General features: G+C 45.5%; 2 protein-coding genes and 1 non-coding gene across 5 annotated transcripts in view; 1 reads left to right on the top strand and 2 right to left on the bottom strand.

The window, feature by feature from the left end:
• The window catches only part of LOC143958911 (putative E3 ubiquitin-protein ligase DTX2), a 106,465-nt gene extending 87,810 nt beyond the window's left edge, over positions 1 to 18,655 (bottom strand). For 2 of the 3 annotated variants that reach the window (XM_077467894.1, XM_077467896.1), the window contains exons 1-2: positions 18,546 to 18,655; positions 7,127 to 7,530 (exon numbers count right to left, since the gene is read on the bottom strand). In XM_077467894.1, the coding sequence (XP_077324020.1) occupies positions 7,127 to 7,433 (307 nt within the window). In that variant the 5' untranslated portion in view covers positions 7,434 to 7,530; positions 18,546 to 18,655. Of the gene's footprint in view, positions 1 to 7,126; positions 7,531 to 18,245; positions 18,383 to 18,545 lie in introns of those variants that run through there. The other variant, XM_077467895.1, reaches the window with a different exon arrangement.
• Positions 18,656 to 41,310: 22,655 nt separating this feature from the next.
• LOC143958920 (serine/threonine-protein kinase PLK1-like) lies at positions 41,311 to 52,502 on the top strand. The gene is made up of 6 exons (XM_077467907.1): positions 41,311 to 41,459; positions 41,712 to 41,876; positions 46,125 to 46,202; positions 46,288 to 46,442; positions 49,722 to 49,904; positions 52,029 to 52,502. Exons 1-6 carry the CDS (start codon positions 41,423 to 41,425, stop codon positions 52,233 to 52,235), a joined length of 825 nt encoding a protein of 274 aa, XP_077324033.1. The 5' UTR covers positions 41,311 to 41,422; the 3' UTR covers positions 52,236 to 52,502.
• An 11,818-nt stretch (positions 52,503 to 64,320) lies between these two features.
• Positions 64,321 to 64,427, bottom strand: LOC143958922 (U6 spliceosomal RNA). Its single transcript, XR_013270145.1, has one exon. It is a non-coding gene; the product is annotated as a U6 spliceosomal RNA (small nuclear RNA).
• Between the last annotated feature and the right edge of the window lie 7,662 nt (positions 64,428 to 72,089).

The following is a 72,089-nucleotide window of genomic DNA, read 5'->3' as shown; positions in this document are numbered from 1 at the left end:
ATATATATATATATATATATATATCTTTATTTTATTTATTTTTTTTGTGTGTGTGTTCAGAGTTTCAATATTTCTGCAGTAGCTCAGTTATTTTTTTTCCCCTAGACATATATACATGTCATCATTTCTTTTAAGAGAAGATGAAAATACCAGAAAGTCCCTTGAGAATTGCTGTGAACAACATCCCATTGACTACAGGATCACATTCCAAGTAATGATAGCCATGTACATGTAGAAGAAAGGCAGGCACTGCACACCCAGGGTTCCCTTCCACTTCAAACCCTTGCTTGTACACTCAAACAGAAAGGCTCAGGGAGGAAAAAGGAAGAAAAACAATTGGATAATAATACATAAAAGCCATGTGCATTCTGTAAAGTCCTCTATGAAAATTGTAAAAACTTTGAAAGGGGCTTATTTATAATAAAACATGGAACAGAAGTGGTCTTGTTGACACAGACCAATCAGGTTTCATTTTTTACTCAAGGGGAAAAATGAACACATTCAGTTCTTTTAGATCAAAAGGGATGAACTTCGTCTGTAAATTAAGTTAGTTTAACTACTTATAGACCAAGCCTTTTTCTAAAGCTTGTTGCTTACAAGTTAAAAATCTGTATTTTTTCCTAGAAAAATACTTTGAGGTCAGCCGATATTTGGCCTTTTTTAAGAAGTCGGCATCAGGCAATTTTTGTACAAAATTTGGGAGAGGGAGAGAGAGATGCCAGTAGGATGGGATCTGGGCAGGCCGCTACGTGTATGAGGCCCATATCGGTCGACCTCTACTTAGAACCCCCAAATTATATTATAAATATATATATATATATAAAAATATAAATAAATATTGCAACAACAGCTAAATATATATATTTATTTTATTTATTTAGCAGAGACCCTAGAGAATAAGATGGCGGTTGGTGCAATATTTTATGTCACATTGAAAGACCACTGCCCAAATAAAAATTTAAATTTTTTGGGAAAAAATACACTTAAATTAAATTAATAATAAAAAACACAATAAAGTTAGCCCAATTTTTGTTGTATAATGTGAAACATGATGTTATGCCAAGAATCGTGATCTTTATTCGAAGTATAAAAAAAAAAAAAAAAAAAAAATAAAAAAAAAAAAAGATTGTGATTCTCATACAAAATTGTGCAGCTGTAGTCGCTATGGAAAACCTTTAGTTTTCCAGCCACTGCAAATTATTATGCACTTCTGTTCTTAAATAGATTTAAATCAGTGCCCAGTAGCAGGACCCCTTTCACACTGAGGCATTTTTCATGAGCTAAATGGCTACAAGTAGGCGCCTGTAAAATGCCTCCCCCGCAGTCCCAGTGTGAGAGCCCGAGTGCTTTCACACTGGAGCGGTGCACTTGCAGGACGTTAGAAAAAGTCCAGCAAGCAGCATCTTTGGACCGGTGTATACACCACTAGTTCTCTGCCCCTGCCCATTGAAATGAATGGAAAGCACTTCAGCATCGCTAAAACTAGCTACGTTTTATCACTAATGGCTGGCACTGTGAAAGGGGTCTTAGGCTATCAGATGTACAGGGACAGACATGTGAACCGTTTGCATTCAGGACCAATCATCTGTCCTTGTAACCACCTGGATGTGCGGTCACAGGTGTACAGCCATGGCATCTGGCACCCGGGCATTGATTTGTAAATGCTGCTGCCTGCGTTTGTACTCCTACACTGGTGGTGTATGCCTCATACACTATTAGTACAGATTAAGGAATGCCATTACATAGCAAAGTACATTTACTAGGACAAAACTACCCTTATATAATAGGACAAGAATAATAAATGAAAGTGGATGTCATACAAAAGGTGTATGGATAGAGACTGGGCTGGTTTCACATTGTGTAGACAAAGGAATTCCCCATGATTATATTGACAAATACTCAGCTTTGTTCAGGGAAATATGATGCTATATTTAATGAGAAGATGAGAGTAGTTTTGCTTAGTTACCACTGTTGAAGTAAAATGCAATGCATTGAGGCACCAATAACAAAAAAAAATAAAAAAAAAATAAAAAAAAGTTACCGGCAGGAAGAGACTAAGAACCTCAGTCAGTCTTGCATGTCTTACCAATAAGCTTGACAAAAACCCAAACTGTGTTGCTGTACAACCCTCTGGATTCACATTACAACATCTATAGTTCTTCACATTGTGCAGTACATTAGTACATTCTACACTCCACACTGCACCTGTATACTGTTGTATTCTGTATTTTTGTGCTGTACACAACGCCACACAGAACTTCACTCAGAATTCTATCCTCCTTCACACTTCTACACTGGATTATACATTCTGTACCTCCTCCCACCATGCATACCTTCTATACTGTGCACATCTCTACTCTGCACACCGTGTTGTACATGCTATACCTCCTCTTACCATGCATACCTTCTATACTGTGCGCATCGCTACTCTGAACACTGTGCTGTACATGCTATACCTCCTCTCACCATGCATACCTCCTATACTGTGTGCATCTTATTCTGCACATCATGCTGTGCATTCTATACCTCCTCTCACCATGCATACCTTCTATACTGTGTGCATGCCTACTCTGCACACCGTGTTGTACATGCTATACCTCCTCTTACCATGCATACCTTCTATACTGTGCACATCGCTACTCTGAACACCATGCTGTACATGCTATACCTCCTCTCACCATGCATACCTCCTATACTGTGTGCATGCCTACTCTGCACACCATGTTGTACATGCTATACCTCCTCTCACCATGCATACCTCCTATACTGTGTGCATGCCTACTCTGCACACCATGTTGTACATGCTATACCTCCTCTTACCATGCATACCTTCTATACCTCCCCTTACCATGCATACCTTCTATACTGTGCACATCTCCACTCTGCACACTGTGCTGTACATGTGCATTCGATCCTGCATGTGGCTTCACTTTGTACACCATGCTGTCTGTTGAATGCTGCATATGGCTCCACTTTGTACATTGTGTTGTGCATTCTTTACTGTATACAGCTCCACACTATACACTGTGTTGTACTTTCTATACTGCACACTATACACTGTGTTGTACTTTCTATACTGCACACTATACACTGTGTTGTATACTCTATGAACACCTCTCCACACTGTGGTGTACTTTCTATTCTGCACCTTGTACACTGTACTGTATACTCTATACTGACCACCTCTCCACATTGTGGTTTACTTTGTGCAGTATGTTCAATACTCCATGTAACACTACACACTTTGTATGTAGTATATGCCACACGTAACCGATATACTGTCACTGTCAACTGGCCTCCCTTCAGACTCACCAGACATGAGATTTCATGCAATCTCATAAATACTTTGTTACTTTTTTAAATTTCTAATATTTTATTTTTAAAACTACCGTACTACAGTTTGTGAATAAAACAGAATCTACGAATGGAGGACAGATGGATGATTGATAGGTCTGCCCCATCCATTCATAGAAGCTGTATGCTGGTGGCATCCTTTCATAATCATGGTGGTTTTCTCATTGTGAATTTGGATTGAAGATAAAAATCACACTATGGATTATTTCACATTATTGATTTTCGCAGTTTGCTGCTTGGACTGACACAGGATTGGAATTCTTATTGGACTTACTGAGCGAACATCATCATTACAAGATCACATGTATTGTTTTCATTTGACACTAATCTTTTTAGGTTTTGATTTTTGAGTGCATTTTATGACATTTAGCAGCACAGCACGTTTTTGGTATAATTTAAGAGGTCAGTATTGCATCCTCCCTAGTACAGGTTTCCTTTATTTGGCAAAGCCAATAATAAAATAAATTAGGTATTTATAAAAATATAGGAGCAATGTCCAGTTTTCGACCAGCTCAGATCTAGTAAAAGTTCTCAATATATTTTTCATGGTGGTGTATAAATTGAATTTATTACAAGCACAGGTGCTGCTTACCCAGCTAAAATACTGCAAAATCTCCTGGCCTGGGGCAGAGTAACATAAGCCGGGGTCAAGGGAAGGACGTACGTACAGCTACACGTGCCTTATCGGTTTCATGGTTTGTTTTTTTTGTTTGTTTTTTTTGCTTTTTTACTATTCAGGGAAAAAAAGATCAACCCTCTTTTGAAAGAAAACATGTACCTGGCATGAACATAGGCTGGTAGGACTACTCATGCAGTGTATAACCATTACCAGTTACAAGGCTGCACTGCATACCCTATGTATAAAGTATTAGAATTAGTCTGTGCCAATCTCTCTAATGCACAAGATCTGCAATGTTTTGAACACTGCACTTTCTGCCTTGCAAAAAATTCAAAAATGACTGAGCCACCCAAGAAATCAATGACCCTTGTTACTACTATTAGCTACCCCAATACTGCTGTGCTCTTTAGTGGATGCCATCTCTGCCCACAGCATCAACAAAAACAATGCAAAGTACTTTACATAAAAGCGCACACATGATCTTTTTCCATTTAAGATAAAATAGAGAAGAGAGTTAAAACCTCTGCCGGATTACTGTCTGCAATCCCATTAAGAGATTTTACCCCTCTACCTGTCCCTGTGGCACCAGTACAAATAAAAAATGGGTACAGGTGCCTGCAAGACAGGAAGACATAGCAATACTTACACATGGGTTTAAAATAGAAGATTTACATGTTTTAGTGAAGTTTAAATTGTTTCTTCAGCAACACATGCAGTGGGTGTAATGCAAACACTATATAAACCTATATATAGCCTCAGCTACATATAGTACAGCATACAGCGCTGTGTTTCCGAAAGTAGAATGGGCTTGTGGAGCAAAGTCAATGTGGACCGAGTGCTGCTCAGCCATTCACAGGGAGCTTTGTATTCTATGAATGGATACAAAGCTTCCTCTGACTGACCAAGGAGCAGACGCAGGTGGATGACCTCTTAATCTTCGACTCAGCCGAATCAAAAGGCAGCTTTGTATCCATTCAGAAATGACAAAAATCCCTGTGAATGGATGAGCAGCACTCAGCCAGACTTGATCTGGAACTGGCAGTGGGTCTGGAAGTTCCCATCCTGCTGCTAGAACACAGCACTGTATACTACGTAGCTGTGGCTACAAACAGGTCATACAGTGCTGAAAGCTACTGCATGTGTTAGTGAAGTAAATAGGTTGTTTGGACCAGCTTGGACTATTTAAACTTCAATAAAATATAGAGATTAGCATTCACATAATTCTAATTTTAAAATATTACCTCCCCATTGCCCTGCATACATTTTAGCACAAAACGCAATGTAACTACCATCTTTCTATGTGGTCACAACCGCTAAGCTATAGCTGCTCTTAGTAGATGTGCAAGGTCGACACTGAGGCTAAATTACTTCTATAAGTGAAATCACATGCTGCTGGCCATAGCTCTAAACCTCTTATGTCCAACACAAGGCCCACGGCCCAAACCTGGCCCGCCAGGCCTCGTCATGTGGCCCTTGCACCCAGTTTTGCAGCTGGAATATGATGGAACTACATTTCGCCACCTCCAGCTCTCACCCTCCCCTCTTGCTCCTCCCTGTCACTTGTAAACACCGAAGCCTGAAGGGACCGCTTTGCTCTCAGCAGCTCCCACTTCGCCTGAACTCCGCACTTAGCAGTTCCAGTTTGACTTGAACACCCCTCTTATTAGGGTTGGGTGCACGCTACACATAGCACACTCCTGAACTCTGCACTCTGTACACAGCACACCCCAGATACAACTGGCACTTTAGGGTAACCATACTGCTGACGTGGCCCACAAAAAATAAAAATAAAAATGCTTTTGTTGCTTTCTCTGCCCCCATGGGGGGATATCTGCCATCATTTTACTATCATAGGACACCTTGTGCTTGACAAATCAACAGGTTAAATTCAAGGGTTTATGCCCACTGGGCTTTTACAGGCATATTATGTGCCTAGCGTAGTTTTCTGGGGCTTTTCTGTGCCCAGAAAGCCACACATGCTGTGTACAACCTGCAATACAAGTGAATGTCTGAGCTCCTGTAAAACGCTGATGCATATAATATGATATGCCTGTAAAAGCCCCCTGTGCACAAACCCTAATAAAGCAGGGTGCTCAAGTCAAACTGGGACTTTTGAGTTTAAATAATAAAAGAACAAAATTTCAAGGAGTGGAAACTGCACTTATTTTTCTACATACTCCCCTGCCACATGTATACACTTATCCCAAAGTTTAACTAATGTCTGGAGAGCTTTGGCATAGAAAGATTAGTCAGTACGGCTAAACCATCCTAGGACAGCCAGCACTTCAGTGCTGAAATGCTCCAAGGAACTCTTTTTAGGGGGCCAGGTTATGCATCCATTATTCAGGATCAGGTGTTCCATGCGCTAAATGTTCACAGGAATGACTGCTGTGGGCTGGGAGCTAGCATGGCCGGGATCGTCAAGCGTCTTACTGCGGCTGAGCGTCTCATCACTGTACTGTGCTTGAAGTCATCTGCAGGTTTTAGGCCTTCACTCACAAGAAACTTCATTACCACACACTGTTCTATGCACGCACTAACACTGTTGTCTGCCATCTTAATTAGAGGTCTCTGGACTGGTCGGCGACATGTGTGCCGCCTATCAGTAATAGGACACACTTTCCACTTGCTACTGTGTGTAGTATCTCCACTCTAGCATCACTTTTTATACCTGAAAGATGTACCTCCTCACCAGCAGCCCATACTAACCTCTCCTTCACCACAGCTCCGTTCAGCTGCTAGAAGCAAAGGAACTGAACCATATTAAACTGAGTTGCCCTAACAAACACACACACAGGGTTAAGGACACTTCTCACCCAATGTGGGCCAACCATCAAGCACCAGCACTGTCACATGTGAGGAAGGGGACGAGTGACGGGCAATAAAATACCTGTAAATGCCAGATATTTTCTTCTTTCCTGACAGCTGATCAGAGCAGGCAGGAGCAACAGAAAGATAAATATGTGCTGTAGGGGTGGGTGGCAGAAAATAAAAGTAGCCTGTTGCCTTGCTCTGAATGGGAAAAGCAAAGATTTGCTTTAAAGGACCACCAACAGCAAAAGTACATCTTAATAGGGATCACAATTATCACAAACCTAAAATTAAAAATTAAATATGGGGGAATGAAGTAAAAAATAAATGGCATAGACTCACCTGTGTCTTGTCGAAACTGTGCCAAAGTTGCAATGTCTATTATGTATGGAGCTAATTTAGGGTCAACTTGTCCAAGGGAGATACTCCTACTGTTTGCAAGAGCCCGAGTAGTCTTCTGCTGGTGATGGGATTGCATACATTGCTCTATATAACTGCTCACTTTACTACTGTATGGCCTCCACTTGCCAAGTTCATCTTGCCATTCCCAAACAGCTACAGCCATAGATGCAGGGTTACACTGATTAGCCATCGTAGGAGGTCCTAATGGACCTGCAGCTCCTCCACTTTGGGGTGGACCAGCTGCCATTCTTTAGGGTTCCAATCAACGTTTCTCTATATGAAAATCTATTATCAGTCAAAATGCCCTTTCACGAGTACTGCACATTCCTTTCTGTACCATGTTTCTGTAAAGGAAAAAAAAAAAAGAAAAGATAATTACATCAAATGACATAACTGCAAAAATAAACGATGCAACACAGTTCATTACTACCTGGGTCCACCATTTCCACAATTATTGCTAGTACAGAATACTTAGATAGCTCATACCATAGAGCAGCCTTTTTCAACCAGGGTGCCCAGGCACCCTGTGGTGCCTTAAGGTTTCTTCAGGGGTCCCTTGGCAAAATTCCTAATAATTTCCCAAAAAAACAGAGGATGGAACAAGATTGCCTTTTAGAAAGCCACAGGTTTTCATTGGGCACCAAAACCTTCTATTCAACGACCAATGACCTTGGTTGATAAGGAGGACATCAGATGCCAGCACAGCATCCTCGTTTGTCCCTCCCTTGCACCTGTCAGCACTGGGGTCACATTAGCCCTGTGAGGAAGAGAAACATTAGAATACTAGTCAGTACCTGTGTGTGTGTGTGCTTTGGACGAATAAATCACCTTTAACGTTGGGTGTCCTATGTGTGGATGTTGCTGCATTGTGTAAAACTATTAGTTTCTTTTTAACCATTTTAGAATGAGGTGCCTTGACATTGTGCGGGGTACCTTGACTGAGAAAAAAAAAAAAAAAAGGCTGAGAAACACTGCCATAGAGAGCCACTTGTTGCATCTGTGGAATGATTGGTCACTACACCTACCAACTGATCACTAGTGATTTTTTAGTAGCATAGAGTAATAAAGAGCCCCCCCCCCCCAAAAAAGTATTTAAAGCGGTAGTAAACCACATACATATATACATTTTAAAAAATTGGGCCCTGGGCAGTTTAAGTCATAATGTGCTATCATGCACGGCATACTAGCACATTATGAAAGACTTACCCAAAAACGAAACCCTCCAGTGCGCAATCATCGCTGAAGGTGCTTCCATCATCATCAGGTCTTCTTTGCGGGTTCACGGGCTTTGGCAATAAGAATGGCCAGCAATGATATTGCGGTTTACGGCGCAGCTTTGAAGGAACGGCACGGGCAGGCCGTTCCTTCACAGCACATGTGCTGGTAACGTCACCGGCTGCATCTAAAGCAAGCATTTACTAAACGATGCACATTTAGGAGATATTTACTGTACCTATAGGCAAGCATCATACATGGGAGTATCCTCCCAATATAATTTGGTATTCAGAGTAAACAGAGGTTCACCTAAATTACTAAGGCTGAGTTTCTGTTACCAGACCCTAGGATTATATGTGCATTTACAATATTTTAGACCTCGCATAGCGTTTTATGCCTTTCCACATGTTGTGCATAGGACAGCCCATTCACTTATGCAACATAAATGCCAAAGAAGCCCCAGAATGTAAAGTGTGGTGCGGTTTTTCAGCATGCCCTTTTGCAAGGCATTTGCCTGGTGGCAAAACGTGCTTTAGGTGCCATTAATAACTACTATGCGAGTTAAAAGTGTGTTTCTGAAATGAGAGCCAAAATGTGCATTTTCTGTCATGTGTTCTGGAAACGCCAAGTGTGAATGTGGCCTTAGGCCTTTAGGGTTCCTTATGCGGAAACCCTAAAATGTGGGCATAACATGTTCCAAAAGAAGAATTTATCCTATGGCCCTGTTTTTTTTTTTTTTTTTTTTTATGAAACTTTTTCTCACTGTGTTTTCTGCCTTCTTGCAAGGTCCTCCGTTATCTCCTGAACCTGCCCTTTTTCTACTGACTTCCCTTTGTGTAAAACAAGCAGTGCTGCTCTGTGCACAATATGAATCCTATAGTCACATACCCACTACGTGATCTGACACTTCAGGGTCTGGGGCATGCGCGTCATTGGCAATCCACTCCCACTGTGACTGGACACAGCGGGAGCCGATCAGTGGGTCCGGCAGACTTTATGTCCGCCAGGACCCGCCAATCGTTTGGGAAAGAAGAACATGTAAACAAAGCAGACCGGTGTTCTGTCAGTAGTTAAGATAGTGATCCTGCGTTTTTCCTAAGGCCCCTTTCACACTGCTGTGACTGGAAAAAATATTGCAAGATTTTGACACGATTTCAGGGAATGCCTGTGTAAACTTGAGGTCTATGGCCCTCAACTCGCATCAAAGTGGGACCAAAGTAGTACAGGGCCTACTTTGAAGTCTGTGCGACTTCAAGTCACACCGATATGAATAGTACTCACTGGAAATCCTGGGGTACAACTTGTCATGCAACTTTGCAGTCGCAGGACAAGTCACACAAGTGTGAAAAGGGCCTTAATAGGAGCACGGATTTCTGCCTTCCCTTACCACAAGCACCTCCCACAGTTAGAAAGCACATTTTAAGCACACATTTAACCCTTTAATTGCCCCTGATGTTAACCCCTTCCCTGCCCATTTCATTAGTACAGTGACTGTGCATATTTTTAGCACGGATCACTGTATTGGTGTCACTGGTCCACAAAAAAAGTGTCACTTAGTATATGATTTTATCCGCCGCCATGTTGCAGTCTCTCTATAAAAAGTCACTGATCGCCGCCATTACCAGTAAAAAATAAAATAAACATGCCATAAAAATATCCCATAGTTTGTAGATGCTATAACTTTTCCACAAACCAGATCAATATACGCTTACTGGGATTTTATTTACCAAAAAATATGTAGCAGACTACATATTGGCCTAAAGTTATGAAGAATTACTTTTTTTTTTTCTTTTATTGGATCATGTGTTTTAGAGCAGGAAGTAAAAAATACTGTTTTGTTTTTTGCTTTTTTCCAAAATGGTTATTTTTTTGGTTATAGCGCAAAAAACAAAAAACCCAACCCCCCCCCCCCCCCCCCCAAAAAAAAAAAAAACGCAGAAGCCATTAAATACCACCAAAAAGGAAGCTCTAGTTGTGGGGGGGGGAAAAAGGACATCAATTTTATTTGCATACAGCGTCGCACGACCCCCCCCCATTTTTTTGTTAAAATAACAGGCCTGATCGTGAAGGGGGTAAAACCTTCCGGGTCTGAAGTGTAGGGCTGAAACAACTAAATCGATTTCATAATCGATTACTATTTTCATAATCAATTAATCGGCCAGTAACATAATGGGGTTAAAAATAAAAAATAAAATGAGCCCTTTATAGTACAACAATATAATCACTACTGTAAATTTTACTTTCACTGTTCTACAATTAAAAAAATAAATAAAAATGAACACCTTCCAGTAGTGATTATCTGCTTTTTTTTGTACTATAAAGGGCTAATTTTAGTCTTTTTAACCCCATTATGTTACTAAACATCTTAGGCCTGATTCACATCTATATGTTTATTGGTGATGTTTGCAGAAACGCACTACAGTTCATTTACATGGTTTCCTATGGGACACGTTCATATCTGTGCTTTTTTCAGCCGCTGTGTATTTGGAAAGGGTCAGGGACTTTTAACGCAAAACGGTGCTTTTTTGGTTCAATATACACTTCAATGGAGAAGCTGCAGAAAAAAAATGTAATGCGTTTTTGCAGCAAAGTGTGTCAAAACGCAAATTGCAGTAAAATCACGTGCGCAAAAATCAAAAACGCACAGCAAAAAGCACTGCAGAAACAGATCAAAAGTAAAAACTGCATAGGTGTGTACCGAGCTTTATGCTGGCCTCACGGATCAATTTTCAGGTGAGAATATTCAGATGAAAAATCGTTGTACATTCGCTGAATGGAAGAATTTTGTTTGAAATTTTCACTTCATTTCTAAACAAAAACTACATACATTGTCTGAAAATTCCTTTGACCAAGAAGTTTTCTATTATTTCCAAATTTTTCCCATCACTGTGGTTGAAAACGAACGTCAATTTGACCCACTTTTTTTTTTTTTTTAAGGTTATTAACCGATTAATCAAAACGATCGGCCAACTAATCAATTATGAAATGAATCGTTAGTTGCAGCCCAACTGAAGTGGTTAATAATGTTCCGTCAGATTGTAGCGTGTATGGTGTGCATTAGATGTTACTAGTGGGTGTGCTATTGGAATCCAAATTTTTAGCTCTGCGTGCAGATCTCCCTTGTTTCTAAATAAAAACAGTTCTCCGACAACTCTTATGGTGATAAACCAGTCCTATAAAAACGTACAAAGAAAAATCATAAACTCGCCACTTATTCAACACAAAATAAAAGACTTTTACTATTGAAAGCATCATAAACAGTGTTTGGAAATATACATTTTTAGAAGAACATATGGGCAGATATTATCAGTTATAGAAAGAAAGCAGAACTCAAGCATATTGTCCATTTCAGGAAATACGTTCCTCAATTAAAAGGAAGCAGCTTTCCAAAGTTGCCAAGTCTGCAACTCTCATGAAACATCCTTGCTTTTCCTGCCAACAATCCTCGGGCAATTCATACTGCTGTACATTCCTGCTATCTATTAAAACAAGATCTAACACCAGATCCTTTTATCACATACTGTCCTAATAATAAGAAAAACTCTACAATAGGACTGCTTCCTGTTAAAGGATTGAACTCTTTTCTACAAAATAAGACTGCATGCATAGCTCATTTTAAGGTGGGTCCTTTTTTTCTGTCTGTATCCCCCCCGACATCCAAGGAAGCGGTGTTTGTCAGTTATTATTAGGGGTGTGATAACTTCCTAAGTATGGCCTAATGACAATAGATATGGGACCTCAAAAGGTGGGGCATGACATCACTGTGGATGCTTTCAACTTTGTATTTAATGTGCTAACCCACAAAATATATGTCCAGCCAATACTTTTTTTTTTTTTGCAAGTCTTGTATAGGGCAGGGAAGGGTTGGAACCTCTGCTTGATTTCTTTTTCTTCATCTGGGTCCCTTCACTTCATGTCCTGGAGATACTGTAAGCAGTAAAAAAAAATGATGGGACGTCTGACAGTTGTCACTGAAATCAGGTCCCCATTGGAAGGTCTTTCCTGTTTGGGTGGCAACTATAAAGTTTTGGCTTTTCTATCACTTTCTGTCTTGGTCACCATGGTCTCTAGGACAAATAGAAAGGACGACTCCACCAGTGGAGAAGTAGATGGCAATAAAAATGCATGTCCAATGAACTCTCTTTAGGTTATGAATAGGGGAGGGAAAAGGTTTTTTTTTTGTTTTGTTTTTGTTTTGTTTTTTGCCATCTACTCATCCACTGGGGAAATTCACCCTATTTGTCTTAGAGACCACTGTAACCAAGAGTGATAGGAAATCCAAAATGTTACAATTGCCACTAAAACAGGAGATGAGGAAATGTCTTCCACTGGGGACAGCAATTTCAGTGACATACTTAACCACAGTGGTCTCCAAACTGGGGCTGGATGGGGGCGCGGTGCCTCCCGCCGACACCAACAGTGGGGGCCGCCATCCCTCCCGCCGACACCAACAGTGAGGGGCGCCATCCCTCCCGCCGACACCAACAGTGAGGGGCGCCATCCCTCCCGCCGACACCAACAGTGAGGGGCGCCATCCCTCCCGCCGACACCAACAGTGAGGGGCGCCATCCCTCCCGCCGACACCAACAGTGAGGGGCGCCATCCCTCCCGCCGACACCAACAGTGAGGGGCGCCATCCCTCCCGCCGACACCAACAGTGGGGTGCCATTCCTCCCACCGTCACCAACAATTCACCCCACTGACACAAATGATAGGGCACTTTCAAGCCATTTTCTACTCCTACTGGCTACAGTCCAACCTCCTGAATTTCGAAGGACAGCAAACTGGCCCTTCGTTTAGAAAGTTTGAGGACCCTTGCTTTACAGAGTTTTTTTGTCACTTACAGAACTTGCTGTTTCCTTTTTACAGTGTTTTGCAAATAAGTGGAGTTCCACCCGAAAAAAAATGGAACTTCCACTGTCCGGATTCCTCCCCCCCTTCCGGGGTCACATTTGGCACCTTTCAAGGGAAAGGGGGGAGCAGATGCCTGTCCACTACAGGTATTTTCTCCCGCTTCTGGTGAAAGATCGCTGCAGTATCTGCGGCGCTCTACACCATGTCTAGCCCCTTCTACATCCCCTTGCTGTCTTCTGGGAGACATACAGGTCCCAGAAGACAGCAGGGACCACTCAGAAAGCACAGACCCGCAAGGCTTCACTTCCCAATTCCCTTATAAACAATGCCGGTGCCTCCATCCGAGAGCAGAGGTACAGGTCTACAAGTGGGCAAGGACATTGCAGGCGCCCTGGACAGGTAAGTGTCCTTATTTTTAAAGTCAGCAGCTGGTTCCCAATGCGTACTGCATGGCATTAGGAATACTGGCACCCAGCGTGCTTTTCAGTGAGGGTGGCTGTGGCTTCAGGAACAGCTGTGGACCCACAGCAGGAACCACACACAAAGATGTGAACCTAGCCTTACAGAAAAGTCAGAAGACCAGAACATCACAAGAGAGGTCAGCAATGGCGTATTTTCAGTTACAACAACAATCTACAAGCCCACCATTTCCTTTACAGCTTGCTCTCATTCTTTTGCATGATATGCAAAAAACAAACTATAAAACAAAACCCCATCTAGAGAGCTCATATGGAAACTGAGACAAATAGAAGTTGTGATACCACTGCCAGGCCTTGAATAGTGAAAAGGCTGCACACAAACAATACGCTTGTTATGCATGTAGACTGATATATGAAACGATATCCCCTCTGTAAAAGCCAGATTCTGCATTGATAAAATAACAGCACATTTCCAGGTATATGATATCATTGTAAAGGGTTAGATAACCTTTACCAGAATGTTGCCTATGCAGGTAAGAGGCTACAGTCAAAAGTTAGCTCTAGCAAATATGTCCTCAGGGGGAGGGATGAATTCTCATTTCATTTTAATTTTTGTTTCCTTAAAGAGTATGTAAACCCAACATCACATTCCTGATATGTGCCTGCTGTACCATGTGCTTGTATGAGAAAGTGTCCCCGTTTTTCTTTGTATTGCTTCCTTTGTGTGAAATTTCACCTGTTCCTGCCAGTCCCTCTGCTTTCCTATTAAAAAACTGACCACACTAAGCAAAAGAACGCACACCATCATCAGTTCTCTAGCTATGCTGGGAATTCATCCTGCTCTCCTCCAATGATCAGACTTGTCTCGACACGCCCCTCTCCTTGCACAGCCATTCTCTGGGAAGACTAGTGTGATGTTGTTTCTCCTCCCTCAGCTTATACAGCTGAGAACAGTGGATATGTGATCACTTTAAAAAAAAAAAAGGGGGGGGGAAGCTATTTATAATTTTTATTTTATTTTTTATATATCCATTCACAAATGTTTTGCCTTTCATTTCTATTTTGAATGGGTTGTTTTACAAGCTGAGGATTTGCAAAGCTTTCGAACTTTGTGCCACAAATTAAAAATAATGTTGCACCTTTAAAGCTGAAGTACGGACAATTAAGTTTGGCTGTCTGCACAGTAAAAACAAGCTACCTGCATCGCTGTACAGATTTTAAAGCAGGTCTCTTGCTTAGCACCGACTCCATTAACAAAAAAAAAAAAAAAGCTTTATATTCTTGTCACTGAATATAAGGTGTTCTGTGATTGGTAGATGCAGATGAATGTCATGATCTCCCTCCTCCAATCACAGAATTCCCTGAAGTGAGGAAAACCCCTTTTTAGCAGGAAGATTTCCCCTCCATGGCCTCTTGCACATGGTACTGACATTTCAGCATCTGCTTTTTTTTTTTTTACAAATTTTCAGGTGTTTTTTTTTTTTTTTTTTTCACGCAAATCCGCACATACTGGCGCAAAATACTGACCGGGAACAGAGATTTTTCTATTCATTTATTTCTTACTCAAGAATATGCAGTGCTTGTGTATGCGCCTGTGTGTGCATTTTAGAGAAGTAAAAAAAAAAAATAATAATAATAATATAATATATATATATATATATATATTTTTTTTTTTTTTTATAAAAAACGTACTGAGCTTTTTCAAGCTCCAGTGTGCAAGAGGCCTATTAGAGTTCTGTTGAGGTCTCAAAATCTGGGATCTTCTATCACTTTCACTATTGGTGATCATAAATAGGATAAAATAGGGAGGGAGGGGGGGGATTTCCCTACCATGGACAGGACATTGACAGCAATAAGACCCGACAGCTCTTCTAATCCCTCTCTACTCTTTCCAAAAAGGAAAATGCAACTGCACCTAAAAAAATAAAACAACTCTCTCTCACTTGTCATTTCTGAACTTACATTGTTTGCAGATTCCTAGCAGGTGTAACCCGGCTATGGCTGATGTCAGATAGGGGACCGTGCTGCTGATCTGACAAAAGTGCCACCTGCTTGTCTTACAGGAAGTGCTTCTTCTGCAGCTAAAGCAGTGAGATTGCCCTCCTATCGCTAGTGATCCCAGACCAAGCAGCGTTTGGGCCAGTGACACCTTGCTGTGTCTGTCTGCAAAGAATGTGATTGCAGAAAGACAGACAACAGAACTAAACCCTCCTACGCTTTACAGCCAAGGAAGATGACATCTTAACCTCTTTAGTACAGCGCTATAGCTGAAAGATGGCGACAGTGCGGCTCTCTAGTTCTGAGAGCGTGTCCATGGACGTCCTTCCAGAAACCTGCCCCCTAAGGCACGTTCTGTGACCATCAGGACACAACAACTGATCAGGGATTGTAGTAAAGGGCCAATCACAGCAGCCTGTTACGTGATCAGCTGTGTCCAGTCACAGCCGATAACATGTAAACAGACATGCTGGTTATTGGCAGTCCTGTCCTCACACACTGTGCCTGTGTGAGGAAAGGAGAGCCGATTACCCACAAGGCTCTCAGTTCATTCTTTACACTGATAATAAGTAGGGGTGCAATGGATCATCACCGATCCGTACGGGTCACCCCGTTCGGATGACGCGCTCCGCGGATTGCTCTGCGGTCTCGGCCTTAGGAAAGGCTGCGGCTTCGGCCTAGTTCCAGAGCAGCGGCCATCTTGGTGCACCCGTCGGCATTTACAATGTGATCGCTCCATCAAATGATGGACCGATCACTTGTAAACAAACCGGCGTCATGATGATACCGGTTCCTCTCTCCCCTCTGTGTACAGATGAGGGGAGAGATCGGATGGCAGCAGCGCTGTGGGCTGCATTTGTAGTGCCCACAGCGCTGCTCTGTGGCAATTGCAGTCACAGCCATCCATCCACACTCTGCTAATACTTTGCCATACCCTGCAATACTCAGCCAATATTACAGTGGGGGAGATGACGTGGATATTACAGTGGGGACTATATGGTGGTGGAATTTTTCACAGGTTTTTGTAAATTCAATTATTATTTGCTGATCCGAAAAATGATCCGATCCGTGACTCTGATCGGAGGAACGATCCGATATTATTAGGGGTGCAACGGATCACAAAACTAAGTGCAGCCTCATCAGCACACCATCTTCAGCAAAGCCTCCTCAGAGCACCATCATCAGCGCACCATCTTCAGCAAAGCCTCCTCAGAGCACCATCAGCAAAGCCTCCTCAGGAGCACCATCAGCGCACCACCATCGGCAAAGCCTCCTAAGAGCAGCCTCATCAGCGCACCACCATCGGCAAAGCCTCCTAAGAGCAGCCTCATCAGCGCACCACCATCGGCAAAGCCTCATCAGCAAAGCCTCCTAAGAGCAGCCTCATCAGCGCACCACCATCGGCAAAGCCTCCTAAGAGCAGCCTCATCAGCGCACCACCATCGGCAAAGCCTCATCAGCAAAGCCTCCTCAGAGCAGTCTCATCAGCGCACCATCATCAGCAAAGCCTCCTCAGAGCACCATCATCAGAGCACCATCATCAGAGCACCATCATCAGAGCACCATCATCAGAGCACCATCATCAGAGCACCATCAGCGAAGCACCATCAGCGAAGCACCATCAGCGAAGCACCATCATCAGAGCACCATCAGCGAAGCACCATCAGCGAAGCATCAGCAAAGCCTGATGAGGCGAAGAAGAAAAATTACTTATTTGCATAATTTTATATCTGAAACTAGGAATACCTTCTTTTTTTTTTTTCAGTCTCGTTAGCCCTGCTTCTTCTTTTCTGGGGTCCCCCACTGGCACTTCTGCCCCCTCCAAGTGCCTCTGCTATTGGGGGCTCTCGCATGGGCACGCTCCTAAGCTGGGCTCTTTGTGTCCACTGCCAATGGCTCCCACTGCTGCCTGGATCTCCAGTAATGAAAGCAAGAGACTGCTCTTGTGCACAGCACTGGATCAAAATTGGGGTCAGGTAAGTATAAGGGGGCTGATCACAGCAGGTTTTTTATTTTTATTTTTTTGTTTTTATTTAAAGCAGAGAATGCATTAAAGTAAGATCTTCCTTTAGAAACACTTTAAACTAGATTTGATCTGCAACTTCTGCACATGTGGTCAGCTATGACATTAGCCATTTGATGACTTGACAGTTCAGCTGAGAGCACAGGCAACTGTGGCAGTTATCATTCAAATCACGCCTCGAGTGTCCTTGTTTTGAAAGTAAACACACATGGGTTTAGTTCCCCTTTAAGTAATCCTGCCGCTGGGGAAATCGCCTGACATCAGCGTTCTGGTATTACAAAGCATTTATGAACACTCCCAGGATCATGATCCTTTGTAAATACCACTAATGTAAATCAGGACTCCCCTCCATCTATAGAGATTAGTATGGAAATAACAAGGATCAGGGATCAGTCTGCATGCATCCCCCCCATCATACAGCCTGATCATTCTACAACACTGTCACCTCCATCCCAACATGTCATCACCTGCCACACTGTGTACTATATAGGTGTGTGTGTGGAAGGAGTGGCAGCAAGAGCTCCTAGGAGACTCATCACACACTACTCACCTCCTTATACTTCACCCCAAGGCAAGACAAGTCCTGCTACAACCTCGTCACTCTTCTAGGGCCATACATATCATGGGGTCAGGCACAAAGTAAGCTGCAGCAACTGTGCAATCACATTCTAGCTTTCATCTTCAGCGTTCAACTGAGCAAGCAGAAGCGAGGAGCTGATTGGTTCCCACGCACAACTGCTCCAGTCTTAGTCCATGCCCCCTCGTCTCGTGTCAGACGATTGTAAACAGAGAAGTGATCGGGTGACACATGAGATCGCACACAGACAGACCCAGCGATCACAGTACTTACCTGAGCTGGGTGTCCCCTGCGTATGATCACACTCCTATGCCGGCCTCCGGCTCTCCGCACTCTGCCAGCTGTGTACGATCTACTCCGAGCTCCGCCCTGTGATGTCACTACGGGCTCTCCGCAAGACCAAACCTCCTCACACTGGCCACGCCTCTTCCATTCTGCACATTACACCCCGCACATTGATCCGCACACTAATCTACACACTGCACATTGATCTACACACTGCACATTGATCTGCACACTGATCTACACACTGCACACTGATCTGCACACTGATCTACACACTGCACATTGATCTGCACACTGATCTACACACTGCACATTGATCTGCACACTGATCTACACACTGCACATTGATCTACACACTGCACATTGATCTGCACACTGATCTACACACTGCACACTGATCTGCACACTGATCTACACACTGCACATTGATCTGCACACTGATCTACACACTGCACATTGATCTACACACTGCACATTGATCTGCACACTGATCTACACACTGCACACTGATCTGCACACTGATCTACACACTGCACATTGATCTACACACTGCACATTGATCTGCACACTGATCTATACACTGCACATTGATCTACACACTGCACATTGATCCGCACATTGATCTACACACTGCACATTGATCTGCACACTGATCTACGCACTGCACACTGATCTACACACTGCACATTGATCTACACACTGCACACTGATCTACACACTGCACATTGATCTGCACACTGATCTACACACTGCACATTGATCTGCACACTGATCTACACACTGCACATTGATCTGCACACTGATCTACACACTGCACATTGATCTGCACACTGATCTACACACTGCACATTGATCCGCACATTGATCTACACACTGCACACTGATCTACACACTGCACATTGATCCACACATTGATCTACATACTGCACATTGATCTGCACACTGATCTATACACTGCACATTGATCTACACACTGCACACTGATCTGCACACTGATCTAAACACTACACACTGATCTACACACTGCACACTGATCTACACACTGCACACTGACCTACACACTGCACACTGATCTACACACTGCACATTGATCTGCACACTGATCTACACACTGCACACTGGTCTACACACTGCACATTGATCTGCACACTGCACATTGATCTGCACACTGATCTACACACTGCACATTGATCTACACACTGCACACTGATCTACACACTGCACACTGATCTACACACTGCACATTGATCTGCACACTGCACATTAATCTACACACTATACAATGTGCTCTACACACTGTACACTGTGCTCTACACGCTACACACTGTGCTCTACACGCTGTGCTCTACACACTGTACACTGTGCTCTATACACTATGCTCTACACACTACACACTGTGCTCTACATACTATACGCTACTGTATATACTGTACACCAATCTGCACACTGCTCTACACACTGCACACGGCACACTAATCTACACACTGTACACTGCTCTCTACACACTGTACACTAATCTGTGCACTGCACACTAATCTACACACTGCACACTGCTCTACACACTGTACACGGTACACTGCACACTGTGTGCTGCACACTGCACACAGCGCACTATGCTCTACACACTGTACACTGTGCTCTACACACTGTACACTGTGCTTTACATACTGCATACTGTGCTCTACACACTATGCTCTGCACATTGTGCTCTACACACTGTACACTGTGCTTTACACACTGCATACTGTGCTCTACACACTGCATACTGTGCTCTGCTGGGGCTACAAGTTATGTCCTACTTGCTTCATACTTCCTATGGACTGATCACAGACCACTTCTTCTTCAATAGTTTTATTGGGATTTTCATATTCCAATGTATAAGTCATGAGAAGTTCTGCCTCATTACAAAGACTTTCAATCCAAACTCACAGGGGTTCTAATCCCTCACTACTATTCAAAACGAAAAAGAAAAAAATGTATTACCATAAATTCCGGTTCACACTGATGCGGTGCGGGAACCTCATTTGATTCCGGCAGGAATTGCACCACCTTCCTGTTCAAATCACACACGATTTTTTGCAGTGCGACTTGAGCCCATTCATTTTGTATGGCTCAGATTGCACCACACTCATGTGAATAGGGTGCGTGCACTGGAATCGGATCGCAAGGGTGTCCACACCTATATGATGCGATTAAGCCAATCACGCTGCGTTTTACAAACCATTTTTGGGGTGTCGTTAACATTGACACCCACAGTGGTTCACATGAATGGATTGTGATTGTTATGTGGTGCAAGAAATGCGTTGGATCAGTGTGATCCAGGACTTAATTATATGTAGCACCCTGATGTTTAGGCAGGGTTGCTAGTAAATGTATCTGCCAAGTGAAAGTTTCCTTGGCCAATTGATAGGAGATCAATTGATTCTACCCTAATTCTAGAATTGCTGCACTTCTCTCTTCTGTCACTAGATGGCCGGGTATTTGGTGGCATTAGATAAGACAAGTGCATTGCAAGGACATATTAGGAATAGATGGGGTGTCTCAGCCAATGGGCAGGGATTTTCTTGGGTCCCTTGGCTTGCTGGGAGAGTCTATTTATTTGGGTGAGGTCAGGTGATTGCGGTTCTGTCCCACCTGGACAGCTGTCTGGGTGGATGTGTGTTGTATTGCCCCGGGCTGCTAGGCCAGAGCCCGAGGCCTATCCCGGGGACATCTGGCTGCTATGCTCACTGAGGGCCTATCCAGAAGCAAGAGAGCAGCGTAGGGTTGGGACTGCAGCTTAAAGTCCAACCAGAAATTACGGTTCTGCCGGCCGGAGAACCAGCTGTGGTAGAGGGGAAGCTGTCGCCACTAAGGGTCCTTCCCTCTTACTACCAGGGGCCACTGTGAGTAGCCAAAGTAACTGTCAGAGCAGTAGTCTCACCAACCGGGAACAGTGAAGAATTAGGAAACTTCGGCAGGTGTCAAGCCAGGGACCCAGCCAGCGGAGGTGACACTTGCAGAGCAGTCTTGTGTGCCAAGCCAGTGACTGAGCAGGCCAGTCAGGTGACACTTGAGGAGTATCTGTGAGTGCCAATCTAGGGACCCAGCAGGGAGGCGGTGTGACACTTGAGGAACATTCTCAGTGAGAAGATTGGAAGAGCGCAGGAGATCCAGTGGCAGTGGATCAGCGGGTCTAGGTGGTAGACTGGGAGCTCAGTTGAGTGAAGCTCAAAAGAGGAGATTGTGGAGGAAGTGAAAGAGTTGATTGCAACCTTTGTTAGAAACTGTTCAAGACTGTTGCCATGAGAGAGCATGTCTACACAGATATGGCGTCCATCAGGGTGCCTTTCCCTGCATGGCTGTCTACCTATAGAAGTCTCAGAGTCTGCTAATTAACATTGTAACTACTAAAGGGTGTCCTGGACCTAACCTCTCTCCCACCATGCCTCGTAACCCACTCTACAAAGAAGGATGTCAGCTGGCCCTAACTCTGCAGGTCTCCATTAGGCCTGGAGAAGCCCGGGACTTGGCTACAAACATTCAATCATTAGCCTGCAGGGCACTTTCACCCCCTTCCTGCCCAGACCAATTTTCAGCTTTCAGAACTGTCACACTTTAAATGTCAATTCCGCAGTCATGTAACACTAGACTCATAGGGACTTTTAATAATTTTTTTTTCACACAAATAGAGCTTTCTTTTGGTAGTATTTAATCACCACTGGGATATTTTGCTAAACAAACGAAAAAAGACCGAAAATGTTGGAAAAAAAAGTTTTTTTAGTTGCTGTTAACTTTTCTCCTTCATTAATGTGCGCTGAAGAGGCTGCCCTGATGGGCATTGATAGGCTGCACTGATGAGGCGGCAGTGATGGGCACTGATAAGCAGCACTAATAGGCAGTACTGATAGGCCACACTGATGGGCACTGATAACCAGGGCACTGTCACACTTGCCAGTTACGGCTCTTCTTTCCTCACACTGTGACAGCGGGTGAGTAAAGTACTGCCGATAACCAGCAAGTCTGTTTACATTGTGATCGGCTGTGATTGGACACAGCTGGTCACAAGGTAAAGGAACGCTGTGATTAACCCTGTACCGTGATCTATGATCAATCACAGAGCTCGTCGGATGGGCACCCCAGGGGGCATGGTTCCGGGATGACGTCCCTGTACACCCTCCCGGAAAAACAGAGCGGTGGTTAAAGATGACATTTTTTATAGTACACTGGTCCAGCTTGGATGTACGTATGTATGTGTAGTAGGAACTCACTTAGTCAGTAGAATTATCAATTAAAAAAAAAAAAATATTTTTCTAATAGCCCCGTGGGGAGGTTGGGGGGGTTTTGGTGAAATATCGGAGTTCTAAACAGACACCCAACATCTAAGTTTTGTATAATGTGAAAGATGATGTTATGCCGAGTAAATAGATAACTAACACGTCACGCCTTAAAATTGCCCACACTGGTGGAATGGCACCAAACTTCAGTACTTATAAATCTCCATAGGCAACACTTTAGAGGAGGTCTAGTACTAGAATTATTGGTCTCGTTCTAACGATCACAGTATATGTAACCTGTGTGTATCTGGCTCTGATACTAGCCAGTGCCTCACCGGCACCCTGAGCAGATCCGTCCATCGGCTTTGGTTGCAGGTGCCAGCATTGCAAGTAAGGGAAATCGTCAGTGAAGCCTTCAGGCTTCACAACCGGTTTCCTGCTGTGCATGCATGCATTGTGCTAAGCTTTCTGAATGGTCCCATTGTCATCTGGGACACACACAGGTCCCAGAAAGTGGGGGGGGGGGGGAATGGAGGGGCCGGCCATGATGCAGATTGCCGTGAGATCTTACCAGGAGGTGAGGCGGTCAAAACCAGGTACCCGCTCCCCTCTCCCCCCATAAAGTGCCAAATGGAGGGGGGGGGGGTGCGAACAAGCAGAGCTGCTGCTTTTGGGTGGAGCACCGCTTTAAGTATTAAACCCAAAAACAAAAATTTTGGCTGCTACATGGTGGCTGCATTCCTTTGTGGTTTTTATTTGGGCTTTTTACACTTCCTATTTCCCTGCTTGAGGAGCAAAGGAGACACCTTTGGACAACAATATTGTTGATCGGGGCAGGAGCTAGTGATAGATGTACTAGCAAATTTTGATGGACAAAATAAAGCTGAACTCCAGCTAACACCTTTTAGGCAGTTACAGCTTTTTTTTTGGGGGGGGGGGGGGGCGGGGGGTTACCTAAAGCGGTGTTCCACCCCCCCCCCCCCTCCAGTGTCATATTTGGCACCTTTCAGAGGGGAGGGGGGAACTCCAGCTAACACCTTTTAGGCAACATTTTAATTTTTTTATCGGGCAGGGGGGTTAACCTAAACCAGGCCAACTAGAAAGTGCAGCATGCTTCACGCATGCGCAGTAGGAAAGGTTTCACTGCCTGGTTCCTTTACCAGGAATGGTGGCGGCAGCACCTGAGAGTCGATCCAAAGATTGGCTGGGGTGTTGATATCGTTGGCTCCCTGGACAGGTAAGTGCCCTATTATTAAAAGTCAGCAGCTGCAGCATTTGTAGCTGCTGACTTTTATTATATTTTACCACCCAGGCTGGACCTCCTCTTAACAAAATAAAAGCTGATCATTCTAAGCACCCCTGTCAGTGGTAAATGGTTTGTCTCATCCCTCCAACTTCCTGATCTGTTAAACAAAGTTGAGAAACAATAGACTTACTGGCCTAAAAGAAAAACCAACTACTGCAACCATCACATCTGAGACCAATTTCACATTGAGACCGTGGCTGCGTTAGCGCTATAGCACCCCTCGTTCACCGCTGTTTAGCGATGCTTATGCACCACTTTTCGGACGCTAGCAGGGTGCTTTTAACTCCAAAAAAGGGGTTAAAAATTCCCGTTTTGTGAAGCTTTGAAAGCGCTGCCTATTCATTCCAATGGTAGGGTGTTTTGGGAACGGTGTATACACCGTTCCCAACCCGCCCCTAAGATGTTGCTTGCAAGACTTTTTTTCCCATCCCGCAAGCGCATCACCCCAGTGTGAAAAGGCACATTGGAATGAATGGGAGGCGATTTTCAGGTGCTTAGTAGAGGCTATTTGTAGCACCCGCTCCAGTGTGAAAAGGGTCTACTGCTGGCCATACACTGTATGAAAAATTGGCCGAACCCATTTTCGAAAAACTAACATTCGGCCGTGAGCGCAAACGATAGTGCCATCATGTAATGACTGATAAATCATTCAGTGGACATAAGTGATTGCATTTTTTTTTTTACATATACCTAGTGCAGACAGTTTGGATGGGAAACACATTAACCTTTCAATTTATCGTTCTTTCTGCAGGAAATTTCCAAACTTGTCCTTCGTTATTTCAGCTCAAAAACATCCTAACGATTGTCGATTTTATGCCTATTGACTGGCCGAAAAACAAATGTTCTAAATGGCCTATAGTGTATGGCCAGGATAAGAATTGGTACACTGCAATATAATATGTTTTTGTTTTAGAGTTTAATACTGCTTTAAGGTAAGCACCGTAATAACTCGAACTATGTGCTCAGTAGAATCACACTACTCTTTCCTTTTACATTTCCTGTGTCTGTCACAGCTCCCCCTCCCCCTAGGCCTATTATTCAGTGGGTGCCCCCCTCCTGCTAATGCTTGTGGATCAGATTAGATTGTCAGCTTACTTTGTTCTCAATTTGTGGAATTTACAAAAAGGAGAAAATAGACATTTGCTTTCTAATTGAAGGTGCACCTGTGTACAGTGGTCTAATGGTGTGCGTGTGTGGCCCCCAGTAACAGTTTGCTGTGGCCCCCAGCTATTTAACTGTACTGAAAACTCAAGACAGCTGTCATTTACTGTATATACACCCAATTTCTGCCTCTACTTGTTATCAAATACCACTGACTTTTTTTTACTTTTTTTCTTAAAAGATTTCATGAAGATTCATCATTTAGGAATCCTGATCTAAATAAATGATACGTATTAGCTATACATTATTATAGTGTGTTTGTGTCTGTTTGAGCCTGCCTTTGCTCCACTAGCATTATGTGTATTAAATGCTAGTGCTGCTCTCTAGTGGCCAACTTATATATTGTAGGTGAAGTTTTCACAAATACGCCCCAAATGCTTGCTGCCAATTACTGTACAGTATGTTTGTTGCATGCTTGTATTGGTAAATGTGTTCAATTAGTGTAATGCTGTGATTGCTAGTCAATCTGCACATTACCCACTTTAGCTCCGAAAGATTTACCCCCCATGACCAGGCCATTTTTTGTAATACGGCAATGCATTACTTTACAATTGCGTGGTCACGCGACACTGTACCCAAATAAAATTGATGACCTTTTTTTTCCCACAAATAGAGCTTTCTTTTAGTGGTATTTGATCACCTCTGCATTTTTTTATTTTTTGCATTCTAAACAACAAAAAACTAACAATTTTGAAAAAAAAACAATATTTTTTACTTTCTGCTATAAGACATATTCCTTAAAATATAAGTAAAAATAAAAAATCAATTTAGGCCAATATGTATTCTGCTGCATATTTTTGGTAGAAAAAAAATCCCAGTAAGCATATAAGCATATATTGATTGGTTTGCGCAAACATTACGGCATCTACAAACTATGGGATATATTTATGGAATTTTTATTTATTTATTTTTTTACTAGTAATGGCGGCGATATTACGACGGTCAGATCTGACACTAACTGACACATTTTTTACACTTTTTTTGGAACCAGTGACACTAATACAGTGTTCCGTGCTAAAAATATGTATAGCGGTACCCCCGTAGGGGCTGCTGATAGTTGTGGTTCATCTGCCACCCTGCCTAGCCTGGCACACAATCTTCAGTCACTCCTCAGACAGAAAACAGTCCATGCACTTTGTTTTCATTGTTTTTAGTGGAGGGATTAAACTTGGATGGGGATTGGGGAATTATGGGATGCTCAGTAGATTTCAAGAGAACAATGTAGGGACTACGAACAATATACACTCTATGTAGGTATATACAACTTCTTCTCTTCCTCCAGCAAGTCCTAGTGATAGCTGTCCATGTGGCTGCTGATCCCTGAAACACATCTTTAAGCCCTGCCAGCTTTCCTGGCTGCAGCTGCCTCTCTCCACTGCCGTGCCACCACAGTCCACTCCACTGGCTTTGCACTCATCCCACGCTATACTCTCCCAGTCCTCTCAGGCATGCCTCCCCAGTCCTCCTGACGGTGTGAACACTCACTAGCCCTCCTGTCTGCACTCTATGGAACTCCTGGAGACTTGCCTGGCAGTGTTCTCCCGCTGTCCTCTCTTGCTCCTCCTGTGCTTCCTGGTTAGGACTGGGGCACTCCCACATGGCCACAATAGCCTAACACTCCATCTTCCACCTGATACCAACTCCTCTCCAGCTGGGCTGACCCTGAGTATTTGAGGAGGCCTGCCCCCTGCCAATCCAAGTTGGGGATTGGTCAGGGCCCTCAGAATACTCCAGGCAGCTTCACCTCTCCTCCTTCCTTTCCAGAAGATTCCGGCATGTTCTGGAAAGAAGTGGGAGGTCTCAGTGATATTGCCTGTGAGTCACCCGACTATCCCTGAGTCACTGAAACCCTGATCCAGAAGAAAAACTCACAGCCAAGCCTGGACATTTACCTACTCTAACAAAAACTCTGTACACCTCCTAGTACCACTAGGAGTTGCTACACCCCCCCCCCCCCCCCCTTCTAATATCCAGCTAGTCCCTTAGTTGAGAAATTTACAAAAATTGGATCCTGGGCCCATGAGCAAGGGCATCCCATAAAGATACAGTTTTGTAATGGGGAAGGGAACAAACTTGGATGGGGCTATGCACAAATAAATATCAGTATAAAAAAATATAGACATTGGTTTTGTACAATATATATACATTCCTAACTACAGATCCCTTTAGCTAACACATAACACTGTACATCATGGGCCAGAGCACCCCCCCCCTAGAAGTAAGCACTCTGCCCACAGGAATTCCTGACTCCATCTGGAAACGAATAGACAGCCATCCATACTGGAACCCTTCAGCGGAAAGAACATAAGAATACAACATCCTACCTCTAACAACTATCTACACATGCATTACAGCATTTTCTGTCAGGAGGGGGTTAGCATCCTGCTGACAGAAATAATATCACAACCACATATATCTGTCAGAAACCATAGATTAGACAGAGACAGAAGTACAGTTAAATTACACTTGTTTAATAATAAATTAAACAGAACAAACGTAGTCAGAACATAGCCAAAATTCGGTAAACGGAACGGATAGTCAGCCTAGCCAAAAAGTCAGGGATCTGTGTAGTGGAACAGCAAGCAGAATCTGGAGCCAGAAGGGATGTCAGCCAAGTAAGTCTTAAACTGGAACACAGGAGATAGTCTCTGTGATGTTGACCAAGGAGAAGGCAGAGATCCTCTGGGCTGGACAGCTTAAGTAGGCAGGACTGATGAGCAGGATATCATCAACAGGTGAGTAACTGTAGAGAGACAGGAGCTGGCAATTAGTTGACAGCTGAGTGGCCAGCTCAGAGAAGGAAGGGCTGAGCACAGCCCTGACAGTACCCCCTCCTCAATGACCCCTCCCCCTCGGAGGACCACCAGGCTTGAGGGGAAAAACGTCTATGGAAATCACAGAGAAGGACAGAGGCATGTACATCCGAGGATGAGACCCAAGAGCGTTCCTACGGACCATACCCCTTCCAATGCATCAGGTACTGTATGCACCCACGGAACCTATGGAAGTCAACAATGGATTGTACTTCATATTCCTTATGGTTCTCAACCTGTACAGGGTGAGAATGTGGCGCCGAGGTGGTAAAGCGGTTGCAGACCAAAGGTTTTAATAAGGAGACATGAAATACATTTGAGATACGCATATCAGAAGGAAGGTCTAACGTGTAAGCCACTGGGTTAATCCTCCGAAGAATACGGAAAGGCCCAATAAACCAGGTGCGAACTTCAGAGAGGGAATATGAATTGGGAGGTTTGCGAGATGACAGCCAGACCTTGTCCCCAACCTGGTAAGAAGGCGCAGGCAGGCGTCTGCGGTCAGCATGTCGCAAAGCCTCCTGGACTTATGCCCAAGTGGAAAGAAGACCACGGAGATGCTCCTCTAAAACAGGAATAGTCTGCATAAATAAATGAGTCAGGCAACATGGAAGGTTGGAAACCATAGTTTGCCATAAATGGGGACAATCAGGAAGCAGAATTTAAGGCACTATTGTGAGAAAACTCTGCCCATGGTAATAGGTCTGACCAGTTTTTATGATGGTCAGAAATATAGCAACGTAGGAATTGCTCTAAGGACTGATTGGCTCGTTCTGTGGCCCCATTAGACTGCGGTTGATACACAGAGGAGAAATCAAGCTGAATTCCCAACTGTCCAAAAAAGGCTTGTCAGAACCGGGACACAAACTGACTACCCCTGTCCAAGACAATCACCTTCGGTAGCCCATTTAAGCAAAAGCTCTCCCAAGCAAAAATGGAAGCCAGTTCCTTAGAAGTGGACAACTTCTTAAGTGGAACACAATGAGACAGTTTTGAGGACCGGTCAACCCCCATAAGGATAAATGTGTTGCCCTGGGAGTTGGGTAACTCCACAATGAAATCCATAGACAGGTGGGTCCAGGGCCTCTCTCCATTGGGTAAGGGTTTTAGGAGGCCCACTGGATGGTGTCGTGGAGTCTTATGCTCCGTACACACAATTGGACTTTCCGACAACAAAACCGTGTGTTTTTGGTCGAAGGGTGTTGGCTCCAACTTGTCTTGCATACACACGGTCACACAAATGTTGGCCAACAATTACAAACGTAGCGACATACAAGACATACGTGAAGACGTAAACGTTCGATGGAGCATGCACACGCTTGGACTTTCCACCAACAAGCTCACATCCCACATTTGTTGTCGGAAAATCCGATTGTGTGTACGCTACATAACTCTGAGCACACAAGGAACAGGCAGCTACGAAGGTGGTTACATCAGCACATAGAATAGGCCACCAGACTTGTTGGGAGATGGCCCAAAAGAATTGATTCTTCACAGGATGGCCAGCAGCCTTGGGAGAATGGTAAGTCTAGAACACAGCAGTACGGAGACTCTCTGGGAAAAAGCAGCGGTCACAAGGTTTCTCAGGAGGAGCATGGACCTGAGCAGCAAGAATGTTGTCACCCAAAGGAGAAGTGAGATTGGTGCCTAGGAATCATAGGAACCGGAACCGACTCCATCTTGGAAGTGGAAAAAAATTGTCGTGACAAAGCTGCAGCCCTTACATTCTTAGTACCAGGTCAGAATGAGACAATGTAATTGAAACTTGACAAGGAAAGAGCCCATCGCACCCTTCTGGGAGAGATGTGTTTGGCCTCAGACAAGAATGTGAGATTCTTATGGTCAGTAGGACTGAGAACCGGCACAGAATGTCTCCATTCTTTCAAGGCTAAAATGATCGCTAACAGCTCTCTGTCACCAATCTTGTAATTGCAGGTGACAATTTCTTGGAAAAGTAACCAAAAGGATGCATAGCGCTCTCAGAGGTAGGATGCAGAGACAGAAGGGCGCCAACATCGCTGAGATAGACCACCACACATAACTGCAACAATTCTTGAAGGACATTGTTAATATATTCCTGGAAAACTGCCGGGGCATTACAAAGGCCAAAAGGCATTACGAGGTACTCATAATGGCCTGTTCTGGTATTAAACACAGTTTTCCACGCGTCTCCCTCCTTAGGAGATTGTATGCCCCTCTCAAATTAAGCTTTGTGAAAACAGTTGCTCCCTGGAGGCGGTCAAATAACTCCGTAATCAACGGAATCGGATAGGCATTGCTAATCGTGAAACGATTGAGACCCCTATAATCAATACAAGGTCCCAGTTCACCCCTCTTCTTCTTCACAAAGAAGAAATCAGCACCAGCAGGATATGAGGATTTGCAGATGAAACCTCTAAAAAGTGTGTCTGCAACATACTCCTCCATGGCCTTATCTTCCAAGACCGACAAAGGGTAAACCCGGCCACGAGGAGGTATGGCACCAGGTTGAAGGTCAATTAAGCAATCATATGACCACTGTTGAGGCAAACTACCGACTTGACCTTTGTCAAAGACAACGCTAAAATTGCGGTGCTCCTCTGGCGGGGAGGAGAGTGAAGAGGTTCACAGGACCTTGGCTACCTTCTGGAAGCATGTCTTACTGCATTGTGGCGACCAGGAGAGAACCTCAGCACGGAGCCAATCAAAAGAGGAGTTGTGCCTCTGTAACCAAGGATAGCCAATAACCAGCAGAAAGTTAGGTGAGGAAATAACTTGGAATTGGATTATCTCATGGTGAAGAGGTCCTACTGCCATGGACAGTGGAACAGTCTCATGAGTCACATGGGCAGGCTGTAGAGGTCTCCCATCAAGAGCCTCAATGGCAAGTGGAGTGTCAAACAACTGCAGCGGAATCGAGTGCTTTGATACAAAGGCAGCATCAATGAACAGGCCTGCAGCCCCAGAGTCGATTAGAGCCTGTATCTCGACGGATGACTCAGCCCAAGAAAGGGTGACTGAAAGCAGGGGCTTATCCTTCTGGATAACTGGAGACGAAACAACGACACCTAAGGTCTGTCTGTGACAGGACTTCAAGGTTCGGGTGTTCCCTTGATGGGTAGGACAAGACTTCAAAAAGAGACCTGCCTGGCCACAATAAAGGCACAATCTCTCCCTCTCTCCCTCCTACTAAGGGTCTCTCATCTCATCTCATCAAGAGAGACTCGTAAAATCAAAGTGCATGGGTTCACCTTCACTGACCGATTCGGTACCAGGAGGCATGGGAGGTGAGGGAGGCAAGGGTGGTACTGCAAAGCTTGGAGACAAATGTACAGGAGGCTTCCGCAAGGGCTCCTTAAAGTGGTTAAACCCTTTACAACCGCTTTATACTACAGGCAAGCTTTTAATTAGGCATACCTGTAGCTACACTGAATATCTCCTAAACCGTGTATCCCAGTATTTGCATGTGCCAACGTCATCGGCACATGCGCACTTAAGCAAACTGAAGCAACGTCACCTGTACGTCCCTTTGGTGTTGAAAATATTTTTATTGAAACATTTCAAGTAAAAACAACAAAACAGTAACCATCATGAGGCAAATGCAAGCAGGAACAATAACAGGAGTACAATTACAGGAGGCCGGCTAATGACTATCGGCCACAGCCGGTCCCTGACGGGAAGCTTGGAGAGTGGAGAAGACGGCCTGCGCACCGATCCACGAGGCCACAGTAGTGAGAAATACTCATGGGTTACTACATGAGGCAATATTTAAACAATAACATAAAAAAGATAGAAAGAAAGAGAGAAGAGAGAGGAGCAAAGTGAAGAGGAGCAAGGCGGTAGAGGGGAAAGCTAAATAGCAAGAGGAGAGGAGAGGGGGAGGAAGGGGGGGAGGGGGAAGGAATATGGGTGGGGGGGGTAGGGTAAGAAAGAGCCCACAGTGTCCTTATGCGTTCAAGATTTGGTTCATTAAGGTGTCAGAGGAAGAGAAGCGGAGCCAGAACGACCATTGAGAAATACATTTGGCGTAAGTGTCATTGTCCAGTGCCAACATCTCCTCCATTCTCATGGTCTCATTCATAATCGACACCCATCGTGACAATGGGGGAGTGGTCGTTGTCTTCCAATAAGCAGGTATCAGCTGTCTAGCAGAGGACATAAAGAAACGGAGCAATCTTTGTCTCTGTGATTTAATAGACCCGGGCAGCATAGAGTAGAGAGTAATGCAATTTTCGGAGAGATAGGAACCGGAATATCAGCTAAGAGATTATAACATTCAAAAACCTGTGTCCAGAAGGGGCGGATCCTCTCACAGTCCCACCAGACATGCATATAAGTTCCGACTGAAGCTTCACAGCGCCAGCAGGTGGCTGGGGTAGATGGGAAAATCCTGTGTAAAGTAGCAGGGTCCCTGTACCACCTGGACAATAGTTTGTAGTTCTTTTCTTGGGAGTAGCAGGAGATGGTTGACTTATGTGTGAAATGAAAAGAGGTTTGCCATTCCGGCACAGAGGTGTCTTCACCCAAATCCGCAGACCACAGCCTGGTGTAATGTGGGAGTCGATCATGTGCTAAAGTCTGTAGTAGGTTATATAAGGAGGATAGTAAGTGTTTGGGAGTTTCTGGGAGTGAGCACAGTTCCTCGAAGTTGGTAAGCTTGCAATGTATTTGAGAGGAGGAGTGTAGGCGTTTGGCAAATGTGGACACATGTAGGGCCGTGAGCCAATCTCCGGAGTCTGCCACGGAGACCGGGGTCCCCTGAGAGGGATGCACAAATGTGCGGGCTTGCGGCCATTCTGTACGCTTAAAGGGTCCTAGGGAGGCTGCCCCTGTACTTTGTGGTAAAGCAGGATGGTCAAAGAGGGACGTCAAGGGGCCCGGATCAGAGGAGAGAGTGGTGTTTGTCTTGTACCACATCGTCAGGGAGGCCAAAGTCAGTGGGGACAAGGATGTCATACAAGAGTAGTCCTGTTTATAACCCCATGGAAGAGCTCGGAGATCTACAGGAGAAAGGTCCTGTTCAACAGACACCGAGGCCTTGCAGGAAGGGAGAGAGAACCATTCTATGATGCGAGTCATATGAGCGGCTGTATGGTAAGTCTCAAAGTCAGGGAGGCCTGTTCCTCCCATAGTCTTCGGGATCGTTAGCAGTTTAAATTTAACCCTGGGGAGGCCCCTGTTCCACATGAATCTGATTGCCAGCAAGCGTAGGGAGATAAAAAATGATTTGGGGACGTGGATGGGGATTGTTTGAGATAAATACAGGAACTTGGGTAGAGTGTCCATCTTTAGGATATTAATCCGTCCGAACCAGGGCAAGGGAGATCTCCCCCACTCCTCGAGGTCCTTCCGTATACGGTTAAGCAGGGGGATATAATTCAGGGAAAACAAATCAGCTAGGTTGGAGGGTATAACGACCCCTTGGCCTGCCATTTAAATGAGAAGTTGGATTTCAGAAGGGACAGCGTGGAGGGGGTAAGGGATATGTTAAGGGCTTCTGTCTTAGAGATGTTGAGCTTAAAGTTACTATAGATACCAAAACGTTGAAATTCACGTAATTCACAAAGTAGGGATGGTAAGATGTGTGGATTCTGAATATACACAAGGAGGTCATCAGCATACAGGGAAAGTTTGTGATGTGCAGACGGAGTTTGAATACCAAGAATGGAGGGGTTTTGTCGTATGGCACAGGCCAAATGCTCAGTGATGATGACAAAGAGGAGGGGGGACAGGGGGCAGCCCTGTCGGGTACCGTTTGCAATGTCAAAGGGAGCCGATGTGGTACTGTTGACCAGGACCGTAGCTGAGGGTCGGGAGTATAGGGACATAACTTTAGAGATGAAGGGAGCTCCGAGGCCAAGTTGTTCTAGAGACAGCTGTAAAACCTCCAACTGACCCTATCGAAGGCCTATTCAGTGTCAAAGGATAAGAGGCAAGCTCTCAGGCCTTTACGTTGGATCAGGGATATGAGATGTATCGTCTTGGTGGTGTTGTCCCTTGCCTCCCTGCCAGGGACAAACCCCACCTGATCATTATGAATAATTTTAGGTAATAGAGGGGACAGACGGGTGGCTAGGACTTTTGCGAATAGCTTCATATCTATGTTGAGCAGGGAGATGGGCCGATAGCTGCTGCATTGGGATGGGTCCTTGCCTGGTTAAGGGATAATAGAGATGTTAGCAGATAAAGATTCCTTGGACGGGAGGTTAGAACTGTCTACCGAGTTAAAGGCTTTCGTCAGAAGGGGTGCAAGCTGGGGGGCAAAAGTTTTGTAAAACCGGGGTGTAAAGCCGTCAGGGCCCGGGCATTTCCCCACTTTAAGGACTTTAATAGCCTGTAAAAAGTCAAAGGTAGTAAGGGGCTCGTCCAAGGTCGCTGCGTCCACAGTGTCAACAGTAGGTAGAGCAGTCTCCAGGATATAAGCCTGCGTGGGGTCAGAAGATGGAGGGGACCTAACTGGGGGGGTTGCAGAGGTTATAGAGCTGTGAGTAGTATTGCCTGAAGGACGCAGATATCCCAGAGGTGTTAAATGTTTTCGTATGGTCCGATCGAACGATGAAGGGGATAGAATGTCGCGGGGGTCTAGGATGAATGATCCTAGCCAGGTGCTTACCACACTTGTTTGCCAGTGAGTAGAAGTGGTTCCGCGCTTTATCCCTGGCGATCAGGGAGTGCACGTCTAGGAGCTGGAGTAGGTCCCTGCGGGCACTGGAAAGCTGAACAAAAACAGCAGGGTCCAAATCCTTTTTGTGAAGGGGTTTGAGGTCCGCAATGGTATTAAGGAGTCTGCGTATGTCATGGGCTCGGGCCTCTTTAAGGCGAGAACCATGTTGTATAAGGGTACCCCGGAGCACACATTTGAGAGTGTCCCACTGGTTCATAGGGGAGGTAGTGTCAGCGGAATGGTCACCTATAACGTTTTTAATGGCCTTAGAGACATCCGCCATACACACGGTGTCCCGCAGCAGATTGTCGTTAAGTCTCCAGCTCGCTCCCCGACGGGTAGTAGGGGGGCGGACCAGAGTCAGGTAGACGGGGGCATGGTCGGACCACAGAAGATTACCGATCGAAGTTTGGAGAGGTGTGTCAAGTAGGGATTGTGATATGAGAAAGTGGTCCAGTCTACTGTAGGAGTTGTGTGCAATGGAGAAGTAGCTGTAATCCCTTTCCGTGGGATGCTGGATTCGCCAGGCATCCACCAGATGGGATGAATGTAGAAGTGATTTAATGCGTGTCAAGGTGGAGTGAGGAACAGAAGACTTACCCGAGGATGTGTCTGCGGATGGGGAGAGGGCAACGTTGAGATCACCTCCAATAATGAAAGTTGACCCTCCAAAGGAGGATAGTCTGGTGAGGACCGAGGAGAGGAACCGAGCCTGGCCCACGTTCGGCACATAGATGTTAGCCACTGTGAAAAGAAAATCATTTAGTTTCAGTTTCAGAAAAATATAGCGACCCGAGTCATCTATCAGAGAGTCTAGAACCTCCGGGTTAAAAGATTTATGAAAGGCAACAGATACCCCCTTAGATTTGGCCTGAGGATTAACACTGTGAAACCATTGCGAGTAATATCTATTGCGTAGGGCTGGGATAGCTCTTGCGCGAAAGTGCATTTCTTGAAGCAGCAGAATTTTCGCACGCTTCTTGTGAAAATGGTAGAGTGTCTGGCTCCCCTACAATTAAAGGAAGCAAAGGTTATGGAACCGTCACTAGCCATGGGGGGGTCGTAGGGAGGAGCTCAGAATCAATATAATAAGTGGCACCATGGGCGAACCCTGATGGGTGTGGGAGCGGGAGTAGAGGTCGGGCAGGGGGGGGCAAGGGAAGAGGCAGAGGGTGGGAGGGTACAAGCAGAGGGAAGACGGAGGGAGGAAAAAAGGTAAGAAGAGAAAAGACAGCATAACAACCTTGTATAGGGAGTAGTAAGAAATATAGGCAGGGTTACCCGTTCCCGATAAAATAAACAGGGGTATATAGAATACAATAGCTGTAAACATCAATCGTGGGAAACAGGCCCAAGAGGTCTGTTATAGAAAAATAGTGAGTAAAACAAAAACAAAAAAGGCCACTAGGTGGCTCCAAAAGGGAAGCAGCATACAGGAAAAAAGCCAGTCATAAAGGCACAAATCGGTGCGCCCCACAGCGATCATAGGAACACCGTGGGGCGCACAGCAAAAATAAATAAAAAAAAGGAAAAACAAACAAATAAAGAACCCGTAAAAGGGGGGGGGGCGAGGAGCAGAATCACCAAGCCGGGCAGCTCCCAGCACCCCGGCCCCACGGGTAAACCGGAGTCAGTTGCGACCTGAAAAGTAAACCAAATAACATAGCAACGTAAATTATTCTAGCGGTCATCAATAAATGCATTTGTAAACCGGCATAAAATAGAAACATCTAAAGGAGACATAGCAACAACTGGTAAGTATGGCAAGGGCAACCCAGGGGGGGGGCTGCCGCAGATAGTGGGGTGCGGGAACATGTCCCGAGATCAATCCAGGAACAATCCAATAAGGCATAACTGAGCACCCCAACTATAAGGAAAAGGGAGGGGACGCACAGCAACAGAGGGCGCAAATAACATACAAAAAACCTGTAAACAAAAGGGTTAATCAACAGTAAAGCTATTCGACCCGTTCGGGTCCAAGCACATCATGGGGGAGGACCCCAAAAGTGAAGAAAGAGAACAGGTCCGGGTGGGCCCGCAGGCACGGGTCAGCCGTTAGGATCTTGAGGCAACGGAGATCGAGGGGTGCGCCTGCGACCTTGTTTCTGCCACTGTGGAGTGTAGGGTAGACCAGGTGTGGTCAGAGCAAACGGCCAATCGGGCAGCGCGACTTGAGGCAGTTCAAGTGTACTGAGGAATGTAGGCAGGTCCCCCAATGTACGGAATATGGCGGTTTTACCCGCGTGGTGCATTTGAAGGTGGAACGGAAAGCGCCACTGGTATTTAATTTGTCTTGCTTGTAGGAGCTGCATGAGGGGTCTCAGGGATTTCCGCATTGCTAGAGTTTGGCGGGAGAGATCAGGAAGGAGCATGATAGGCGTGTCGTTGAATAGAATCGACTGTTGTGTGCTGGCGGCCCTCATAATGTCCTCCTTTATTTTGTAGAAATGAACACGGCAAAGAGTGTCACGGACAAAGGAGGGGTCAGGGGTGCGAGGACCCGATGTACGGTGCACCCGGTCCAGTTCGATCGGGTCATCTTTGGGTCGTTGGAGCATCTGGTTAAAGATGGCTGTAACCGCAGCAGGTAGATTCTTGGGGTCAACCGACTCAGGTATCCCCCGTATGCGTATGTTGTTGCGGCGACTGCAGTTTTCGAGGTCATCCTGCTGATATGAGAGTTGCTGGAGCAGGACAGTGTGGGCATTGAGGATCTGGTCGTGTGACTGTATAGTGTCCCGCAGGCCATCAACCGTGTTGTCCACATCATCAAAGCGTACCCCCACATCTTTTCTCAAGTCCGAGATCTCCTTCCGATATGTTTCCTCAATCCTATGCACATAGCGTTCAAAGTCATCTTTAGTGGGAAGGGACCTCAGGTAGCCGTGCAGGGATCTGATTTGCGATTCCATGTCCCACCCATCCCCCGATCCTAGTGAGGCATTCGAGCGGCTTCTGGTAAGCCTGGGGGAGAGGGCAATGTCCTCGGGGTGTGAGAGTAAGTTGTGGGAACGCACTTGAGATTGCAGGGTCGGTTCAGAGCGCGCTGGGGACGGAGGAGCCGGCGGCTCTTTAGATGCTGGGCGGTGCGGTGAGGACACCCTTCCATGGCCGAAGTAGTCATCCAAATCCCCTCCTGGGTGACGGCTACTGCCGCCCCTGTGCACCTTGGGCTTGTCTTTCCCCATGGAGCTGGTTATGGTCCGGTTTACGATCTAAAAAGATTCCCGTGGGGCTGGGGGAGCCAGGAGCCGAGTGCGGCCCGAGTCACCGCTCCATACCTCAGGCCAGGCCCTTACAGAAGAAAGTACAGGTCAGTTAGTTAGGAGGGGCTTGCATATGGTAAGATGCGATTATATAGGCATAGGCATGCGACAATGCGAGGTAGCATCCACAGTAGTAATTCTGAGAGGTATACTGGCTTGCGATCTGAGAGGATGGAAAGTTCATCTAGGTAGGAGCAAAGGAAATTTGTCAATCCCCCGTTGCAGTAGAATAAATGAATATACGGTGAAAGCCAGAACAGGTCCGTAAGCAGGGGGAACAGGAGGCTGCAGGGGGTACTTGAGGCAGGATGCTTGGTACAGCGAGCCAGGAAAGCAAATTGAAGGGAGCAGTTCAACAGGGATGTAGAGCCACAGGGAAATGGCATGCGAAGCAAGTCTCCTAGAGGGGGGGATGTGGGGGAGCAGCTAGGCCAGCGTAGGGAGGCCGATTTCAGCCGTTATTGTAGGCCGGAGCGGCCGCGGAACGAATCCCCGGGCAGCAGCCGCAGGAAACTCCGGGGATTCCTAGGCCTCAGTAGGCCGCACTAGGCCGGAGCCGGCCGCGGGCTCCCCGGGGTCCGTGGGAGTCCGAAAACGCCTCAGATGAGTCCTGGGCGAAGGTGGAGATGATGGTGGGGGACCGATGGTAGCCCCTTACCTCTCCCTCCGGTGCAACAGCGGCGTTCTCTGGCAGTCCGGTAGGCCCAAGATGGCGGCTAGGAGCCTCAGCGCTGAAGAATACAGGGCCCGGATCACTTGGCGGCACAGCCCGGTCCTGGCAGGGCAATCGTGGAGGCAAAATCCGCGAGGAAATAAGAGGATGGCGGCGGATAGCTCCGTGGATGGTCGGAGCTCCTCAGTTAAGCGTCCGCCGCCATTCCCATCAGGCCACGCCCCCCCTGTACGTCCCTTTAAATTTGCCACCATGCCATTGCGTGCATACCACCGGGGATACCCGCGATCATCCCACGAAGAGGAAGAACGGGCTTAGTTCTGGCTAGTGACAGTGTCACTGATCTCTGCTCCCTGTGATCAGGAGCAGAGATCAGTGACGTGTCACAAGTAGCCACGCCCCCCCCACCCAGTTAGAAACACTCCCCAGGACACACGTAACCCTTACACTGCCCCCTAATGGTTAACTCCTTCACTGCCAGTGTCATTTACACAGGAATCAGTGCATTTGTATAGCACTGATTGTTGTATAAATGACAATGGTCCCAAAAATGTGTCAAAAATGTCTGATGTGTCCGCCATAATGTTGCAGTCAAGATAAAAATCGCTGATCGCCGCCAAAAAAAAATTATTAATAAAAATGCCATAAAACTATCCCCTATTTTGTAAATGCTATAACTTTTGCGCAAACCAATCAATAAACGCTTATTGCAATTATATGTAGAAGAATAGGTATAATACGTATATATTTTTGGGGGATATTTATTCTAGCAAAATGTAAAAAATAATGCGTTTTTTTTTTCAAAATTGGCGCTCTTTTTTTGTTTATAGCGCAAAAAATAAAAACTGCAAGGTTGAGCAAATACTACCAAAAGAAAGCTCTATTTGTGGGAAGAAAAGGACGTCAATTTTGTTTAGCGAGCCACGTGGCACGACTGTGCAACTCTCAGTTAACCACTTGACCACTGGGCACTTAAACCCTCTTCCTAACCAGACCAATTTTCAGCTTTCGGTGCTCTCATATTTTGAATGACAATTACTCAGTCATGCAACACTCTACCCATTTGAAAAGTTTGTCCTTTTTTTCACACAAATCAAGCTTTCTTTTGGTGGTATTTAATCATCGCTGGATTTTTTATTTTTTGTGCTATGAATCAAAAAAGACTGAAAATTCGGTAAAAAAAATAAAATAAAATATTTGTTTCTGTTAAAATGTATTGCAGAGTATTGGCAGAGTATTGGCAGAGTATTGCAGAGTATTGCAGTGTTGCAGAGTATTGCACAGTATGGGCAGAGTACTGCAGAGTATTGGCACAGAGTAGCGCTGTGTGCACTACATATCCAGCCCACAGCACTGCTGCACTCTCTCCCCCTCTTCCCTCACACTGTACCGATCGGTACAGAGAGGGGAGGAAGGAACCGGTGTCATGACATGACGCCGGTTTGTTTACAAGTGATCACTCTGTCAAATGCCGTTTTTTTCGCGATCCATGATGCGCCCGGTCTTCTGGACCCGGCAGTGACGGATGTTTGTGGGGGCGTGCGAGAGCAAGATTCTGGGAGGATGTCCATGGACGCCCACCCAGAAAAACCTGACTACACTGTAGCCATCTTTCGGCTATGGCCTGATTGGCAAGTGGTTAAAGTGGTTGTAAACCCTTACAGACCACTTTGACCTACAGGTAAGCCTAGATTAAGGCTTACCTGTAGGTCCAAGAAATATCTCCTAAACCTACATGGTTTAGGAGATATTTGCAAAAAGACAGGCACCGCCACCTTCGGTGCATGCGCCGTAGACAGCGGTGCGCAGGCGAACTGAGCATGCCGCTGCTAACGGTGAAATGTCGTTAGTGGCGGCTCCCGTGCACATGCACGGGAGTGACATCATCGCGGCTCTGGCCAATCACAGCGCCGGAGCCACAATACCTGGAAAGAAGATGGATGCTCCATGGAAGAGGGGACATCGGTGACATTGCTGGCTCCTGTGTCAGGTAAGTGACACATAATGGACTACTATGCGATGCATAGTAGCCCATTATACTTTACCTTTGCAGGGAAACAAAGAGGAAGTAAACCCATCAGGGTTTACTTCCTCTTTAAAATGACGCAGTGCCGAATCGCAAAAATTCCAGTGCTGTGTCCCCAGTAACATGTGGTTCTGCACTATGCATGCTGGGGTGCATTGGCAGCTAACTCACAATTTGTGTAACATGCCTGCATTAATGTACCAGGAAAGTGTGCACCCACCTAAACCTGAACTATAGACAGATAAATAAGACACATATAAATGTAACTTTAATAATGCAATAAATTTGCTTTTTTTTTGCAAGCAGTATACTGTAAGTAGCTCTTTTTGACATAGTATAAACCTCCTAAAATCCCAGATACCGCAGGTCTCAGACTGGAAGAAGCAGCATAAGCAGCCATTAAATTTTGAATCAGTGCTCATGTACTAAAAAAGAACATTCTGATTTTCCTGCCCAGTCACAGTGTGGGGTAGGGAGGGACAAAACCCAAAAGTGTTAATTGCACCAGAAAAACAAAAAGCAAAGTCTCCTCCTCTTAGGCTATGACCTGTGCAATGCTGTCCTTTGCTTTGGATCCTCAGTAGCTCTGCTCCTCCCAGCAGTGAGTTGGCAGCCTGCCAGCCTTTTAATACCAAATGAACACACATAGCACATGTACAGGAAGGGAGAAAAGTGCTGAGAGCCAGCTAGGACTTCAGAGGTCCCATTGTGAGCTTTCACAATGAATTCCTCCGCATTGTCAGCAGCTGCAGAGATAGGTGAGCATGCATTTTAAAGCTTTTTTACTGCTTCTTAGGAATATGAAAACTTTAAACTATTTTTTTTTTTATTATTGCTAGAGTTTTGTCACCTAATGCTGTACTAATAGTACTATTTTGTAAATGTTAGTTGAAGTAGTAATACACCTTAGGAGCACGACTAAGTTTAGTGCTCTTTGGAGTAGCTGATGTGTTTTGTCACATACTGTATGTCTACTGTTGTGTTTCTAACATGCGGTGTGTTTGCTACAGGCCAAAATCCTCCATTGGTTGAGAAGAATGTAGCGCCAGCGCAGGATGAGGAGATGGCCCCACCAGAGTGCACAGAGCCTGCGGATTGTTACCTGTCTGATATGATGCAACAACTGACCAGTGTCAATGCTGCTATGCCCTCTAAGAAGGACGTGATCCTCCAGGGTGAGTCTTGATGTCCCTATTGTGACACTTGTCTGATGGGAGAACATACCAAGGCTTTTTTTCCAAAGTAGTGTACTATTTGCAACCAATCAGTATTCAGCACTTTTACAGGGTAGATATGGGAAGAATCCGACAAATGCATTTCAGGCTCTCTTTTATTAAAGTGGAACTACAGTTCATATGAGCACCACAAACCAAAAATGCCATTTAAAGTGATACTATTTTTTTTTTCATTTAAAAGTAACAAACATGCTATACCTACCTGCTCTATGCAGTTGGTTTTGCACAGAGCAGCCCAGATCCTCCTCTTCTTGGGCCCTCTACGGTGCTCCTTTACTCTCCCTCCTGCCGAGTGCCCCCACAGCAAGCAGCTTTCTATGGGGGCACCAGAACCAAGCCGCTGCTCTGTGTGTCCATTCACACTCGGCCCCTCTCTGTATTCATTGGCTCACTGACTTTAACTTAAAGGAGTTGTAACGTCAGAAGTTTTTTTATTTTATCTTAAAGTGGTTGTATGCTCAATTTTTTAACTTTTACCTACAGGAAAGCCTATAATAAGGCTTACCTGTAGGTAAAAAAAAAAATCTCCTAAACCTGTACAGTTTAGGAGATATTCCCCTTGGTATGCGCCGCTGACTGCAGCGGCGCATGCGCACAAGGGGGTTCTCGGCCTGAAAATCCGTCAGTGGCCGACCGGCCGGAATGAAATCTCCCGCGCGCATGCGCGGGAGTGACGATATCGCGGCTCCGGCCACTCACAGCGCCGGAGCCGCGATACCCGGAAGAAACGCAGAGGGAGCATGTCAGCTCCCTCGGCGTGGATCGGGCCAGATGTCGGGGCCTCGTTCTAAGGTAAGTATTTCATAATGAGCTAGTATGCGGTGCATACTAGCTCATTATGCCTTTTGCTTTGCAGGTTTAAAAAAAAAAAAATTTGCGGGTTTACTACTGCTTAAATGCAGTCTATGCATTACGATAAAACGCCTTCTGTGTGCTGTAGCCCCCCTAATACTTACCTGAGGCCCATCATTGTCCAGCGATGTCCACAAGTGTCTCGGCCATCCGAGACTCTACCTAATGATTGCCATTGGCTCCCGCTGCTGTCAATCAAAGTCAGTCAGGCAATCAGGAGGGGGGGGGCACAGGGAGATGTGACTCAGCTCAAGTGCCCCCATAGCAAGCTGCATGCTGTAGGGGCACTCGTTTTCTGATTAGCTAAAAAGAGAAGACTCCTGATTGGCCGTCGAGGGAGGAAACGGAAGCTGCCGCTGTGGAGAGCAGGGGAACGGGAGACCACAGCCACCATGGGGTAAATGCGACCGACTGACCGGGGGGGACTTTCCAGCCCCCTTCTCAATCATTATTCCTCTCTGTTTCTTCCTTTCTTATATTGTCATACAAAGCCCTGGGCAGACTCACAAGCTGAGATGCCACAACCTCTCCCAGACTGGACTCTATGGTTGGGACATTAAGCTAATGGTCATTGATATGGTGAAAGTTTAGTGTGTTCTGAATTTCAATGTGTTGTGATTGCTTGAGCAGACCAGCATTGTGTTGTTCGCTATACAGGGTTTAATTTTTTTTTGGATTTAATTTTGGATTTAATTTTGTCTGCAAGAAACAGTATTAGAATATAACATTATTTTATGTATGGAAATCTGAGTAGTATATATACAGTATGCCACCAACCCCCCCCCAAGAAAGATTCCAGCGGCTGCTACTGGTGCAACTTGTCATGCAACTTTGGACATCAGAGTTGCATGACAAGTCGTTCCCCATGTTTTTCAATGATATCCATTGATATATGTGTGACTTAAAGTTGCAGCGACTTCAAAGTAGTTAATACACTACTTTAGTACAACTTTCATGCAACTTTAGGGTCATAGACTTCAATGTTAACTCTCAGAAGTTGCATGAAAGTTGCACCTGAATTTTATACAATGCAACAGTTGTGCAACAGTTGACCATTAACACTGGTCAAAGCAAAAGTTGTATCCTAGTTGCACCTATCCAAAGTTGCACCAAAGTTGCACTCCAAAGACGGCACAACTGTGAATGGAGCCTAAAGCCTTGTACACACGGTCAGATTATTGGACGAATTTTCGTCAGTTTTTTGTTTGATGCTAGTCTCAAATCGAAAGTGAAGAGGGTACTCGCCATCAGAAAATTTTCTATGTGTTCTTTCATCTTGCTCTTCAGATATTTTTTTTGTCAGAAAACCGTACTAATGAAAAGAAAATCGTATGTTGTGGTCACAGCAGACAAACATTTTCAAGGCTGCACATCCAGTTTTTGTCTGCCGAAAATTCGTAATCAGCTGTGAAAAGCAGCATACTAACGATCAGAAAACCGTCAGATCGTTCATCGGATAAAGTTTATCTTCATATTTTCTGACCGTGTGTACGGGCCTTTTTGGCCCCATACACATTATTCTATTTTCTGCAGATTTTTGTCTTCAGATTTACCAAAACCATATAAAATGAGGTCAAACCTTAAGAGTTTTCATTTTTATACAATCAGGCAGGCCCTTGCACTACATGGTTTTGGTAAATCTGTAGACAAAAATCTGCAGAAAATCGAATAGCGTGTATGGGTAAGATAAAAAAAACCTTCTGACTTTAGAACAACTTTAATTCATTTTGAATTCAAAGGATCTATCTATTCAAATGAGCTTTGGTGGTAATTCTCCTTTAAAACAACCAATTATTATATACTTTCCTATCCAATTACGAATGCTAGCAACATAAGGATTAAAGTGATATTAAAGGTTTGGCTTTAAAAACCCAAAAAACAAAAACAAACATGTCATACTTACTTGCTCTGTGCAGTGGTTGTGTGCAGAGCAGCCTGATCCACTTCTTCTTGGGTCCTGCGCTGGTGCTCCTGGCTCCTCCCCCTTAGACCCCTTGCTATGGGGGCACTGGTGCATGCTCGCTCCCGAGGCTTGCTCTATGGCATCCATAAAACATGTCGGCTGAGCCCTTCGCTGTCACCTCATTGGCTCACTAGCTTCCAATGAGGAGAGGGAGTCCTGGGACAGTCGAGGGTCTCATGCACATCACTGGATCGAGAGGGAGCTCAGGTGAGTAATGGAGGAGCAGCACACAGAGGTGTTTTTGTTACATTCATGCATAGGTTGCATAAAGGTAAAATACCTTAAGCCTTTACAACCATTTTAAAAATAGTCAATGTTGATTAAGAGAGTGAAGTTTCACTTTAAAGACCAATAAATCTGTATATAATATATACTGTTGCTTTGTGTCTCCCCCCCCCCCCCCCCCAATGTATTGGAACATTGATTATTTTCTGGTGTTTCAGTATGGTAATCTGCTCTGTGTGAAGCTCAGTGATCTGATCTTGTGAAAAGTGAAATATAAAATGGTATTTATTTGCAAAATAAATTTACAAAAAAAAAACTGTCTTGTGACTTTCTAAAGTGGGCTCTCTGGTACTGTGCAGGTGTAGCTGCAAGACCTAGGTGTCCTCTAAGCTTCATATCTGCTTGCTGCATGGCTCAGAGGTCAGAAGCGTTCCACAACGTCCTGTAAGGCAGCCCATAGATGATACAATAGCTATAGCCACTGATAATAACCACGTGCTATAAATCTGACAAGCTGGTTGTACCCAATCCGATCAATGGATCAACTTTGGTACAATCAGCCAGTCCATACATGGATCGAATCTCAGCCAGTCCCTGCTGAACCAGTCGAGATTTGAACCATCTATGGCCAGCTTTAGTATAACATTATGCTAACACACTTGCATATGGGCAGAATACACAACTTTTAAGACCAGGGTGGCTTCTCTCAGTGCCACCATGCTCCCCCAAGTAACAAGATAGCGGGGATTCAGGTGGCAAGGTGGAAATTGAGCTGCCTTTTTTACTTATTCAATTGCAATTCTGACCAATTCATTCTATCTAGTGGAATTTTAGAATTGTAGAACCTGACAATTGTGTTGGGGGATTTTGGAATTGTAGAACCTGACAATTGTGTTGGGGGATTTTGGAATTGTAGAACCTGACAATTGTGTTGGGGGGTTTTGGAATTGTAGAACCTGACAATTGTGTTGGGGGATTTTGGAATTGTAGAACCTGACAATTGTGTTGGGGGGTTTTGGAATTGTAGAACCTGACAATTGTGTTGGGGGGTTTTGGAATTGTAGAACCTGACAATTAAAACACAAGGTCATGAAGTGGTAACTCTTCAACTGTACTTAGCCAATTGCTCTAGTTTATTTCTTCTACAGAGCAAGCGGAGGATCCGGCCTGCAATCCAATTTTCTGGATCAGCAAATGGATGGATTATTCTGCAAAGTATGGACTAGGTATGTATCAGCTTGACCACAGACCTACTGTATATAGCCGTTATATATTTTAGATGGCCACTAAGCTGAATTGTTTTCTCCCCAGGTTACCAGCTGTGTGATAACAGTGTAGGTGTTCTCTTCAATGACTCCACTCGGCTGATACTGTACAATGATGGAGTCAGTTTACAGTACATTGAAGGGAATAATACGGAGTCGCACCACAATATGCGCTCTTACCCATCATCACTGACAAAGAAGGTAAGAGCACGGGATGAAACATTCATATACGTGACTTCAAGGTGTTTGCTACATTAAGACTCATACCTGACATAGGTGAAAGGTGGACTTATGCTGGCCATACACTATACAAAAAATCGGGCAAACCCATTTTTGAAAAACAAACATTCGGCCGTGAGCACAAATGATAGTGCCATCATGTAATGACCGATATATCAATCAGTGGACATAAATGATTGCATTTTTTGTTAGTTTTTTTTTTACATATACCTAGTGCAGACAGTTTGGATGGGAAACACATTAACCTTTCAATTTATTGTTTGTTCTGCAGAAAAATTCCAAACTTGTCCTTCAATTTTTCAGCTCAAAAACATCTCAAAGATTATCGATTTTGTGCCCATTAACTGGCCGAAAAATGAATGAACGGTCCAAGTGACCGAATTTCGGACGATTTCGCCCCGTACACACGAGCGGGTTTTCCGTCGGAAAAAACTTGGATGGTTTTTCCGATGGAATTCCACTCAAGCTTGGCTTGCATACACACGGTCACACAAAAGTTTGCTGAAGTTTCGACTGTCAAGAACGTGGTGACGTACAACACTACAACAACCCGAGAAAATGAAGTTCAATGCTTCTGAGCATGCGTCAAATTATTACCAAGCAGGCGTAGGAATTTTGCGCATCAGAATTGGTACAGACGATCTGAACTTTTTCCAACCAAAAAATTGAAAACCTGCTCTCAATCTTTTGCTGGTGGAAATTCTGCCAGCAAAAGTTCGATGGAGCATACACACGGTCTCCTTTTCCAACCAAAAGCTCTCATCGGTCTTTTGCTAGCCAAATTTCAAATCGTGTGTACAGGGCATAAGTCTTAAAGGAAACCTATCATGGCAGAAATTTGGAGGCTGCTGTTGCTGATCTTTATATTTGAAAATGCAACTTGCCTGCTTATAATGCTGGTTTTGTTACTTTGTCACCATTGTGGAAGAAGCATGCATAGAAGGACTTATGCCGCATACTCACAATCGGAGTATACAGCGGACTTAGTCCGGTGGACAATAAGCCGGACTTTGCAGCGGAGGTCCGCTGGACTTTCCAAATGAATGGATTTGCCCACACACTGACTAAAGTCTGTTCATTTTGAACGTGATTTGAGGTACGATGGGACTTAAAAAGGAAGTCAATCTCACCGCCTCCATCGGCCAAGATTGACACCTTGCGAGCCCGTCACCTAGTATGGATTTTAAGGGTAACCCCTACGCCGAAAAACGGAATGGGGGTCCCCCTAAAGTCCATACCAGATCCTTATCTGAGCATGAAGCCAGGCTGGTCAGGAAAGGGGGTGGGGACAAGCCCCAAAGCACCTTTTCCCCATGTTGATGAGGTGTTCTATTGGGTTGAGGTCAGGACTCTGTGCAGGCGAGTCAAGTTCCGCCACCCCTAACCCGCTCATCCATGTTTTTGTGGACCTTGCTTTGTGCACTGGTCCAAATCATTTGTTGGAGGGGGGATTATAGTGTGGGGTTGTTTTTCAGGGGTTGGGCTTGGCTCCTTAGTTCCAGTGAAGGGAACTCTTAAGGCATCAGCATACCAAGACATTTTGGACAATTTAATGCTCCCAACTTTGTGGGAACAGTTTGGGGATGACCCCTTCCTGTTCCAACATGACTGCACACCAGTGCACAAAAAAGGTCCATAAAGACATGGATGAGCGAGTTTGGGGTTAAGGCACTTGAATGGCCTGCACAGAGTCTTGACCTCAACCCGATAGAACACCTTTGGGATGAATTAGAGCGGAGACTGCGAGCCAGGTCTTTTCATCCACATCAGTGCCTGACCTCACAAATGCACTTCTGGAAGAATTGTCAAACATTCCCATAAACACACTCCTAAACCTTGTGGACAGCCTTCCCAGAAGAGTTAAAGCTGTTATAGCTGCAAAGGGTGGGCCAACTTAATATTGAACCCTATGGACTAAGACTGGAATTCCATTAAAGTTCATGTGCGTGTAAAGGCAGGTGTCCCAATACTTTTGGTAATATAGTGTAAGTATAAGCCTTCTTCATGATAAGTGTACTTTAAATGTCACTTTTAAATGTTGGCATGGCAATAAAGTTGGGTTGTATGAAAGGTGCAGTGATCCTGGGAAGTAAACAGCTGTATTTAGGTTGAGTTGGTCTAAAATATATATTTATTTTTTGTGGCTCCAATCCATATATTTTTATGCCTTCTTTCCCTTGAAAGCATGCCCTTGCACACTGCAGTAGAGCTGCTGGCACTGTGTCTGGCCAGCACATGTGCAGTATGGGCTGCTGGCACTGTGGCCGTGCACAATACTACACAGTATTGTACATGCACCAGCTGGGCAGAGCGCAAACTGGACCCTTCTGTTTATGTGCCCAACAGCTTCAGCATCCCCAATCTGCATGCATCCCACGTGCAAGGCATCGGGCGGGTTAGCACCAGGGACACAAAAAGACACCCTATAGGCATAAACTCAACAAAATAAACTTTCATAGGCTGATAAGACTGCACAAAACTGGGGACAGGGAGTAAAAGTGACATAAGCTATGCGGTTAAGTTTTTATTTATTTTTTTCTACAGCGGTTTAATATCCCTTTAAGGCACATCAGAGTGGCTGACTGGTTTGTTGAGCCCTGCACTTCAGATCCTTAGTTGCAAGAAAACAAAGAATTTCAGGCATCACTTCATGGGAGTGCAGCTCTAATGTTCTGGGTTTTATTTTTTTGGGGGTACAGCGACAAAGGGTTAGTACTTTGAGGTTGATCTTCACTTTCTGACCAGTAGAGGGAGATTCTAAAACTGTAGTTTTTCCTTGGGACAGAGGTAGCGGGGAAATCTCCCACTGGGAACCCTGTTTAGCAACAATGGTAAAGGCTCGCTATCGTCTCAATTCTGCCATCTCCAGACCCAGGTGAAGGGGAATTCAATGGAAACTCCAAAAGCAATTGTCTTTTTTTTCTTTAAATAACTTTAACTATTATATTGTAAAAAAAAAATAGGTTTGGCATGTTCATACCATGACCCTTCTAGCATTTCCAAGGTTCTTGTTCAGTGGTTTTGGACAAATTGCATATAAAATAGACACCTAATGGTATACAAGAACAGTTTATGGGAATTCTGTGCCTCAAAGTGTTGAAGTTGACAGCTTCTCTTCTTACAAGAAGGGTGCACTTTAGGCTTTCAGTTGTATGAACATGCCTTGTAAATTACAGATCATTTAGTGCTGCCATGATTCTGTAGCCCAACTGATTGAACATTCTGCTATTTCCCTTCCAGGTCACACTACTCAAATTTTTCAGGAACTACATGAATGAGCACCTTTTGAAGGCCGGTGCCACCATTACTCCCCGGGAGGGTGACAAGAATGCTCGGATTCCCTTCCTGCGGACTTGGTTCTGCACACGAAGAGCAATCGTCCTACATCTGAGCAATGGAACCCTTCAGGTTAACTTCTCCCAGGTGAGGATTGTTTAGGGTATTGTCACATTGTAGAATTTTAGGAGACAACTTGCATTAATAATAGCAGTGGGTTTATATTTGTATCTATGAGGGCCGGTTCTGTGCTGTCCGACATTGGATGTGATTCACGCCGCACTGCAGTACAAATCACATGCGATGTCTGTGCAATGCAAACTCAGACATACAGAATGTATGGCTGAATTCACATCGCATTCAGACCAAACTCACACAGGACCCATTTTTTGGTCCACAGCAGAATCGGATCGAATTGTTGTTTACACCCATGTGATCTGATTCCTGTCCGAATTTGCAGTTCACTTTGCTATATGCAAACTGATTTAGCGGTGTCATTAGCTTTCTATTGACTGTCCCAGCAGTTTGCATATGACAGTGTGAACTGCCTGCGAGGTGCATGCGATAGATTCACAGGGTTCCCGTATCGCTGCAATGGATTTGCAGGGTTCCCGCATCACTGCAGTTTGAACCGGCCCTTAGACTCGGTTCACATCTATGCATGTTACTTTTGAGCATTTATTTCTGCAGTGCTTTTTGCTTTCCATGTTTTTTGCTGCGATTTGCATGTTTCTTTCTTTCTCCGGTCTTCTTTCTCTGGTCTTCTTCCTCCACCCCCACTCCCGCCGTCGACCTTCCCTTGATGCTGCGTTCCGCTGATCTTTCTGCGCCGATGTCAAGCATTTCTTTGATAAATTATGGGGCGTGGCCATCGGAGACCCTGCCCCCTTGTGACGTCACTGGCCCATCATGCCCTGGGTAGTGAAGTCACAAGGGGTGGGGCCGCCAGATGATGTCATCCGGTGGCCACGCCCCATAGTTATCTAAGAAAGGCTTGACATCGGCGCGGACAGATCAGTGGGACACTGCATCAGAGGAAGAACACCGGACAAAGAAGACCGGAAGAAGAAGCAGGAGAATAAGACCAGAGGAAGAAGCTGGGAAGAAGAAGACCTTTTTAATAAAGGACTTGTCAAAAACTGTCTATTGTTTTTTGTCACACTACACTACTTTTTCTGGTGAATGGGTAGGGGTACTATGTACCCCATGCTCATTCACATAGGGTTCAGGAGGGGGGTGGCACTTGCTTGTCCCCTTCCTTTCCTGACATGCCGGGCTGCATGCTCGGATAAGGGTCTGCTATGGATTTTGGGGGGGACCCCATGCCGAATCCATACTAGACCCAAGGGCCTGTTTTAGACCTGGGGGGGGGACCCTACGCAGTTTTTTTTTCATAATTTTTGTTTGGGCGAAAAAAAATTCTTTTTACTTTCAGCTGATGACTCATTGGTTGTTAAGGACGCGGCGGCCGGCTTCCCAGGCTTCTCCTTAGCAACCAACTATATACAGTGTAAAAAAAAAAAAGCAAATCGTGGCAAAAACACGGTACTTGCATTTTGGATGCGGGCCCATTGAGGTCTATTATATGCAAAACGCTGCATTTTGTGGGAAAAAAGTTCCCGATCCTTTCCAAAAATACAGTGGCACAAAAATGCATTGATGTGAACATGTTCCACAGGAACCCATGTTAAAAAAGTTTCCTGCATTAGTGTTAATCGACACACGGTCGGACATTCCGATAACAAAATCCATCAACTTTTTTCCGACGGATGTTGACCCGAACTTGTCTTACATACACAAGGTCGCACAAGGTTGTCGGAAAATCGAATCAATCAGAACGCGGTGACGTACAACACGTACAACGGGACACGTACAAGAGGGCAGTAGCCAATAGCTTTCGTCTCGTAATTTATTCTGAGCATGTGTGGCACTTTGTCCATCGGAATTGTCTACACACGATCGGAATTTAAACGATCGGATTTTGTTGTCGGAAAATTTTAGATCCTGATCTCAAACTTTGTGTGTTGGAAAATCCGACGGAAAAAGTCAGATGGAGCCCACACACGATCGGATTTTCTGACAATATTATCCGATCGCACATTTTCCGTCGGAAAATCCGACCGTGTTTACAGGGCATTAGACTACCACAGTTTTAGTGGGATGCTCAGCATAACTCATAAGAGAATAGAGAGTTGTAGATGCAAAGCCTGATTGAATATAGATTTCTGTGTCTTCAGTTGAGGTTTAAAATATGTTGTCTTCGTTCTACAGGATCACACAAAAATCATCCTGTGTCCTCTTATGGCTGCTGTCTCCTATATTGATGAGAAACAGAATTTCCACACATACAAGTTGAGCCTTATAGAAGAGTTTGGCTGCTCAAAAGATCTAGCAAGGCGCTTGCGTTATGCCCGCAGCATTGTGGAGAAACTGCAGAAGTTAAAGTCTGGTGCAAGGCACAAAAAGGCCACAGCCTAGCTGGGCACAGTCTCCTGAACGGGGAGCTTTGTGACAGCCACGTTGGCTGCAGATGTTTTTTTTTTCATTCCTGAGGTTCAAGATTGTACTAACCACTAGTGCCAACTGGGGTTTCCCTGAACTAACAAGTTGTTTGATTTTATGATCTCTCTTTGTCTTGGGCAAGAGCCTGTTCTGTGTGTCACTTCTTAATGTTGTCAGGTTTATTGTAAAATAACAACTTTATTATGTTTGTGTATATTAATATTAAAGATCTTTGTATATGAATTGATTTAGTTTTTTTAATAATTGTATTACTTGTTGGGAGAGGTTTATTCTCAATGCCTGATGGCTACAAAAACTGCCAATGTGTATATCAATGGAGATTGGAGATCAGTTCAGGTATGTTTTTAGGTCCTAGTCTGAACCCACCAGCAGAATAAAATGTTTACTGATAGAGACTATAGTCACTGGCAGTAACCATATTTAGAAAAATCCGACAGGCTGGTTGTACCCAAGTTGATTGAACGGGTACAATCAGCCTGCCCAGACATGGTTGGAAATTCAGCTGGTCCCTGCGGTACTCTGAAAACGGACTTTCCTCAGGTGATATACAAAGATAAAACAAATCCACCTACATAAGTTGTACTTGTTTATCTACAGGATTCTCAACAGCCATTCAAAGGCAAGAATTTATATAGCTTGTTTGAGATTTCAGAAAAAAGGGGGCAGAGAGCTGAAATTACACTCTGCAGAGTCCAATGTGAGCAGCCCCGAAAGATGATTGGAGGGACACCCCCGCCCCCCATTTACACAGCACTAGAGGTGAGGCTGTCAACCACAGGCTGTATGTTGGAGATCCTCCCCTGTCATCTTTTTTCTCTTGGTGTCAGGAAGACTTGTCAGAAATGATTCATGCTGATAACTGAGGAACAAAGCAGCTTACAGAAATGAAACTTATGCCCTGTACACATGGTCGGACATTCCGACAACAAAACCCGTCAGATTTTTTTCCGACGGATGTTGGCCCAAACTTGTCTCGCATACACACGGTCGCACAAAGTTGTCGGAAAAAAACGATCGTTCAGAACGCGGTGACGTATAACGCATACAACAGGACTATAAAGAGGCCAGTAGTCAATAGCTTTCATCTCTTAGTCTATTCTGAGCATGTGTGGCACTTTGTCCGTCAGAAATTTCTACACACGATCGGAATTTAAACAATCGGATTTTGTTGTCAGAAAATTTCAGATCATGCTCTTAAACTTTGTGCATCGGAAAATCCGATGGAAAAAGTCAGATGGAGCCCACACGCGATTGGATTTTCCAACAACATGATCCGATCGCACATTTTCCGGCGGAAAATCCAACCGTGTATATGGGGCTTTAGTGCTCTTAGTTGACACAAGTACACACTATAGAGCAGGCATGTCCAAAGTCTGCGTTCCAGTTAAATATGGCCCCCCAGGTAATTTGGATATATATACCGTATTTATCGGCCCTGGGGACAGGGAGGGGGCAGGGTGAATGCCATTCGATTACATACAGGAGAATCTCAGCATCTGTAATAGGAAGTCCTGTCTCCTGGGCTGCCATTGGAAGACTTTTCTGTCTATCATAGGAGGCGGGACTTTACATACAGACTTCTTCTGTATGTAATCTGTCGGGCTCGTCCCGCCCCCTCCCTGTCCCTTCCAAGGCTGCAGATGGGCATCAGTCAGGCTGCACTGATGGCACATGTGAGGCTGAATTCATGGCACATGTGAGGCTGCATTCATAGCAATGGTGAGGCTGCATTCATGGCAATGGTAAGGCTGCATTAATTGTAATGGTAGGGTTGCAATCATGGCAATGGTGAGGCTGTATTCATGGCAATGGTAAGGCTGCATTCATTGTAATGGTAGGGTTGCATTCATGGCAATGGAGAGGCTGCATTCATGGACAAAGAGAGGCTGCATTCATGTCAATGGTGAGGCTGCATTCATGTCAATGGAGAGGCAACATTCATGTCAATGGTGAGGCTGCATTCATGGCAATGGTGAGGCTGCCTTCATGTCAACGGTAAGGCTGCATTAATTGTAATGGTAGGGTTGAATTCATGGCAATGGAGAGGCTGCATTCATGGCAATGGACAGCTTGCATTCACGGACATAGAGAGGCTGCATTCATGGCAATGGTAAGGCTGCATTCATGTCAATGGAGAGGCAACATTCATGTCAATGGTGAGGCTGCATTCATGGCAATGGTGAAGCTGCATTCATGTCGATGGAGAGGCAGCATTCATGTCAATGGTGAGGCTGCATTCATGGCAATGGTGAGGCTTCATTCATGGCAATGGTGAGGCTTCATTCATGGCAATGGTGAGGCTACATTTATGTCAATGGTCAGCCTGCATTTATGCCAATGGTAAGGCAGCATTCATGTCAATGGAGAAACTGCATTCATGTCAATGGTGAGGCTGCATTTATGGCAATGGTGAAGCTGCAGGTGGGCACTGATTAGGCCGCATTCATGGGCACTGACCCTTATTTTGCTTCACAGTTCTTTATTTAAATTTTTTTTTAAATTGAATTGAAAGTGTTATACGCCTGTGCGTGTTATACGCCGATACATACAGTATATCCAAATAACACGCCCAAGCTTATCCTTAGTCCTGAGCGGTGCTCGAGGATCCGTTGGGGGCTATAAAAGATATGTATATATATCCAAATAAGGGGGCGTGGCCTGGAGCGGCATGAGATAGGACGCATGTGAGCTGAGCTCCGCCGGCCATACATCCTGAATACCTATCCTGAGACACAGATCACCTTTTTTTCCTCCGTTTTAACCACACTGCTGACCGGACAACCGTGGGGCACATGTCGCCGACGAAGCGGAACAGTGCAGCGGCCGCCAAACTGTCACAATACCGGCATGAAGGACCAGGCCCCGCAGACCAAGATGGCGCCGCCATGCAGGGGGAGGAGGACGCGCGGAGCGCAGATACGAACAGGCTCCTTGATGCAATTACGGCCTGCCAGGAAGCGGTAACGAACTGCCAGACTAACCTCACAGCCAGGATTGAGGAGGTAAAGGTAGATATATCGCTGGTTCTGCAAGACTTTCAGAAGCTTAGGGAGAGGGTCACTGAAGCTGAAACCCGCCTGAGTAATGTAGAGGACTCCCCCCCCCCCTTCAGATCTCCTCAGAGGCCATGCAGCACCAAGTACATCAAATCCTTCAGAAGCAGGATGACATTGAGAACAGAATTCGCAGATGTAACCTGCGTTTCATAGGCCTGCCAGAGGGGGTGGAGGGCAGAGACCCCCCAACTTATTTGGAAAAGTTACTTGTGGACACCTATGGCAGGGACTCATTCTCCCCCATGTTTGCAGTGGAACGCGCACATAGGTTGTCAGGCAAGCCTCCCCCCCCGGGGGCGCCCCCCCGTACTTTTATTGCCAAATTCCTGAATTTTAGGGACAGAGACACCCTTCTACGGCTTAGCAGGGAAAAGGGGAATATTCCTTTTGAAAACAAAACCGTGGCAGTTTTCCCTGATTTCTCCTCTGAAGTTCAGAAAAAACGCAAAAGTTTTATGGAAGTGAAGAGACGCCTGCGCATCAAGAATATAAAGTATGCCATGTTATTTCCTGCTCGTCCGCGTGTGGAAGGCACGGACCGGGCCCACTTCTTTGAGGATCCTGAAACAGTGCTGTCGTGGCTTGAGCGTCGGGATGCGGACAGATGAGTATATGTGCAAAGATGACAATGCCCTTTTTTTTCCACTTACACACTTCCTACTGTACCAGTTTCCCTGGATTGGGGCCGTGTTTATACACCTTTTCACTGACCATGCCATGGCCTGTCAGTTCTCCCTACTAGGCACACTACTCTCAGACCTAAACTGTTGTGCTGTTGACTGTCTCCGTTTTGCTTCATGTGACTTAACATTCTCATTGGAATACACATATGGCTGGAGCGGGCCTGTTGTGACGGGGCACCTGTCCGCCTGGACCCACTTTGCACTGGATCATACTCCTACCTGAGAGACTGTGGACAGGTTCCCCTACCCCGTCTGTGCTGGAACTCCTTACTCTGGCCTGGTGTCTTCTGCAAACAGGCATTGGCCAAGTGTTATCTCATTGTGCGCTACAGCTACCCTCACCGGTGCCTATGTTGAAACTTTATCTTTGGTTGTTTGACTACTTATTATGGAAATGTATGCCCCCTTTTTCCCCCCCTTTTTTTTTTCTTTCTCTTTTTCTTTTTTCTTTTTTTGTGTGTCCTCCTGGCCGGCGGAGGGGACCAAATAACCAACAAGCTCACTCTGCTCTGTGAGCGCAGTCCTATAGTGTCACATAATACAGCGAAGTTTCGCCCGAAGTTTCAATATGTGCCTCTCGGATTGGAACAACCGGCATAACATGTTGCTTTTTTCTTCTCTTGTCTATATGGGTGATTCCCAGTCGCGGGGTTGTTCCGGTCCGAGTTGGACATTGTTTATGCCCTGTTGGCGGTTTGGGGTCAATGCCCGCACTAATTGGGGTCAGTGCAGGGCGGGGAGGGGGGGTGTATGGTTTTTCTGGGGTACACAGGTTTTTGTTGTTTTTCTTCTTGAGTTCTCTTATTACTGTTTTCTATGGTACAATGTATGTCTGGTTGGAGGGGTGGGGCCTCCCTTTATTCGGGGTGGGCAGGCAGTGGCTGCTCTGTTTTTGTGGGTTGATCTGTCTCCTGGAGTCTCACCATTGATTGATAAACACCCATGGCCACACTGAAATTCCTTACCTGGAACGTGAGGGGATTGGGGGACCCTATTAAGCGGTCAGCAGTTTTTGGGCAGCTCAAAAAAATGAAGGCAGACGTGGTGGCTTTAGTGGAAACACATGCTGAGGGTCCTATGCTCAGGGCGCTTCGGCGTCCTTGGATAGGCTGGGGGTATCACTCAGTACATACTACCCATTCCAGGGGTGTCTCCCTCCTGATAGCTAAACACACACATTTTGAACTCCAGGATTCGGTCATCGACCCCTTGGGTAGATTTGTATTTCTTAAGGCCAAACTGCATGGTGATATGTTTCTTATAATGGCTTTTTATGTGCCCCCACCATTCCAGTTTGGAGTGCTGTCTGAGGGATTTAATTATATGGCCCTTCATCCCGCTGCCTCCGTGGTGTGGCTGGGGGACTTTAATAATGTGTTAGACAGGTCCCTAGATAGGATGGCGTGCCCCACTCGGGCTGCCCCGGGCCCCTCCCTGACCAGGTTTGCCAGACTTCTCCACGATTTCCACTTGATGGACTCATGGCGCACTAGGCATCCAACTCAACGCGTTTTCACATGTTTCTCTGCTACTCATCACTCTATGTCCCGTATAGACCTCATACTCTTCTCCGCTTCTCTCCTCCCTAGACTTGATGATGTGGGCCTATGCCCCAGATCGCTCTCTGACCACTGTCCCTACTGGATGACGCCCTCCCTACGGCACACTCATCCCCTAACGTCTTGGCGCCTTAATCCTTTTTGGTTAACTCTCCTCCCTGACGATGGGGACCTTGAATCGGGGTGGCAGGCTTTTTTTGAGACTAACGAGGGTTCGGCCAGACCGTATGTAGTTTGGGAAGCTTTTAAACTTCATGCTAGAATGACCTTACAGACCCAAATTAACCGGGTAAAGCGAGCTTCTGCTGCTAAGGTAGCTGTGGCGACACATACTCTACAGACGCTGGAACAGGATTTTGTACGCGACCCCTCGGCAGAAAAGGCAGATAGTATTAGACTTTGTTCCAGAACACTTGACCTATTGCTTTATGAAAAGTCCAAACAGAAATTGTTCTTTCTCAGACAGAGGTCGTTTGAGCATGGTGAGCGAGCGGGGAAACTATTGGCTTATCTAGTTCATGGTAAAGAGAGACCTCCTGTGGTGATCTCCCTCCGCTCGCCGCAGGGTGTACTTGAGACGGATCCAATACGGGTCACGCAGATGTTTCGTGACTTCTTCACCTCTCTGTACACCTCTACTGCCTCGGCTGACCCCTCTCTGATGGAATCTTTTCTAAATGGATTGCAGTTTCCCCAATTGACCGAGGCGCAGGTCTCTGAGCTGGAGGCACCCCTGACTCGGGATGAAATAGTCTCAGCAATTGCTACATTCCCACCATCCAAGGCCCCGGGCTCAGATGGCTTGCCGATAGAATTTTACTCTACTTTCATAGACTTACTGGCCCCTAGGCTTCTAGCAATTTACGAGTCCATATTTCAGAACGCCGAACTCCCACCATCCATGACAGAAGCGACTATTGTGTTAATCCCTAAACCTGGAAAGGACCCGCACCTCCCGGAATCTTATCTCCCTATCTCCCTCTTGCAGGTTGATGTTAAGATACTTGCTAAGATTCTTGCCATCCGGCTCAATAACGTAATCCTCTCGCTGATCCATATGGATCAAGCGGGATTCATGCCCGGTAGAAACATGTCGTTTAACCTCCGTAGATTGTTTATTAATCTCCAGACTCCCCATGATGACCCTGGTTCCAGGATAATAGTCGCCTTGGACACCGCCAAGGCTTTTGATTCTGTTGAGTGGAGATACCTATGGAATTGCCTGGCTCGGTTTGGTATAGGGCCTAAGTTTATTAGGTGGATCCAACTACTTTATCAAAACCCGGTGGCCAGGGTTTTGGCGAATGGCTGGCCCTCGGAACGGTTTTCTCTGTCTAGAGGGACTAGGCAGGGGTGTCCTCTGTCGCCCTTGCTGTATGCTTTGGCGGCGGAGCCACTCGCTATCGCAATTCGTGAACACGTAGGCATTGTGGGTTTGGGTAGGGGTGGAATAGTGGAGAAGATTAGCACTTATGCGGATGATACCCTATTGTACCTGAATGATTCGACTCAATCACTCCCCCTTGCTTTGACACTGATAGAAGACTTCGGTAAGTTTTCCGGTCTTAAAATTAACTGGGACAAGTCACAGATCTTGCCCCTGGACAGTTTCCCGCCCCCTAGGGACAGTGCTCTGCTCCCTTTGCAGAGGGTAGACACGGTTAAATATCTTGGCGTCCTGACTTCCAGATCCCCGTCTGACTACATTAAACTTAATATAACTCCTTTGATTGACCTGATTAAACAAAAAACGCAGCTTTGGGCGCGCCTTCCCCTGGGGGTTATGGGGCGTACAAATCTGATCAAGATGATTCTCCTTCCTAAAATTTTATATGTGCTTTGGCACTCCCCCGTCTACCTGGTTCTTAAACATTTTAAGGTGATAGAGGCCCTCTTAAAACCCTTTGTGTGGGGTAACAGTAGACACAAACTAGCATGGCAAAAATTATATCTACCCACTGACCTAGCAGGATTGGCAATGCCGGACTTTAATGTCTATTATATAGCTTCTCAGTTGTCGCAAATGTTCCATGTTGATAAAACGGATAAAGACAGGTTTTTGCGCTTTTTGTGCCCGTCCTGGATCGGGCCTACCTTAGACCCGATGGTGGCGATAGTTGGGGGGCCGGAGAGGGGAGGAGGGAGGGAGTCTGCCACATCTCTTCTTTACCATTACAGGAGGGTGTGGCGCATTGCCTCTCTTAAGTTGAGCCTCCCACCCCTGCATGAGTACACCCCCATTTGGTATAATTGGTGCCTCCCAGAATTCAGACGGATTGTGGATAGCGGATCATGGTGCGGGAAGGGCATATTTTACATGTCTCACATAATGGCAAGCTGAAATCCTTCTCCGCTTTACAGGCGGAATATGGGCTCCCGAACCACTTTTATTATAGATATCTGCAGATTCAGCACGCCTACCGTGCCCAATTCCCTACAGGTGACCCATCTGTACCCCCCAATCCACTGATGGCGGCAGTTAAAAACCCAGATCCCAAAAAATTAATTTCACAGTTTTATGCTATGTTATCACTTCCTTCCATGACTGTAGCTGCCTTCTCTCTTAAAAATAGGTGGGTGGGGGAACTGGGGCCTATTACTGATGATGAATGGAGTGATGCGCTGGATACCTGTAAATTAGCATCGCCCAGACTCTCTGACCGGTTAACTCAAATTTTTATTACGCACAAAGCGTATCTCACGCCGCTCACGGTCTCCAGGTACAGGCGCGAGTGCCCTGGCACCTGCCCTATGTGTGCACGTGCGTCTGGTACCTTTTTTCATCTTCTCTGGGAGTGTCCTAAGATTCAGGCGTACTGGTCCCAGGTGGTGAGGTTTCTACATGATACGATGGGTTCCCCAGCCGTACTTCAGCCAAAGCTGTGCCTGTTGGGTATTTTCCCGGACACGGCTTTGAACAAATACACTAAAATATTTTTACATGAAACCCTATTTTCTGCTCGAAAAATGATTGCTAGAGTCTGGATGAGACCTGACCCTCCAACGATTTCCCAATGGCTTGGTGACATCAACGGTGTCTTGCCTTTTAAGAAGCTTATATACCTGCACAGGGGATGCCCTTTCAAATATGAGAAGATCTGGGACAGGTGGTTTAAAAACCCTGCTACATGTATAACTTAATCTGCCCCCTGCGGAGCACTGTTAGCTACTGCAGATAGGATTTAGTAGGAGAGCTGGGTATGGGTGAATGGGGACGGGAAGGGGAGGGGTGGGCGGATTTCTAGGGGAGATGATCTGAATCCGGTAACCATTTTATACCATGTACTGACTTGTAGACCTATGTGAAACGTGTACATTCATTGTATGTGACGATTGCATCTGTGAATATCATGTGATTTGATGGAGACCGTATTGGTCCTTTTTTTTTGTATGTACCATACCTTGTTTATTTTTTCAATAAAAAGAACTCATGTTTAAAAAAATATATCCAAATAAGATGCTCGAGATCATGTCTTCACCACACACAGCTACAAAGGCAAGAGAATTCTTCTTGGGTAGTGTATTAATGCTCGGATGAAAACACATGCGGCGTACACGGTCGGATTTTCTGATGGGAAATGTTGGATATGAGCTTGTTGTCGGAAAGTCCGACCGTGTGTATGCTTCATCGAACATTTGCTGTCGGACTTTCCGCCAACAAATGTTTGCTAGCAGGTTTTCAAATTTTCCACCAACAAAACGCTGTTGTCAGAAAGTCCAATCGCGTGTACACAAGTCCGTGGCAAAAAAGTCCACGCATGCTCGGAATCAAGCAGAAGGAGCCGCACTGGCTATTGAACTTAATTTTGATCGGCTCATCATATGTCACCGCGTTCCCACGTTCGTAATTGTTGGCATTTGTGTGACCGTATGCATGCAAGACAAGTTTGAGCCAACACCCTTCGAACAAAAATCGCGGTTTTGTTGGTGGAAAATCCGATCATACGGGGCATTAGACTGAATTTTAATAGTTCAAAGAATGTCAGGCAAAATGGCCGACCCTTATGCATGTTCACTTCATCAAATCTGGCCCTCTTTGAAAAAAGTTTAGACACCCCTGCTATAGAGGGATATGTTTTGTTCATAATTCATGGCTGAGGTTTATAACCACTTTAAAGTCCCATACATGCTATCAGATTTTCTGCTGATTTTTTCCTTCAGATTTACCAAAACCATGTAGTGCAAAGGCCTGCCTGATTGCATACAACTTGAAACTCCTAAGGTTTGACCTTATATTATATGGTATTATCAGGGCCGTTTTTAAGGCAGGGCAAAAGGGGCAGCTGCCCTGGGCCCTGTCATTGTTGTGGAGCCCAAAGCAGCTGCCTCATACTTACTAACTATCCTGGTTTAATTTCCCTCGTTCTTTGAGGTTTTAGTTCCATGCTGTGTCCTGATATCTCAGTGTGAAGTGCTACTACTAATGCTGCCCAACTCTGCCCTATTGTTGTGTACAGATGACTCACCTGCAGACCCTGTGTTTACATGTAAATTACCATCATTCATATGTAAATAGCGATGACATTGATATGTAAATAGCGGAGGCGGGTAGCATTGATATGTATAAAATGCCCCCCTGAGGTCATATCCACAGTAATCTCTAGCAACCAATCAACAAGCAGAAATCATGTGCTGTAACCTCTAACAACTAATCAGTAACCCGTAATGTGTGCTTTAAACTCTAGTCAGTGAGCAGTAATGATACACTGTAACCTCTGGCAACCAATCACAATATCTGCCTGATCTGATTCAGTAAACTGATTTTGAGTCTAGCTGCTATATATTGTATGTCTCAGAGCAGGTGGAGAGCGAAACTACATGGGGGGGGGGGAAGAAAGGTTTTGCCCAGGGTTCAATCAATATTAAAGACGGCCCTGGGTATTATATCTGTTCTGATCTGTCCTAGGGTTGGGCAGTAAAAGCAAATGTTTATTCTGTTTGTGTTGGCTGTTGTTTCCACCCCATGCTGAAGCCCACTTTATGGGCATTCCTATAGCTCCATACACACTATCAGATTGTCTGCTTATTTTTTCCTTCAGGTTTACCAAAACCATGTAGTACAAGGGCCTGCCTGATTGCATACACATTGAAACCCCTAAGGTTTGACCTCATATTATATGGTTTTGGTAAATCTGATGGAAAAAATCAGCAGAAAATCTGATAGTGTGTATGGGGCTTATGTGAGCAATACACAACAGTGTGGAACATGCAAGAAAGGTTTTGCCCAGGGTTCAATCAATATTAAAGACGGCCCTGGGTATTATATCTGTTCTGATCTGTCCTAGGGTTGGGCAGTAAAAGCAAAGTTTATTCTGTTTGTGTTGGCTGTTGTTTCCACCCCATGCTGAAGCCCACTTTATGGGCATTCCTATAGCTCCATACACACTATCAGATTGTCTGCTTATGTTTTCCTTCAGGTTTACCAAAACCATGTAGTACAAGGGCCTGCCTGATTGCATACACATTGAAACCCCTAAGGTTTGACCTCATATTATATGGTTTTGGTAAATCTGATGGAAAAAATCAGCAGAAAATCTGATAGTGTGTATGGGGCTTATGTGAGCAATACACAACAGTGTGGAACATGCAAGCTCATTGACCAGAGCACAGATCAGAATAGAACCGATCACTCTATGCACTTGTTTCCCTGGGAGACTCCACAAGGATGCATAACTATAGAGATACTTCTCATATATGCAGAAAGATAACCGTCCCCACTGAGAAACAACCATCCTAGGTTTCTATATCTATTCAGAGAGCTGGACCATCTCTTCCATTACCTCTGAACCTGTATTGGGTAAGAAAACAATAAGTCTTCTTTCCAGCATTGCACTCCCTCTAGAACAGTGTTTCTCAAACTTTTTTGTCTTGTGGCAAAACAAAAAGATCTAAAAATTTTCACAGCACACCTGAAAATATTCAACAATTTTTATGATGAAGAACGTATTAATGTTTACACATACAGTATATTTAATTTTAAATTTAATGTAAAGGCCTGTTTTCTAGAGCAAATCAGATTGAAGCGATTGTAATCTTCTTTGTACTTTCGCTTGCTTTTAATTTAACAGTTTCTCTTTCAGAGTTCCAGACTTGATTAAGTATTTCTCCATCGCTATACAATGAACAAACTTTATTTACAATCATCAAAGTTGGAATGAAACGGTCTCTATTATTATAGTGTAATATAATTTGAGCGATTGCGTTCTCCCGAGATCTCGCACAAGTCTCGCATTACGAAAGGTTTTTAAATATGTAACTTTTTTAACTTTTGTGACATTGATATACCATTGAAATTTTTGATATGTTCAAGGTTTCAAAAAGCAATTTTAAGTGATTTTCAAAACTCCCATGGCACACCTGTAAATTTCACGTGTCACACAGTTTAAATGAAAGTAGGGGGAACGCAATAGCGCCCCCCTGCCTATGGGAATAGGGACAAATAAATAACCTTAATAAATTCTGTTATTTAATTGGTCACTTACCTGCCAGCCGACACTTGACTTCTAGAAAATTCGACAGTTGGTCAGGTGATCCAATGAACCTATAAAAAGAAAGAAGAGGTTATAAAAGAATTTAAACCATCAAATTTATTTAGAACAATGGCTGCAGCAGAAGAAAAGGTACCCCGCCCTCCCTCCCTCCCTTTGTCGCGGTCCTTCCCCCCTTTTTTGAATATTCCTTCTGTTGTAAGGGATAGTGTTTTTTGTTATTATTTGGTCGGTTCGAGCTTTTTTTTTTTTTTTTTTTAATGGAACGCTTCACGAATTTGCGTGTCATCCTTGTGCAGGGGCCATGCTAATCTTCTCTGTATCGTTCCAATTTTAGTATATGTGCTGCCGAAGTGAGCACGGTTTGAGCTTTTAAAGCTGAACCATTGGTATTTATAATCTATGTATGGTTATAAATGTTATATCGTCAAAATAAAATATATTGGTTATTATTGGTTATACAGTATATATCGTCATACCAGTAATAAAGGGCCACAGCCATTCTTACCACATATTAAGACTATTGGTTTTTATTATATTTAAAGTTTAAAGTTAAATTGAATTTGGCCTCTAGTCCCATGAATGCTGTGAAAAAGATAAGTTGAGGTTTCTGAGCTGTCTGTAGGTGGCAGGAAAGTAAAGGGCAACCAATCAGAGTCCATATTTTACTGATCTACTGCAGTAAAATGAACTCTGGTTGGGCAATGTGCTTTGAGCTGTACTTAGTTTTTTTGTTTTTCAGTAAACCTGTTGCTGTTAGAATCATTTTCTAAAAAAATGTGTTTCTTGCTCCAGCTTCCTTTTCTATATCTTGGAACATGTGACACATAACTATCTCACAGCCATGGCCAGTCCTATAACGGCTATGAAAGTGCTTTAATTAACCACTTAAGGACTGGAAGGATTTGCCCCCTTAAAAACCAGGACATTTTTTGCGATATGGTACTGCGTCGCTTTAACTGACAGTTGCGTGCTCGTGCAATGTTGTACCCAAACAAAGTTGACGTCCTTTTTTCTCTTTCGTTTATTGACCGACACAGCACCATTAATCTTGACCGTAGGGTTATTACGCCACCTTCAGGAGAGGACCAGGCAGAACATGTAATACATGTGAAAAACAACAGAACTGTACAGTTCCGCCAAGGGGGGCGGTCCCTCTGGTAATAACCCCTCAGCCTGCTTCCTGCAGCTCAGTTTTTTTCTGCCTAGTGAAAAAGAAGGACCTAGGCTCCCTACGAGATCATCGGTCCTGGGGTTTTTTCTATTTTTTTGCCTTTATCAACAGCCGGCTGGGTGACAGGCTGGATAATATAGATCCTTGTAGTCTCCCCAGCCTGGCAATCGAGCGTGTGCAGGCTCCAGGGGCGGCCAGTGAGTGCAATGCCCTGGGGCACACATATGACCAGACTACGGATGTCTTTGTCACAGTGTACCGTGGCCCACAGCCACCCCATACTGCTCGGGTGTGTGTCCGTGATGGGATGCCTCCAGCTCATTTGGACAGTAAGTACAGCCCTCCTTGTCTCGGCAGGACAGAGCAGCTGGGCATTCCCTGGGAGGTCCATTAGGGGGTCCCTCTTCTGCCTTTCCTCTGTCCCTGTCCCCCCCCCCGTGGGGGATGCTGCATGACTGGGCTGTGGTGTGGTGTGTGTACCTGGGCTGGGGGGCTCTGATCCTTGGTTGGGGGCTGCGCTGGCTGTCTGTGTACCTGTGCTGTCATCTATCTTGTTGCTGGTGTCTGTGGGCTCTGCATGTTCTGCCGCCATAGCGCTGACCGCCACCATTTCTCTATCGTTCTCTGACTGACACAGCTCCATTATTCTTGACCATAGAGTCGTTAGGCCACCTTCAGGAGAGGACTAGGCAGAACATGTTGTACATGTGAAAAAACAGAACTTTATAGTTCCGCCCAGGGGGCGGTCCCTCCAGTAACAACCCCTCAGCCTGTTTCCTGCAGCTTCAGTTTTTTCTGCCTAGTGAAGGAGATGGACCTAGGAACCCTGATCCTGTGATCTACTACCAACAGCTGGCTGGGTGACAGGCTGGATATCCTTATCCTTGTAGTCTCCCCAGCCTGGCCATCGAGCATGTGCAGGCCATAGCTATGTGCTGGGTCAGCCACGACATGCCCCTCAGGCTTCAGGGATGGCCGGTGAGCACAATGCTCCAGGGCACACATGTGACTGGACTACTGATGTCTTTGTCACAGTGTGCCGTGGCCAGCAGCCACCCCGAACTGATGGGAGAGTGGGTCTGTGATGGGATGTCCCCAGCTCGCCCAAATGGTAAGTACAGCTCTCCCTGCCTCGGCGGCATGGAGCAGCTGGGCATTCCCTGGGAGGTCGATTTGGGGGTCCCTCTCTTCTCTCCCTGTCCCTATCTTCCCTCCCCCCGTGGGGATGCTGCATGATGGGCTGCTGAGCGGTGTGTACCTGTAGCCAGGGGTCCCTTGGGGAGCTCTTACCTTAGATGGGGGCTGCGCTGAATGTCTGTGTCCCTGGGTGTCTGTGGTCTTCCCGCTGGGTGTCTGGAGGTCTGCATGTGCTGATTGCCATAGCGCTGTTTTGCTGCCATTTTCACTGTCTTTTCACTGTGTACAGTTGCTTGTCGGCCATTTTTGGTGTGCCTCAGTGAAAAGCGTGGTCAGGGGCCATTTTGCTGTAGCTCGGCGGCCATTTTATCTGTGATTATGTCCTTTATACTGGGTGGCCGGTGGCTATTTTATTGTAGCCCAGCATGGTTTTTATTCTGAGCACTGGTCCCTGCTCGTCTGGAAACAGTGCAGTGCTTTTGGCCGCTTTGTCGTCAGTCCTTGAAACATTTGTTGCCAGGGTGGAGGCGGTGTGCAGGCGCAAAGGTGGTAAAAAGTAGCCACCCTCCGGGGAGAGCTCTGATGCAGACTCGGGCCCCATTGAGGGTGGTGGCCCCTGCTCTGTTTCAGGTGATGCTGACCAGGACCGATCGGACAGTGAGGATGAGTCCCCGTCCGGGTCCGCGCAAGACAAATCGCTAGTTGGAGCACTTATCACAGCTGTGCATGATACCCTGAAAATTCAGGATACAGCCGGTCCCTCTGCTGCAGTAGCGGTCCCTTTATCTGACTTATTTCGTTCATGTATAAGGAATGGGGAAGACCACAATGGACCTTTTCGGTCCCAAAAAGTATGGCGGTGCATTACCCCTTTGAGGAGAGCCTTCTTAAAAAATGGTCGGCTCCTCCGGTCGTGGACCCCCAAGTATCCAAGTTAAATAAAGTAACCACAATTCCGGTAGAGGGGACTCCTGCGTTTAAGGACCCTACAGACAGGAAGGCCTAGGCAGTGGAAGTTCCTTGTTTACGGTGGTGGGGTGCGACCAGTACTGGCCACCGCAAATTGGGGACGCAGCAGGCCTCTCCTGTCTGCTTGGAACTGGCAGACCAGTTAGTGCAAGGACCTAAGTACATTTGTGACGCGGCCCTGGATACGCTTCCTCTGCTATCCAGGGCTTCAGTGTCAGCAGTGGTGCTGAGGTGCCTGATTCGGCTAAAATGCTGGTCTGCGGACCAAGCATCTAAAAAGGCCCTGACGGATCTACCCTTCCTTAGTGAGCAGCTCTTTGGAGCCTCATTGGATGACATCATTAAGAATGCCACAGGTGGGAAGAGTACCTTGCTCCCACAGGCCAGAAATACTACGGAACCACTCCACAGGCAAGGGCCCCACAGGCTTTTTCGTCCGTCCGGAGCTTCGACTAAATGCTCCTAGCCGGACAGGACAACCTCTGAGGGACAAAAGCATCCCTAGAACCGCAAGCCTAACAAGCCTCTGAGCAAAAGTGCTACCGCATGAAGGTTTGCCCCCGCCTGTCTCTCGGGTGGGGGGTCACCTTTGGGAGTTTGAAGCCCGGTGGGCCTCTCGGCTGTCCAACCAATGGGTCTGCCAACTGATTTCTTCTGGCTACAAGATAGAGCTTCTCTCTTGGCCACCAGATTCTTCCTCTTCAGTATACCCTTACTCACGGCTCGCCGGGAGGTCCTAATGGGGGCGCTAAGGGACCCGCTAAGCCGCGGGGTGATAGTTCCTGTTCTGGAGTCGGAAAAGTTCCAGGGGTTCTACTCCAATCTGTTTGTGGTTCCCAAAAAGGAAGGGGTACATCCAATTTTTTAACTAAAAGCCCTCAATTTCTTTGTGAAAGTATAGAGGTTCAGAATAGAACTAGTTCGCTCAGTGGTCACTGCACTCCATTAGGGGGACTCCCCGGCATCTTTGGACATCCAGGATGTGTACCTGCACATACCCATATGCCTCCGGCATCAGAGGTTTCTATGATTTACAGTAGAGCATCTTCCGCCTCAGAATTAAAGGAGGATGAAGCGATCACCATGCAAACCCTGGAGTACCTAGGCCTACTGCTGGACTCCATGGAAGCGAGAGTGTTTCTCCTTCAGTCAAGCTGCAGACTCTCAGAACTGAGGTAAAACTATTGATGAACCACAGGTGGTCGTCGATACGCTTCTGCATGCGAGTCCTGGGGCTCATGTGGCCTCCTTCGAGGTGGTGCCGTACGCCCAGTTTCATACCAGAGTCTTGCAGAAGGAGATCTTGACAAAATGGGACAAATCTCCGTTATCCCTGGATTGGCAAATTCGGGTGATCCAGTCAGTCAGGGAATCCCTGCTCTGGTGGCTGAGGTCCCCGGCACTTCGGTCCAGGAAGTTGTTCCTACCTATACATTGGACAGTGATCACAACGGATGCCAGCCTGTCTGGCTGGGGTGGAGTACTGGGAGTACAGTCAACCCAGGTCCTCTGGTCGGGGGAGGAATCCAAGTTGCCGATCAATGTGCTCAAGCTCCGAGCGATCAGGCTATGCCTCCCCGCATGGTCGATGAGACTACGAGGGCGTCCGACCAGGATCCAGCCAGATAACGACACGATGGTGGCATATGTCAACCATCAAGGAGGAACAAGAAGCTTGGCTGCAGGACGGGAGGTCGCTCACATCCTTCAGTGGGTAGAGCGACATGTACCGGCCCTATCGGCCATTTACATCCTGGGAGTGGAAAACTGGCAGGCGGACTACCTAAGTCGCCAGATGCTGGACCCAGGAGAATGGGCGCTGCATCCGGAAGTGTTCAGGCTACTGTGCCTGCGATGGGGCACACCAGACGTGGCTCTCCTGATTTCTGGTCTCAATCGGAAAGTGACAAGATTCGTATCCATTACAAGAGATCCTTGGGCAGACGCGCTGGTGGCTCCATGGGGTCAGTATTGACTTATCTACGCCTTTCCTCCGCTAAAGCTACTACCACATCTGCTCTGCATAGTGGAGACAGAGGGGATTCCAGTAATACTGATTGCCCCAGATTGGCTTCTATGTCAAGGTCCGATTCTCCATCCTGCTTTACCATCGCTGGTTTTAACGGCATGGCTGTTGAGAGCCAGGTGCTGAGGAACCGAGGCCAATCGGACTCTGTGATTTCAACTATGTTGAGGGTATGGAAATCTTCTTCTCGGAAGATATAGCATCGTACCTGGAAGGCCTACATCTCCATGTGTGAGGAGAAAGGGTGGCGTCTGCGCACCTATTCCGTTTCCAGAAAGTGTATGTAAGCACATCGTCTGATGCCTGCTTTGGCCGCAAAGTTTTGCAGGCGGCCACGTAATGTTGCAATTTTGCACTTTTTACTCTGTTTTAAAAATACAGTTACTTTTGAGTATAATGCACTGTTGACTGAAAGTTCTGATGCGGCTAGATAAGGTGGTGACTCCACTGTTAAAGTGGTTGTAAACTCTTACAAACCACTTTGACCTACAGGTAAGCCTAGATTAAGGCTTACCTGTAGGTCTAAGAAATATCTCCTAAACCTATATGGTTTAGGAGATGTTTGCCCGAAAACAGGCACCGCTGTCTACGGCGCAGGCGCACTGAGCACGGCATTCTTAACGACGGAGCTGCCGCGCGTGTCGGCTCCCGTGCGCATGCGCGGGAGTGACGTCATTGCGGCTTCGCCGAATGACAGTGGCGGAGCTGTGAGACCTCACCAAGAAGATGGATGCGGCGGACTACAGGGGACAGCGGTGACTTCGCTGGCTCCTGTGTCAGGTAAGTGACACATAATGGGCTACTATGCGATGCATAGTAGTCCATTATGCTTTGCCTTTGCAGGGAATGAAAGAGGAAGTAAACTCATCAGGGTTTACTTCCTCTTTAAAGAGCACTTCTGGTTGTGGGTGAAGTTTTTATACTGTTCCCGCCCCTCATTATGACACTGCTTGGGGATGTCCCTACGGTCAAGATTAATGGAGCTGTGTCAGTTAGTGAACGAAAGAGTATCTTCCATCATACTTAATGTGATTGTAGCCGTATTAGTGCAATTGTGACAGAGAAAATTGAGTACTGTCCGTGATACTTTTTTTATTTGCACTACCATACAATTTTTCAGGACAAGCTTTTGGGTATGTCCCCTTCTTCAAGGTCCAAGCAGTACTGATCAGTACTGCTTGGACCTTGAAGAAGCGGACATACCCCGGAAGCTTGTCCTGAAAAATTGTATGTTAGTGCAAATAAAAAAAGTATCACGGACAGTACTCAATTTTCTCTGAATGAAAGAGAAAATAGTATTTTTGTACTCAACGTAAAATCCTTTTCTCTGAAGTTCACTGACTGACACAGCACCCCTCCCCTCCTATTGGTTTACATTATACTGCTTGTTGACGTACTGAGCTGCAGGAAGCAGGCTGAGGGACCGCCCCCTGGGTGGAACTGTAAAGGTCTGTTTTTTCACATGTATGTCTAGTCCTCTCCTGAAGGTGGTGTAATAACCCTACGGTCAAGATTAATGGAGCTGTGTCAGTCAGTGAACTTCAGAGAAAAGGATTTTACGGTGAGTACAAAAATCTTATATATTAAAAAAAAAAAGATATTTAACGCTCACTCAAAGGGGTGCATGGATCCATAAACCCATGCAGAGGGCCATGTTTATCTGCCTGGGAGGCACAGCTAGTCCATGCAGCCAGCCTGTTAAAATCAATGACATGCTGACAGCTGCTCAGATCTTCATGCACATCCTTGTGTGTACATCTTTGCAGGCCTGAGGCTCTGAATGGTGTCTGTCTGTAGTCAAATCCCACACAGATGAACATTCGGGAATTTATGTGAAGATCTGGGAAGCTATCAGCCTGGCCTTGATTTTAGCAGGCTGGCTGCAAGGACCGCCTGTGCCTCCTGGGGGGATAAACACAGCTCTCTGCACAGGTGTATGGATCCATGCACCCATGTGAATGGGCCCATAATCATAAAAAAAAACTAAAATATCTTCATAGTGTCCACTGGGCAGATGCCGGAGTTTACTTCAGAATAGCGCATGATGGAAAAACTTCACCTTTATGGAAGGTAAGATGGCTACCAGAAGATAGGCTACCATGATAACGGTATCACTATGCAAACTGGAGGCTTTAATGCTAAGTCAGGCTTCCAGTAATCACCTCCATTCAACAGACTGGAAGGTAAATGAAAAAAAAAAAGATTAATGTGTTTGGAGGCCCCTAAAATAAAAGCAAATACAGTGAAAAAAAATAAAAACTACTGTGCAAATACTATGAGGCAGTGCAATTCACTGTAAAAACAGTAGAGTCCAGTAGAGTCCAGCTGGCCAACACAAGTGTTCTCTGGGCAGCCTAAGGTCTGTCACATGACCTCCTGTGGCCACCTCAGTGGTAATAGTGGTAATAGTTCTGGAAAGGTCTCTCTCCCACGCACAGTTCCAGTGCCTGGTGTGTGTGTGTGTGAAGGAGTAGAAGTGGAAACCAAGAGGTAAAATAATATACAAAATTGTCAGGGTTGGTGCTCAATGACTCCTGGACCTCTGGCGGCAGCTCATGATAATGATGTTTTTGCAAACACAAAAAAAGACAGCTGTAGAATATTGTATCCTAAGAGTAGTAAGCCAAGAGTAGTAGAAAACTAAATATACAGGCAGTACATTTCATGTGGCCAACTGAGTATATTTTTAGGCACAATCTTTTGCAGGTGTGGTGTCA

Source organism: Lithobates pipiens, unplaced genomic scaffold, assembly GCF_037356315.1.
Source record: "Lithobates pipiens isolate NorthernLeopardFrog02 unplaced genomic scaffold, aLitPip1_a1.2 Scaffold_64, whole genome shotgun sequence".
In the NCBI taxonomy this organism is placed as follows: domain Eukaryota; kingdom Metazoa; phylum Chordata; class Amphibia; order Anura; family Ranidae; genus Lithobates; species Lithobates pipiens.
This window is presented reverse-complemented; position numbering and strand designations above follow the sequence as displayed.

Excerpts from the sequence above, each read along its gene's own strand:
- LOC143958920 (XM_077467907.1), top strand. The coding sequence starts at position 41,423 with ATGAATTCCTCCGCATTGTCAGCAGCTGCAGAGATAG. Across the intron at positions 41,460-41,711 it reads GTCAGCAGCTGCAGAGATAG|GCCAAAATCCTCCATTGGTT; the intron begins GTGAGCATGCAT and ends TGTTTGCTACAG. Across the intron at positions 49,905-52,028 it reads TTCAGGTTAACTTCTCCCAG|GATCACACAAAAATCATCCT; the intron begins GTGAGGATTGTT and ends TTCGTTCTACAG.